This window comes from Punica granatum, chromosome 6 (genome assembly GCF_007655135.1).
Source record: "Punica granatum isolate Tunisia-2019 chromosome 6, ASM765513v2, whole genome shotgun sequence".
NCBI lineage: Eukaryota > Viridiplantae > Streptophyta > Magnoliopsida > Myrtales > Lythraceae > Punica > Punica granatum.
Genome location: NC_045132.1, coordinates 5,087,947 through 5,144,636, shown reverse-complemented (window position 1 = coordinate 5,144,636; position 56,690 = coordinate 5,087,947). Strand labels below are relative to the sequence as shown.

General features: G+C 38.5%; 5 protein-coding genes across 9 annotated transcripts; 2 read left to right on the top strand and 3 right to left on the bottom strand.

Annotated features, from left to right (window-relative positions):
- Positions 1–2,262: 2,262 nt before the first annotated feature.
- Positions 2,263–6,092, bottom strand: LOC116211968 (protein ANTHESIS POMOTING FACTOR 1). 4 transcript variants are annotated; one of them, XM_031546524.1, is made up of 11 exons: positions 5,696–6,092; positions 5,514–5,611; positions 5,032–5,162; positions 4,821–4,921; positions 4,655–4,721; positions 4,465–4,564; positions 4,274–4,387; positions 4,023–4,160; positions 3,832–3,916; positions 3,544–3,593; positions 2,263–3,100 (listed from the first exon to the last, which is right to left on the bottom strand). In XM_031546524.1, exons 1-11 carry the CDS (start codon positions 5,700–5,702, stop codon positions 2,957–2,959), a joined length of 1,035 nt encoding a protein of 344 aa, XP_031402384.1. In that variant the 5' UTR covers positions 5,703–6,092; the 3' UTR covers positions 2,263–2,956. The 4 variants fall into 4 exon arrangements, with proteins under 4 accessions (XP_031402384.1, XP_031402385.1, XP_031402387.1 ...); XM_031546525.1 differs by having other exon boundaries at positions 5,062–5,162; positions 5,696–6,090; XM_031546527.1 differs by lacking the exon at positions 5,696–6,092 and having other exon boundaries at positions 5,032–5,173.
- A 6,320-nt stretch (positions 6,093–12,412) lies between these two features.
- Positions 12,413–16,753, top strand: LOC116210425. Of its 2 annotated transcripts, none has more exons than XM_031544290.1 (3): positions 12,413–12,584; positions 15,767–15,861; positions 16,159–16,753. In XM_031544290.1, the coding sequence occupies exons 2-3, from the start codon at positions 15,773–15,775 to the stop codon at positions 16,574–16,576; spliced, it is 507 nt and encodes a 168-aa protein (XP_031400150.1). In that variant the 5' UTR covers positions 12,413–12,584; positions 15,767–15,772; the 3' UTR covers positions 16,577–16,753. The 2 variants fall into 2 exon arrangements, with proteins under 2 accessions (XP_031400150.1, XP_031400152.1); XM_031544292.1 differs by lacking the exon at positions 12,413–12,584 and adding an exon at positions 12,591–13,488.
- Positions 16,754–17,771: 1,018 nt separating this feature from the next.
- LOC116211402 (exocyst complex component EXO84C) lies at positions 17,772–26,020 on the top strand. Its single transcript, XM_031545768.1, has 7 exons — positions 17,772–18,351; positions 20,960–21,054; positions 21,747–22,788; positions 23,275–23,790; positions 24,330–24,518; positions 25,092–25,228; positions 25,525–26,020. Exons 1-7 carry the CDS (start codon positions 18,256–18,258, stop codon positions 25,757–25,759), a joined length of 2,310 nt encoding a protein of 769 aa, XP_031401628.1. The 5' UTR covers positions 17,772–18,255; the 3' UTR covers positions 25,760–26,020.
- Positions 26,021–52,308: 26,288 nt separating this feature from the next.
- Positions 52,309–53,543, bottom strand: LOC116211687 (sugar transport protein 4-like). Its single transcript, XM_031546164.1, has one exon. It carries the CDS (start codon positions 53,522–53,524, stop codon positions 53,072–53,074), a length of 453 nt encoding a protein of 150 aa, XP_031402024.1. The 5' UTR covers positions 53,525–53,543; the 3' UTR covers positions 52,309–53,071.
- A 35-nt stretch (positions 53,544–53,578) lies between these two features.
- LOC116211686 (sugar transport protein 10-like) lies at positions 53,579–54,704 on the bottom strand. Its single transcript, XM_031546163.1, has one exon. The coding sequence runs from the start codon at positions 54,274–54,276 to the stop codon at positions 53,614–53,616; it is 663 nt and encodes a 220-aa protein (XP_031402023.1). The 5' UTR covers positions 54,277–54,704; the 3' UTR covers positions 53,579–53,613.
- Positions 54,705–56,690: the final 1,986 nt, after the last annotated feature.

The following is a 56,690-nucleotide window of genomic DNA, read 5'->3' as shown; positions in this document are numbered from 1 at the left end:
GTGCATCTGCTGATGCTGCTGTTTGAAGAGAGCTTGACTTGAAAACAAAACCCCATCTGAAAGTATGAGGCAACTCCATTATAAAGCAAAACGAAGAAAAGTCGAAAGCAACCAGAAATTTATATTTGCATTCATATAACTAGAACTAATTCGGAGAAATTACAGATGATGGAGTTTCCCTTGGCAGATAGAAGCAAGGTACATATCAGTCAATCTTAGCAACAATTAGATCTTAGACATATACAGGCCCATGAACTTGCTCGCGAGTTGAGTTTATCAGCTGAAATTGTCTTCGACAACCTCAACAAACTGTGCCTCAGTTCCGGCAAGTCTCCACTCTTGGTGTCCACATCCAGGTGGAAAATCCCGGACTACATCAAACTTGCGATTCTTGAGATAGTTGTCACTTTTTCCCTGGAATATTCTGCAGCTGCGTTGGTGTCCACACCCAGGCGGAAAATCCCGGACTACATCAAACTTGCGATTCTTAAGATGGTTGTCACTTTTGCCCTGGAATGTTCCGCGCCTGCAATCTTCCGGGAAGTTTAAGAATGCCAACTCAAGGGCCACTGCACCACCAGTGGCAAGGGCAGGAACATCGTTGGCATCACTCTCAGTTTCGGACACCATCTTGTGGGCGGCAACGGAGGGAGCAAAAAGGCGGCTCCAGCTCCTTATAGAGGCCAAACCCGAGAAACGTTTGGAGCATCTTGAGTGATCGGTCGAGTAATGACGGCTCTGCTGCCGCTTTGCAGTAAGATGATCTTCCCCAAACAGAGTAGGTCGCGGAAACCTGCTCACTCCATCACGTCCACATTCCGCATCCACAAAGACGCTTACAACCGACGGCCTCTGACCAAAATCAGGCTCGATGTTCAGCCTGGTGGGTATCAAGGATGGGATGGAATCTCTATCGTCAGTGAACAGGGGATCGAGGCGGGGCGTACACAGCTCCTCCTCCTCCTCTGGTTCTTCCTCGGGATGGTCTTCGTCGGAGAGGTGGACGAAATTAGGACACGGTAGGAGGTGTTGCTGGTCGAACTCCCCCTCCTCTGGTTCTTCCTCAGGCTCGTCTTCATCGGAGTCGGAGAGGTAGATGACATCAGGATAGAGCGGGAGGTGCTGTTGTTCAAGAAACTCCCTGAAAACAGAATCCTCGTCATCGAAAGGACAGCGAACAGGACCAAACGCAACACTCCGACGCTTGTTGGAGACGGGTTCTTCAGGCGAATGGGTTTCTGGGAACGGGCGTTTCAGGAGATTTGGCTCCATCGATGATGAGTGTCGCTGTGTTCGGTGAGACAGACAGAGAATTCGGTTGGGAGTGGAATGAGGAAGACGGAGATGTTGTGGGGAAGGCATCTGTTTGAGTTTATATAGTAACCGACCCATTGGATATATCCGTTGGATATTTCACATATCTGAGCAAATTGCTTGACTTGCAAGCAATTTATTAATTTAGGAAATCTGATATATCCAAGTTTCAAATTAGGAAATTAAATCACTTTGCTAGTGATTTAGGAAATCTAACCTATCCGTTGGATATATTTAGGAAATCTTTCGAGATAAAAAAAAAATTTAGGAAATCAATCTGATTCAGATTAGGAAACTTTTCTCGATAATTTGATTAATGGGATTAGGAAATTTGCAGGTGATGTTCAATTTCATCGACCGTGAATTGTCATGTGTGCGTAAAACAACATGATCCCTTGCTCGTATAGTTGCTGTCTTGAAGATTCAAAACAAATAAACAACAGATGGATATTTCCTGGGGGGGGGAAAAGAAGACCAATTGATGAATGACTGCGATTTATGTTTGAACACGATAATTGAAAAGTTGCAACAAGGACTTCCACATAATCCTCTAAATTTGGACATTCTAATTTGATCACAATCGTTGAATTTAATTAGATTAGGACGAGATATTATGTTAAACTGGTGTAACAGTATGTACATTGCCGGCGGTGTTGTCTTATTGGTGTTCGTGTGATGCACATGGGACGACGAGGAGCTGAGGGCGTTGAGAGAGATGATGCTATGGAGTAGCAATAAGTACACGCTTTTAGCAACATTTTTCTTGATTTTTATTCAAGCTCAAGCCCGGCACACCGATTGCGATACACTTTCCTTAATCCTCCAAATGAAGTAAAGACGGCCCCATTTGAAATTTGGGTTTGATTTTAGAATCGTGATTTTGATTTTAACTCTATCCATAACAAAACAAATTACACTCATCAAAGTCAAAATAATGAATCCCACCCATAAATATTTACACCAATCCATTTTATTACAACTCCATAATTACAATATTCTCAAATGAATGTTGGCCCGCAAGTTTGACCAAATACTCCGTAAAATTACAATCAAAGTCAAGTTAAAATCAAACTTAAATTTCAAACGCCACCGACATAACTGAAGAAGATGATGAAACAAGGACCCAAAGTCATAACATTAATGCATTTACAAATTACATGAAACAAGGCAAAGTCACAGCATTTACAAGCCTTTTTAAAACAAAGGACTCGATAAAGTTACCAGAAAGATAGGACCGAATTTGACTCGTGCAAAAAGAATTTTCTTTCTGCAGCTCTATAACTCTCCACACCAAGGAATTGCTTCAACTGGGAGACATGGATCTGAAGCAAAATTCCCATTGCTAGATAATGAGTTTCTGAGTGAATTGCTTTGATGGTGAAACCAATAGACCAAACTGGAGGAGGATATGGCACTGATGCTTCAGCTCTATAACTCTCCTGTAATCTTTCCATCTCACATCGTCTCTGTCTTCTCTACTGACTTCATCCGAACAAAGAGGTCGGTTCCTTTTCCTTTCACGCCAGCGCTTCCCATTTCTCTCACTTTTCCCTTGCTGAGAAGCATCCCAACAGCCCAAATAATGATCACTAAGAACAGCAGACCTCTATACCGCATCATAAGTTAGTTATGTGGATAATGATTACTTTCGCCCAACGTAAGCTCCTAGCTTAGAAAGGTCTGGAACCCAAAATGACAATTCTGAAGACCCGGTCACAAACATGAGACTTCCCGGGGCCCACTTTATGACTGGTGGCTCATTGTCAGTACTTATCCAGCTTGCGACCTGAAACAGGATGAGAAGTTGCATAATATCAGAAGAAGTGACATATATCATAGAAGACAGAGTTGAAAGATGAGGAGGCTTGAATGAGATCTAAATGCAAGCATTCAAACTTCTAAGACATCATAATATCTTTGTCTCTTATTATATATGGAAGGTCCATTATAATATTTTTCTTTTTCTGCCTAATGGAAAGACCCAACAAACTGAAGGTATACATTGAGAGAAAGATGGTAGGTACTTGACAGAATAATGAAAACATTTCGCATGCCACGGCAAATTTGAACAGGAAATACTGAATTCCATCTCCAATATTTCACTCGTAACTCGTCACACGGACAGTATGTAGGAACTCAATGGGAAATCAACAAGCAGATATATATATTGTGCCATCGAGAATAAGTCTGAGATGTGTAAGCAAGTGGAAAACGAGCAGGCTATTTTACCTCTTTTCCGCTCCTCACACTCCAAGCATAGACACTGCCATCACCAGAACCTGTCAAGGAAACAAGTCACCTTATCAGAAATAATCAAATAAAAGTTTCACTCTAGGGAAATATATAAATCATTGTTCTTTTCAACATTAAAGTTTTTAAATAGTAAAAGAAAATGCATAATTATTTGCATATCACATTATTTGCAGTGACATATTATCCAACAGTCTCCCTGGGAACTTCAAAAAGAAAATAATCTCTGTCAGGAGGAAAATATGAGCCAAAAACGAGCATGAATACCTGATATAACAAACATCCCCTCCGGGCTGAAAGAAGCCTCCAAAGTGAAGTTGCTTGAAACAGGTTTGACGTTATATGTGCATAACTGGTACAAATAGCAATAACAAAGAAACGCGTCACTGGAAAATCCAGGGATATCATGATGCGTGTCACTGACATCATGCGATCAAATTAAGTCAAGAATTACAAACCTGTGTTCCTCGGAAAGAATCAAGAACATGAATATGCCCATCCATGGTAGTCAAAAGCATTAGTCTCCCATCATTACTGAATTTCACTGCATTTGCATCGGATAAATCTCCCCCAACAGAAAAGATTTCAAATGGACCCTAGAATTTGTCAACTTTCATCAACTATATCTACATACATTACTTTAAGCAAAATTAATTAATAAACAAAAGGCAGCAGCTAAGACCCGCATTACTTAAGCACAAAAACCAACCTTTTCATAATTCCTCGCATCAAACATCCTTATGTATCCTCCAAATGCAACTGCAAACACCAGGCCTTGATCGTCATAAGCTGTAGTAGGCCTTCCTTGGACTCGTAAAAGACCCTAATAGTTCAGATGGTCAATCGGCAATCCAGTCAGAGAGAAGATGCAAATAAAAGATACAAAACTAGTGTAGCAACCTGGCACTTCTCAGCACGTTGATCCCAAAGCAGAACAGTACGATCTAGAGAACCAGAAACAAAGCATTCGCTCCGAGGGCACAAGCTAAGAGAGACAACCCTACAAATATAGAGAGAAAATATAGTTGGTTCATATGGGAAAGCAGAAAGATTGAAATGCATCGCAAGCCAACAGAATCAGAACCCAAACCTGTCGTGGTGACCTCTGAAGTACCGCAAGTATTTGTTATCATGCAAGGAGAGGAGACGCAGTGATTCTGTTTGATTTTCATATCAAGAATTAATCAACTTCTTTCCCACCAAGAGATAATACTCAGGGAATGATGTTTCAAGCAGATCTACTTTGGGTAACATACCATCCCAGCCATTTTTTGATGAGTATATCACAGTCGCCGGATGAGAGGTAAATGAAACCAACTCAACCCCATACTTCTTGCTATTAATTGTCTTCAAACATCTGGCAAAAATACATGCATTAACAACTCATACAAGTACATCCGATTAATCAAAATGCTGATTAATCAAAAGCTGGAATGCTTCTGAAAGATGTGATACATAAATATATACATGGATACGTCAATAGAACAAAGGGCATACGTCGCATTTGCAACATCATAGAGGCGAATGGACTCATCGTCGCTTGCAGTCACAAGATAACTCGAGGCCCTGTGAAAATCCATCGAGGTGATTCTACAGTTCTGCAAAACATCTAAACACGGGGTCAAAAAGCGAATACCAAATTGAAGTGGGCTGTTCCTGTCAACTAGTAAACCACGCGCGGCACCATGAACATGTCAATTCACGAAATTCTAAGATCAGTTGCTGCCACAATACAATTTCAAAACTGATCGACCGATTCAAGTTTAACAAGTGAAGTCCAGAGAAACACGGATATTGCTGTATACCATAACATCATCAGGAGACCAATTCTTGTGAACTAATAGAAGAAATTAGGAATCATTTCATCGGCTGATTCTGATAATCGAAGCTAAGCAGTAAGCGCAAATTCGGATGAATAAGAAATCAAAGTTGGAGGACGAAAGGTTTACATAGTCTCTGAAGGTCATGCCGACTTCCATGCTTTGGAGGATTTCTTCAGTGAGCTCCAAGGAGACCTTGTCCTTGTCTTCTCTCTCAGCTATCGCGCCTACAGGAACCGACGCTGGATCAGAACATCGCAAAGGAAAGAGTGGATTGAAATCAATGGGGGATTGGAATGTTCACAGCGTACCTCCCATGGCTGACTCGGTGGAGGACGACGATCAGGACCTTCTTGAATCTCTGATGGAGGGAAGAGAGAAGGGTGGAGCGGGATAATTAAGAACGAACGATCGTCTGGTTGTCTTGGCGTCGGGCGGGTGGCTGCAGGGACAACGGGCGACGGATGTTGTCGGCGGGGTCTGGTCTGCAGGGATAGTCGCCGGAGTCTGGCCGGGGAGATGGGGTCGCCGGGGTCTGTTCTGCAGGTACAGTCACAGCAGTGGGCGGCGAAAAGGATGGAGCTTTATGATGGCCGGCGAGAAGGCTGCAGCGGCGTTGTCTTCTGGTCCTCCGGTTGGGGTGGAGACGGTGGGAGAAGACTGGAGAGGAAATTTGGAGCCCTAATTTTGGGTAAATTTTCAAAAGAAACCCAATTATTGCACTTTTTTATCAATTTTAGACGTTGGGTGAAGAGGAAATGTGGTGCCCTAATTGATAAAATGCGTAAAGTATGAGTCTTTCTGGTAAATTTCATCAATTATTTCAATGGCATTTTTGCTCTCCATTTAATTTCGCAATCATATTTTTAAAATTTTAACTCTAAATTTAACTATACTCACTATACAACAAAAATTAATAACACAATTATTATTTTTACCTTTTTTTTCAATTTTTTAACCGTTTAATTCAATTTTTAATGCTAAATTCTTTCAACTATCTATTATTTTTTTCACAATTCAACAATATAATCATTACTTTTTTTCAACTATTCATTATTTTTTTCTTACTTTTTCTCATAATTCAACAACACAAACATTACAATTCAATTAAAATCAAAACTCAAATCTACTTAACTCTAAAAACAAACACATTGCTCTTTTCAAAATCACATGATTGGCATTGGAATTTGACCAAAGAGTACCTCGCTTTGACTTAAGTCAAGGATACTCCTTAAAATTTTGAAAGTTGGGGTTAAATCCAAATTCACTCGATAAGTCAGGGTTAAATACAAATTCACTCAATAATTTCATGGTAAGTTTCATGAATTATTTCAACAGCACTTTTTGCTCTTTTCAAAATCACATAAGTGCCATTGAAATTTGACCAAAGAGTACCTTGCTTTGACTTATGTCGGGAATTCTCCATAAAATTTTGAAAATCAGGGTTAAATTCAAATTCACTCGATAATTTGGGCGCAAAAAACATATGGTTGTGTTTGGTTTCATAGTAAAATTTTAAAATCAGATTTTGATTTTGATTTTGAGTGGAATAAATGGGGCCCACCATTTGACTTTGTATAAGTTATGTTGTTTTGTTGTGGAAAAAATTGGTATAAATGGGACCCACTCTTTGACTTTGTATGAATTATTTTGTTTTATAATGGATAGAGTTAAGTTAGAATTGTAGTTTTAAAATTGCATCCACGATCCAAACAGGCCCTAATAACTCTTTAAAATATAGAGAAGTTATTGTTATGGGACTTGAAAGTTTCTGCTCTTGCGTTGATGCCCTATTAAAGTTTATAATTTGTACGTGAACCTCAAATTCCTTTTACTATCGATCAAATCCACCCACCCATTGGCCAAAAGAATGTTGTCATGTCCTCCCGAAAATCAATTTGCTCGTAATTCAAAATCTCATTCATAATGGCATGAATCGTACTTTATATAATATCCAATATTATTCTATAGACGTGTACGATTTTGAATTAGAATTTTTTTAGGCACATCACTTAGGAAGTTACACTCTGTTTGGTTTTACAATTGCGTTTTTAAAATTTTAACTCTAACTTTAACTCTACTCACTACACAACAAAAATCAACAACACAATTATTACATTTTCCTTTTTCTTTAAATTTTTAACCATTAAATTCAATTTTTAATATTAAATTCTCTCAACTATCCATTACTTTTTCCACAATTTAACAATACAATCATTATTTTTTCTCAACTATTCATTATTTTTTTACATTTTTTCTCATAATTCAACAACACAATCATTACAACCCAATTAAAATCAAAACTCAACTTTACTTAACTCTAAAACCAAACACACCATAAGGAATAAAGCTTATGGATCATAATCAATCCAGTCGAACTAGGTTCACCCATTAAGGAATAAAACTCTTCTTATGATCAACTGACTCAAGTAATAGTATAAGTGAGCAAGGCTCAAAAGCTATTTGGGCTTTATCCCTTCTATTTTCCTTTCCTTAAATTCCACACGCACTATTTACAATTTTATATTTGGACAGGGACGCTGGTTTTCTAAAATATACTTGTGACTCCTTGTTTTGCTGGAATGACAACTGACCTAACTTACATCTTGTTGACATGATATTTGTAAATACTATTATTAATTTTGGAAAGTAGAGATAATTATCAAACATTGTGAGTGGGCCCTGATTGAAGGGTGGATGAACAATGGTGGCTCACTGTCTCGTACTTAATATCATATTTTGGAAAAGACAATCAATATATTGAAAATATCCATTATCTGTTAAAAATAAAAAGGAGGAAGGACTATTGCAATTCTGCGGTAGTAAAATGCACGTCAAATTTATCATTTTCCACATTTCATAGCATAATATATTAAGGAATGAGAAAAAGCTACTTTTAAACCTCAATTTTTGACGATTTTATCACTCTCAACCTAAAACTTTTTCATTTGTCATTCATGAGCTCAATCCTTCATATTTTTGCCACTTTAATAAGCTCATCAATTTTTATAAAAAAACACTTTTTTTCGTCCAAATAATAATTTTCAATAATAATGATACTTATTGACATTAAAAATAACAAGAATTAAGAAAGGAAGAACGGAAGAGGGAGAAGAGAGGGAGCAGCTTTTCTTCGTTTTTTTTTAGGGGGGAGGGGTGTCTCACCAACGGCCACCACTGACCCATTGGGGCTGACGACAATCAATGGGATCCTTGCAACCTCGATTGAGAAGGTTATGGTCGTTGACGAGGGCCCCAGTTCTTCCAAAATGAGATTTGCTTCGACCTTAATTTAGGATAGTTTTGTTGTCTTGCCGGTTGCCACAATCCACCATTTGGTATCAACGATAACCTTATTGGTTGTAAAAAAAAAATTGGAAGAAAAAAGAAAATAAATTAAGAATGGGATGATGAGGGGGGATGGAAGGGGCTTACCTATGATCATAGAGTTTATTGGTGATTTCAGTCACATGCCATACAGGTGAGCCAATAGAGATTATTTTTCCGCATGGCGTCCGGGACGTCATTTGAACCTGTGATTTCCTCTTGATTATTACACCATTTAACCACTATGCCAACTTTATTCGGTTACAATTTCCAACTTTTAATCATTATTTATAATGTTTTAACTAAAATATTAAAAATGTAAAAGGCTCTTTGATTGGTAGAGTTTTATCCCTTAGTCAGCCAATTGGCCGGTTTGAACTAGATTAATCAGGACCTGTTGAACTTTTGAATATCATAGTACACAACGAAAAAAATGAAAAAGGTCGAGTACATGAATGAGACAAAAAAGGATTTAAAACAAAAGTTTCAAAAAGCCAAAAAGTAAAAAACAGAAAAAAAAAATGATCTATATGTAATATATAAAAGTGGAAGAGCGAAATATGAGGAGCTCAACTAGAAAACCCTTTGCTCCTGGTAAGAAGTACTCGATTGCTCGAATCACACCGTTTGATAAGACCCACCTCTTGCATGAATTGACTCTTCATTTTTAATTAAATAAACTTATACTATATTTTATTAATCTTATATCTATACTAATATATAAAGAGAGGTTTATTTTCCATCTCACTATTATATTCCCAAACTACCTTTTGAATTGTATCTCTAATTAATATACACCACTACATTAAGGGTATAATTATAAATGACCAACAAATAACTACCCACTCTCTCCATTTTCACTCTCCCTCTCTCCTCTCTCTTCCACTTCTCTATCTTTTTTCCCTCCCCATATATAACGTGCAAGACCTATTTTTCCTCACTTTAAAGCGCTCAATGTGAGAGTAATAAAATTTGCGCTCAATTCAAGTCGTTGTCGATATTTAATTTTTCTATCATCTTTTTGTTGCTCGTGCATAGTGCGGACGCATTCGTCTAGTTTAATGAATATTAAAAATTTGTCTTGATTATTTGCACGTAACAATATATAATAAATTATTTTTGAAAAATAAAAATTTCTCAATATTTGAAAAAAAACTCATTGAAGCTTGCGATATACTTCAAGTTCAATGTACTAATTTCTCTATATAACCCAATAAAATTCATTATCCATCGTCTTTCTATTTCTTATATGTCTAGAGTCTGTTATGGTCTATCTATAAACATATTGTTTGCTTTATATGTCTAGAGTATGTGATTATTTATTGTGATCATGGTTTCACTTATGTAATTGCCTTTTATATTATTTTATCTATATTTATTTGTAAGTCATGTGTGTTGATTATCTTCTTGGAAAGCAAAATCCCTCTCTTGGGCAGGTCGGACAACACTGTTAAGTTCCATCTTGAGTAGCATACCTATGTATACCATGTCAGTATTCCATCTACCCAAATCCACTCTAAACAAGATAGATCAAACTGCTTGCGGTTCTGGTGGGATACTAAAAAAGAATCAGGGAGCTACTTCTCTCCTAGAAGCTGGGAATCATTATGTCAACCTAAAGCCTTTGGGGGACTTAGCTTTTGGAGAGCAAGGATTCCAACCGAGCCATGCTTTCCAAAACTGTTTGGGCTCCCACCTCCAACTCTAACAGCCTTGCTACTCGCGCTTTAAAAGCTAAATACGAGAATTTTCTCTCCCCAATCTAGTGGTTTACCAATTACTCTTCTAGTATTTGGAAAGGGCTCCTTTGGTGCCCAGATTCCATTAAAGCAGGTACAAGTTTTTCTATTGGAAATGACTCATCTACCTCCATATGGTACGAACTGTGGATCCCAAACCCTGATTTTAAACCTATTCCTGATTCTAGCATTTATAGGGAACCAAAGGCTAATGTATGTGATCTCATGCTCTTTAATCCAAAAAGGTGAAATATGTAGCTTCTTACTAATTTTTTAAGCCCAACACCATGATGAATACATTGAAGATCCACATACCCCAAGAGGAACATGCATATACCGCTCTTTGGATACCCACCTCATTGGGAGAACACTTGGTGAAATCTTTCTACATGCTCGATCAAAAACAAAGATTCAATGTTGATCGGAATGCCAAATGAAAACGATTATGGGGTCTAAAGATTCATGACTGTTTGAAAATCCACTTGTCGAGATGTTTAAGTGAATGTCTCCCCTGGTTCTCGCAAATTGGCTACCCTCGCCTACTTTGTCGAACCAATTCCGATAATTATGCCGATCTTTTTCGGCGATTGCATTTTTTATTGTATCGCGTGGAAGGAATCACCTTGGAATATATCTTCGAGCTTCAATCCTAACTCTTCCTTAACATATATCATTAACTTTTTAATTGATCCCCTAGTACTTCTAGCCCGTTCCTTGCCTGATAAACAGTCATTTTCTCTCTATGGTGCTCTCATACTATATCATTTGTGGTACTTGAGAAATGAAATTTTGATGACAGGAAAAAAAGCTGATCTATCGGAGGCAATTCAAAGGATCAAGAGAGCCTTCAAGGAGCACTATTTTGGGGCAGTATGTTGTGATCAGTCTATCTCCCAACAATTCACAGAGAATAGATGTTCATCTTCAAATCAAGATGAAGCTGCAAGCCACTCTAGTCTGGATTGGTTTGAAATCTTCTCTGATGCAACATGGCTCAAAGATAAAGCCTGCATCGCAGGTTTTATGTGCAAACAAAACCAGACTCCAACCCTCTCTTGGTTCGCACCGATCCACGAATTAACGTCACTTCAAGCTGAAGCTGAGGTCGTGTTAATTGCCCTCTAGTTAGCTCTTAATCGAGGTTGAAATCGTATATGGATTCGAAGCAATGCCTTTTTGTTGGTAGATGCTATACACTGACCTTATCACCCCCTGAGAAATTAGGAGCACTGTTTTAGGTATTATTAATCTCTTTAGTCGCTTTACAGAGTGGAAATGTTCTTGAATTCCCCGTAATGATAACTCTCAAGCCCATGACTTAAGCTAGTACGACATTAAGTCCAATTTTGTTGATCTTTGTATCCTCGAGGATTATCCGGATCTATATGTACTTTAATCATTATTATATAAATAATTTCATCTTAAAAAAATTGTAAAAGTAGGTAAAAAATTATCGCAAAATGCGCAAGTATCACTAGTCAATATATAAAAGTGGAATAGTGGAATTGAGAGCCCTGAACTCCCAGTAAAAAGTTCTAGATTGTACAAACACTCAATTTAATAATTCTCAACTCCCAGTAAAAAGTTCTTGGATGTATGAACTACTCCATTTGATAACGCTCAATTTCATGTGAATTAATTTTTTATTTAGTTAAATGAGCTTATACTGTGCCTTATTAGTATTATATTCAACAAATATTAAAAATTTGTCTAGATTATTTACATATAATAAATAATAAATTATTTTGAAAAATTAAAATATTTTTAGTGTAAAAAACTCATCGACTCTAAATTTTGAAATCGTGGAGGGAAAATTCAAGTGGCCAGGGGCAGAGGGGCTTCTGCTTGGGGCGGGAAGCAGAAGGTTTTATGGGATATTCAAAATATTTCGAGCTGATTTGACGGAAATGGCCCTGCAGTTCTCGGGTTTAAGCGCGTAGCCCCGTGTCCAAAATAGACAATTCGAGTTCGCGGGCTAAAAGGGCCCCGCATCTTCAAATGATGGTCGCGTGTCAGACACAACTGAAGCTCCGCGTCTTGCCCCGTTTCCGCCCCTTCTTCGACGGCTCCTGCCCGTCGCCGCCTCCTGGCCGAGACCGAGTCCTGCCCCTCTCCTACTCCTCTGCCCATTTAGGTACGAGTCCTGTTTCGTCTTCCCCCCGTGATTTCGTGATAATTCCCGCCAAGCAAGAAAATTGAGTGAATCCATCTTCTGGGTTTCGAGCTGTTGTTAAATGTTCTGGGAGTTGAGTTTTCGCGATATGGGCTGAGCTGAAATCCATAGAGGGGTCCTCTGATCTGAGCAATCAGATGTTCTGTTGCTTCTAGGAGTCAGTCTGTAACGAAAGAGTTCCATTCAGTGAAAGAAGATGAAGAGAAAAAGGGGGAAGAAGGAGGAGAAGAGAGATTTGAATGGGAAAGTAGACAAGGAGAGAGAGAAGAGGGAAGAAGACGATGAGCTCCCTTCCACTGAAACCATCACTCCCCCTTCGAAAGTTAATTCCTATTAAATTTTCATTGGACTTATACGGACTCGGACCTATATCCACTTAAAAGCTCAAGCTGATAAGTAGTGGTATTCAAGTCTCATATAAATCCATGGATATTCTTTTTCTTTTCCGATATGAGATTTATCCTATTTTTACTCCTTAACACCTGCCCTCACGTGCAACGTGTGGTCTATTTCTGCCTACACGTTGTCACGTGCCCTTAAACACCCGCCCTCAACAATTGACCTCGAGCCGGGCTCTTCTTCCGTGCTCGGGCAAGGGGGACTAACACGAGGCGCACACTTTGGCTGCACTCGGACATATTGGGCTTGACGCGGTGTGGGTGCGCACACGCGCGTGAGCGCGCTACGCGTAACCTGGGCTCTAATACCATATTAAATTTCCATTGGGCTTATACGGGCTCGGGCCCATATCCACTTAAAAGCTCAAGCTAATAAGTAGTGGTATCCAAGTCTCATATAAATCCATGTAGGATTTATCCCATTTTTACTCCTCAACAATTCCCTCTCCCGATCTCGCTTTGAAAAGGTCAGCGTCCCCCTTCTTCCGAATGGCATTCTCCTTGCTTAAGTATTCCGTCAAAATGCAATTTGATTTGCTCTCGCACACTATGTGCTACGGATGCGATTATGAGCAATTTTACAGCTCTCCCGCTGTATCTCCGTGCTTTGTGCTTGCTCAGAATGGTTGAGTAGATCGACCTCAACTTAAACTCCTTTCTTGCTTCTGTTTTATCCGTATGAGATTTGCGATTATTTTGGTCAAGTGAAAAATGAAAGCTTGGCGATTGAAATCTGTCCTTTTGGTTCCAATTTGGCAGTACGCTGTGGGGCAATGCTCGATATTAACACTGTGAACAGGATAGTTGACGGGCACTCCATTTGGATAGTAGTATAAGTCTAGGAGCTAATTCGAAATGTGCCCATATGCATAGTCTATTTGATGCATGTTTTTGCGGTCTTTCGTTACCCAGTATTGTGGTTTTGGAGGCTGTCGTTTAGGAATGACGAGTTCAAGGCCAGAAGCCCTCCACTGCTTCCTAGACATGTCTTCAACTGTTGTGCAGCTTTTCTCCCTTTAATCTCATTTTGTTATGCCATTTCATCATTTTGGGGTTGAGCCTCTGTGCTGAAGTTGCTGGATAGGTTCTCTGGTCATTCAAAATTCGAGCCTTAAGTAGCAATTTGCATCATTTCATTTTGTAGCCCCAGCACTTTCAACCTTTGATGATGCTTCGTTTGCTTTTGTGGGAAACTATTGATAGTTTTTCGGTGTCTAATAAATTTCGAAAGAGACTTTCCTTATCTCAAGACTTCCCTGAAAATGTCGAATCAGTGTCGTCAGGGCAACTCTTATGTGGTTTCATCAAAGTGCCATTGGGACTAGGCAATTATTCCACATCATCAATGAGAAGAAAAATCTGCATTGGCTTAGTTGACTGTACTTGTAAATGGCCTCAAAGAGTTTCCTGTGTTTACATATTGAGCTTCCTACTTTTTAATTATGAGCATGCCGGTAAAACTGGTACTGTCTAAGCAAGTCATAACATTTACTTAATCAAGGTGGAACGCACGCATGTGGTCGATGTAAAATAAATTTTACAAGATGGATTGCATGATAAAATTAGAATAAACGTGCATTAGAGAGGAGTCATAGGGTGGATGAGAGAAGCTTGCAATCCTAGTTGATGTTGTGCAACATTAGTTATGAACCCTGCACAGCTAAACATGGTTTATGCGCCACTAACTTAAAGATTTGACCCATAGAATTTCTCGTTTTGACTCAAGTTTCTTATTAGATCTAATAAGGACATTAAATCTGGTATTTCTTTTGTGAAAACATCTGGAATTATTTCATTTGGCCTGAATATAACTTCCTAATATTGTAAATTGACATCCCCAATCGCCTTTGAAAAAGATTGTAATTCTGGAGGTGTACAGTGTACCAAAGGCTGCTGTCACCACTTTGGGTGTTTTGGCAGCCACTCCTTCGCCTTAGGTCATGTTGGCAGTGGCTGAGTTGTTAGACCAGCCCCCAGCCACTAAGGCTATGGACTGTGGAGGGTTCGATCACCACTGTATAGGCATAGGAAATTAATGGATCAGTCATCGCTGCTGGTGGCTGGGTCATGAAACCAAGTTAATCTGCGAATTTTGCTATGATAGCATCATCCCAAGCGGCAAAACATAGGGGAAGGCTATGAGAATTTCTAATTGTGGTCATTGTTGGTTGGCAAGAACTTGCGTTCAAAGCGCTTCTCAATGGAAGAATTGGTTGCAGAGTTTCTGGTAACCATGTCACCACCAACACCTCTGCTGGTGGAAACGATATCGTCAAATGAACAAATAATGCAATGTGGTATTTCTTAGTAAAAATGGGCGGGACAGACATTGTATCATGATGGTTTATGTCAAAATTACAGGGAATGAGTCATTGCTCTGTATCAAAGGCTAAATAGCATAAGGCTGAGAGTACTTCTTCGAATTTTAGCAGTCACAATCAACTTGGAACTGAAAATCATAAGCATTGTGGTCTCTAGGTTTATGAAATGCAAGACAGACTTCAAACAAAAGTCTGTTAATGTGATGAATGATCCTCGATTGTCTGTACTGTAGAGATGACTTGATTGCTTCTGTATTTTATATTATGGGTAATGCATGTGACTAGAGTTATCATTTATAATTCTTTTGGCACTCCTGATCTAATATATCGTCTATATCATTATTTTTTTTCCCTCTATTTATGTAGACCCCAGAATCTGAGATTGTAAAATTGTAATGTTAAACAAATAAATTCGCCCGTCCAGGGGATTATGCAGCTCTGTAATCAGCTATTGGATCTGAAAGATTCAGTGGATAACTTACGCGGCAACACACAGACTAAGTACTCAGCTTGTTTAAGGTAATAAAATCTATGTTTGGAATTAGTTTATGATTATATGCAGCAGTATTATCGCTCACTATTTTCCAATGATAATTGCACTCGAATGGTAAAGGTTATTGATCCATTTGTGAAAAGAAGATTGAAAAGAAGAAAAATTTACAACGAGACCTTAAGAAATGATGACGACTTTTAAGCCTTAAGAAATAAATCTCTTCCAATTGTGATTCCTTTGGTTTGAGCTTTCATCGGTCGGCTTCTGAATATCTCTCCTTGTTGGGTTTTCTTTTGTTCTTGTGATAAATTTTATTATTATAGAATAGCAGGAGGAGTGGCAGAGATGAAGCACGAGCTAAGCAAGCTGCAGAAACATATTAACTCCCAAGGGGTACTCGTGCAGGATTTGATGACTGGTGTTGCTCTTGGCCGACATCGGAAGAGAAGGACTTCTGATACAGATATCAACAAGAGCCTAGAGTTGATTCAGAGCAGTATAGCTTCCAGGACTGAAATGTCCAACTCGAGTTCTTCGTCGAAGAAAAGCGAGTCGGTTTCGAGCCCGGATCGATATAGTATAGAGGCTTGTATGAAGGTGTTGTATGAGATGGAAAATATTACTGCTCATGAGTGCGTTGCGGCCGCGATGACTTTCCTGCAAGCTGATTGGAGAACGGTGTTCATCATGATGCCCGATGACGCCAGACGGGCTTGGGTGGCGAAGGAAGCGCAGAAATGAATGGTCCGGGAGGCCTTGCTTAAATTATATTATTATTAGTATACGTAATTAGCGACTTCCTTTATCTGCTTGTGCGCTATTACTGACATCCTATATCTAGTTTGTGTGACATTCCTTATTCTTGTTGAAGACACGTGCATATATTTATATATATATGTATATATATTTTGGATTTAATCATGTTTGTGACTCTATATTATGGTAGATATACATGGATGTCACTAGATTCATTGCGACTATTTTGTTCTAGGGTGGTTATTCTTATAGGTGAAATTTGAAAGCCCGAGATATCAACGAACCCGAGTTCATTTTTTGATGGAGATATATCGATAGCAACGATAATTTTGAATATGATAATGATTTTATTCACGTTGCTAGCTAAAATTTGGTGGGCAGGACGGAGAGTCGAAAGCATTCGTTCTAGAGCTTCAACACTAACTGTAAGAGAGTACACAGAAGAATTCCTCTCGAATAATGTTCGATGTTTTGTGACCTTTAGGGTGCAACCCCCCGCTTATATTGGAATTTATGTGATATATATATAAGATGCGGGACTCGAGATCGGAGATTATCTATCGAGGAAATGCTTGGAAGATTTCTCATGAGATTTTATCGTGCAATTTCCAAAAAGTGTAAGAGCCATATGCAACTTATCAACGGCTTATATTAAACTCCCGAAATATTGAAGGCCCGCGATCAGAGACTATGCGGACCATGTTTACATGACCATGTTTAATGCAATATTTCGCTGTATCAGGCCAATCTGTATACTAACTTTCTGCATTATATGATGTGGAAAGTTAGGAATGAAAAGATACATACTGATCCGGTTCCGTCAGCCGAGAAGAACATTGCTGGTATCGAGAATGTCGTTCGAGGAAGGCTTTTGGGAGTGCCTAATTTCCGGAATTCTTTCGTCGATTAACAATCCGACGATCCTACGGAAACCAGAAGGCCTGCGCGGTCGGGGGGTTGATGTCGAAGGTTGTTTGGACGAGAATTCATTCGTCGTGATTGAATTTGCTATTAGTACCATCCAAAGTAACGGTAATCAGTTTCAAATCATCACAGCATAAAATTTCCCAAATTTGCGTGAAGGGTAGTATTTGTTTGATATTTTTACAAAAATGCCCTTACCCCCCAGCCTTCTATTCTCACTTCCTCGCGCATCAGACAGAACTGAAGCTCGCATCTTGCCCTGTCTCCGCCCTTCTTCGCCGGCTCCTGCTCTTCTCGGCCTCCTGGCCGTCGCCGCCTCCTGGCTGAGACCGGCTCCTGCCCCTCTCCTACTCCTCTGCCCATTTGGGTACGGGTCCTCTTTCTTCTTCCCTCTGTGGTTTCGTGATAATTCCCGCCGAGCAAGAAAATTGAGTGAAAAAAAGGCCATCTACTGGGTTTTGAGCTATTAGATGTTCTGCGAGTTGAGCTTTCGCAATCTGGGCTGAGCTGAAATCCATAAATGGGTCCTCTGATCTGAGCAATCAGTAATTGTTGAGTTGAGATTCAGTAGAAACTGACTATACTGAGATCAACTCAGGTTCCCTTCCTCAATGTAGAAGTCAGTCTGTGAAGAAGAAGAAGAAGAAGAAGAAGAAGAAGGAGATTTGAATTGGGAAGTAAAGAAGGGGAGAGAGAGAGAGAGAGAGAGAGAGAGAGAGAGAGAGAGAGAGAGAGAGAAGATGGAGAGCAGTGAAGAAGACGAGGAGTTCCCTTCAATTGAAACCATCACTCCCCAGCCGAAAGTCAATTCCCTGTTCCAATCTCACACCGAAAAGGTCAGCCTACCCCCTTCTTCCGAATAGGCATTCTCCTTGCTTGAGTACTCCATCAAAATTGCAATATGATTTGCTCTCGCACACTATGTGCTACGGATGCGATTATGAGCAATTTTACAGCTCTCACAGCTCTCCCTCTATATCTCCATGCTTTGTGCTTGCTGAGAATGGTTGAATAGATCGATCTCAACTTAAACTCCTCTCTTGCTTCTGTTTTAATCTGTCTGACATTTGCGATTGTTTCGGTCGAGTGAAAAATAAAATGCTTGGCGTTTGAAATCTTTACTTTTGATTCCAATTTGGCAGTACAATGCTGGCCAATGCTCGATATTGACACTATGAACAGAGACAGTTGAGGGATACTCAATTTGGATTGAAGTTTAAGTCTAGGAACTAATTGAAAATGTGCACACAATGCATAGTTCTATTTAATTTATGTTTCGTGTTCTTTCTGTACCTAGTATTGTGCTTTTGGAGGCTGTCGTTTTGGAATGATAAGTAGAAGGCCCAAAGCGCTCAACTGCTTTCCAGACATGTCTTCAAATATTGTGCAGCTTTTCTCCCTTCAATCTCATTTTGTTTTGCCATTTCATCATTTTGGGGTTGATCCTCTGTGCTGAAGTTGCTGGATAGGTTCTCTGACCATTCGGATTCGAGCCTAATGTAGCAAGTTGTACCATTTCATTTTGTAATCCCGGCACTTTCGATAAACTCTGGAGTCTTTATACTTTGATGACGCTTTATTTGCTTTTGTGGGAAACTATCAATAGTTTTTCGGTGCCTAATATATATTGTAAAAGAGATGCTTCCTTATCTCAAGACTTTCGCCCGTCTGAATCGCTGGAAATGTTGAATCAGTGTCGTCGGGGCATCTTCCATCTGGATTTATCAAAGTCTAATTGGGACTAAGGAACTATTTCACATCATCAATGACAAAGAACACTTGGTGTTGACTTAGTTGACTGTACTTGTCAATCGCCTCAAAGAGTTGGCAATGTTTATAAGCTAGAGTTAGAAAGAGGGCCTATTGAGCATCCTGTGATTTAAATCATGAGCCAGGCCAGTAGAACTTGTCCTGCCTAAGTGAGTCATAACATTTATTTTGATCAAGGAAGGAAGACATGCATCTGTACCTTTGGGTATTCAGGTCGATTTATAATATTCTACAATATGGTTTGCATGATAAGATTACGTGGAACTTGCATCAGAGGGGAGTGTTAGAGTGGATCAGAGAAGTTTGGATAGAGCTGAATCTAGATGTGGTCTAGGTAATGTTGTAGGAGAAGTAGTTATGAACCCTGTACAGCTAGCATGGTTTATGTGCCTCTAACTTAGCAGCTTTAGTTTTGTTGAACATCTTTAGAAATCGGATTCTGTGCAGACATGTAATTAGGTGCTCCAGACTAGCATTACAAACTGAATAACTAGACATCCAAGTCCAAGAGAACTAAAGATTTGATCCGGAGAATTTCTCGGTTTTGACTCAAAGTTTCTTATTAGATCAAATAAGGACATTAGATCTGGTATTTCTTTTGTGAAATATCTGGAATTGTTTCATTTAGTCTGAATATAACTTCCTAGTATTGTAGATTGACTTCCCCAACAGCCTTAGAATAAGATTGTCAAGTCTGGAGGTGTATAGTGTTCCAAAGGCTGCTGTCACCACTTTGGGCTTCTGGCCGCCACTCCTTCGCGTTAAATCATGCTGGCAGTGGGTGATTTGGTAGCCAAGCCCCCAGCCGCTGGACTGTGGAGAGCTTGATGACCACTTCCATGTTCGTGAAGGCATAGGAAATTAACGGATCAGTCATCACTGTTGGTGGCTGGGTCATGAAACCAAGTTAATCTGCGAATTTTACTATGGTGGCATCATCCTAAATGGCACAACATAAGGGAAGGCTATGAGAATTTCTAATTCTGGTCCTTGTTGGTTGGCAAGAACATATTCGAAGGGCATTTCAATGGAATAATCCGTTGCTGAATTTCCAGTCACTCTGTAACAACCAACAACCCTCACCCACCTCAGACAATTTGATTGCGCTACTGGTGAGAACGATATTGTCAATGGAAAAAAAAATGTAATGTGGTATTTCTTTAAGAAAACAGTGGGACAAACATTGTATCATGATGGATTATGTCAAAATTGCCGGTAACGAGTCATTGTATCAAATGTTAAATAGCAGAAGGCTTATGTTTGTGCTTGATGAGGTAAGTTAAGAGTATTTACTAGAATTTTAGCAGTCACATTCAACTTGGAACCGAAAATCATAAATATTGTGATCTCTAGGTTTGTCAAATACAAGTGAGCTAATTTTTTGCTAGTTGGTAGACTTCAAGCAGAGGTCCTTGATTGCTCTAGAATGACTGGAACCAACATACATTTCCTTGTCAAAAGGAGCTGCTAACAAAAGCATTAGCTCTGGGGGGAATTTTTTTTTTATATTATAGAATTGGGTATGTATGTGACTAGGTTCTCACTTATAATACTTATGCCAGTCCTGATCGAATATATCATCTAAATCATAATTTTTTTTCCATATATTTATGTAGACACTAGACTGTGAGACTGTAAAACTGTAATGCTAAACATACGTATTCACTTGTGCAGGGGATTAGGCAGCTTTGTTGTGAGCTATTGGATCTGAAAGATGCAGTGGAAAATTTATGTGGCAACACACAAACTAAGTACTTAGCTTTTTTAAGGTAATAAAATCTATGTTTAGAATTAGTTTATGATAATATGCAGCAGTATTATTGCTCACTGTTTTTCCATGATAATTACATCCAAATGGTGAAGGTTATGGACCCATTTGCAAAAAAGAAGAATCAAAAAAGCAAAAATGTACTGGGAAACCTTAAGTACTGGCTCACATGCGTCTTTGCTTGTTGTGATATATAATCTCTATCTCCTGGAAGAAATATTGCTTAGTCTTATTATCATGAATTTGACTAAGTTTCTTAGATCCGATTCCAGTTTCACAAGGAATAAGGACATCAAATTGATATATTTTAGTTCCACTTTCACAGCATTCCTTAGGAAGCTAATCTACTTGGCATGTACATCACTTATTAGAATAACTGACAATCTATGTGTTGCAATGGATAGTTCAAAGTAGCTGGCCTCTCTCCACTATCTAACAGAATTGTGCTATAAAGATGGAAATGCACTTATTTACCTGCTTCATTTTTGTGATATCCTTGGTGAAAGCAATGGCCCTATAGCAATTCCTTTTTTCTCTTATATTTCCTCCTTTTTCAACTCTAACTTGAGGACTATCCTTGAGACTTCCTCTAATACTCTCATTTCTTACGCTGTAGTGGCTTCTGAATATTTCTCCTTGTTGGGTTTTCTTTTGATCTTTTCCTCTTTTTTGATGACGATAAATTTATTGTAGAATATCAGAAGAAGTGGCGGAGACGAAGCACGAGCTAAGCGAGCTGCAGAAACATATTTCCTCCCAAGGGATACTCGTGCAGGATCTGATGATTGGTGTGTGCTCCCAATTGGACGAATGGAACAAATGCAATCGCAGGGAGCATGAAGGTGAGAAAAAACAGGAGAGCTCTGAAGATAGAGATTCTGTACCTAATGAAACTGAAGACAGCAAGATGATGGTATTAGAGACCATCGATATTCTTTTAGCGGAGCACAGAGTTGAGGAAGCCGTGGAGGCTATAATTGCTGAAGAGAAAAACTCATCAGAACTAAAAGGTTCTTCTGAAGCTTTATCTGCTGAAGCAAATTCATACAGATCGATGTTTCTGGAGAGGAAAGCCATGGTTGAGGAGCAGTTGGTAGAGATTGCAAAGCAACCTCTGATTAGCATGGTGGAACTGAAGAAGGCATTATTGGGTTTGATTAAGATTGGGAAAGGCTCTCCTGCTCATCAATACTTGCTTAAGTGGTATGGGTCCCGCCTCCAGAAGAGCATTGAGGTTTTCCTTCCTTCGTGCTCTCTTTGGCCGAGGACATTTGCCGCCACACTAGCTAAACTCATGTTTTCTGCTATCTTAACGACAACCAGAGAATCTGGTTTGATTTTCGGGGATAATCCGGTTTATACAAACAGAGTTGTTCAGTGGGCAGAGTGGGAGATTGAGTATTTTGTTAGATTGGTTAAGGAAAATGCTCCATCTTCTGAGACTATAAGTGCTTTACATGCAGCAGGCATCTGTGTCCAGGCGAGTCTTAGTTACTGTTCAATGTTGGAATCACAAGGGCTAAAATTGTCCAAGTTGCTTCTTGTGCTCTTAAGGCCTTATATTGAGGAAGTTTTGGAATTGAACTTTAGAAGGGCTCGAAGAACAGTTCTTGATTTGGAAGAAGGCGATGATAACTTGTCTGTGGCACCCCGATTTGTCTCCCCATTGTCTGCTTTTGCTACATCTGACAATGCTCTTATTGACAGTGGACTGAAATTCATGTACATTATCGATGTAAGTAATTCAATTCCTCTGTGACCTACTATAAGATAAGACATTGTTATAGTATGCGTTGTTTCTTCTTGGCAAACTGACCTCGAAGCTGAGGCTAAGTAAAATGAGCCATTTATCTGTTTTTACAATCAAGCCTTGCTTCAACATAGGGGACTGAAAACCTTACCTGATACTCTTTGTTGATGCACTCTAAAGCTTAGGCTTAGGACATCAGTCATCCAGTATACCCCTCTGAGATGCCCTGGAAACGCATAAAATGAGAAAATAATACTAAAACTTGGAAAATGAAAAGATTGCACAAGAGAATACTTATTAGCAAATTATAATCTAAAACTAAGTGTTCTATAAGTCCTGAAGTTATCGCAGAAGTAGGTTTTGGCAAGATCTTTTATGAGTTACCTCACTCTTGATTGGTATTATATTCTCTAATAATAAGGTTATTCCATATTTGCAGTTGTTCACAATTATGGAATGATTTACTTGCAGGAGATATTGGAACAGCTAACTCCTCTTGCCATTTTTCATTTTGGAGGGAATGTATTGAGTAGAATCTCACAGCTGTTTGATAAGTATGTGGATGCTCTTATCAAGGCCCTTCCGGGTCCCTCTGACGATGACAATCTCACAGAGCTTAAAGAAGTTTTACCCTTCAGAGCTGAAACAGACTCTGAGCAACTTGCATTGTTGGGAATGGCTTATACCATTGCCGATGAACTCTTGCCTGATGCCATTTGGAGCCTGTGGAATACGCACAATGAAACCCAAGAACCAAGAAGTGAACCCAGTGAGAGTACTCCTACTCAAGCTAAGCCGGCAGAGCTAAAAGAGTGGAAGCGCCATCTTCATCACTCATTTGATAAGCTCCGAGATCACTTTTGCCGGCAGTATGTCTTGAGTTTCATCTACTCGAGAGAAGGCAAGACACGACTGAATGCACAGATTTATTTAAGCGGAAACAGGGAGGATTGGGATCCTGATCCCTTGCCATCGCTTCCATTCCAGGTTTTTGTCCTCTTGCATCTTTGGATGCTTCCAATTCTTTTTTGTGATGGGTAAAGCTTTTGAATACCTGAAAATGATATTTGTAGGGAGTTTTTACCCGTATTAAACCATTTCTTAATAAAGGCGAAACTTTCAATTAAAGAGAGCTGCGCTTTTCTTGATGCTGGTGATTTTTAGCTTATATTAAGAAAATAAATTGACGTTTTTGGTGCTCTCGTCAGCTTTACCCTTTACATTTTAGAGAACAACTGTTGTCTTGTGCTTTTATATATTCTTCTAAAAGAATTGTCTACCTGAAAGCTATGCCGGAAGTGTATGTCGGTCATATATATAAGTTGTAGCAACGTTATGAATGAATGATCCTCCAATTAGAGATGGTTTCATTTTCCTTATCTATATGAATTAGTTCCATGTCAATGTGGGACCAACATTCTCAAAATAATGTGCATTTGTCACTTGTTATTTCAGCTTTACTTATGTAACGTATGTTTTCTCTCCTTCCCCGGTTTTCAATAGCATTATCATAATGTGGATTGCAGGCATTGTTTGCAAAGCTACAGCAATTCATGACTGTAGCTGGAGATGTCTTACTAGGCAAAGAAAAAATACAGAAAAATCTGCTTGCAAGGCTGACAGAAACAGTCGTGATGTGGTTGTCTGATGAACAAGAGTTTTGGGGTGTCTTCGAGGATGAATCTTCGGCTATTCAAGCGATGGGTTTGCAGCAGGTATATCTCATCATCGCGATTCATTTTGCTGTCGTATTTTTTGTTTACAGTTAATCTTTTTCAATTTGATCCCCTCATAGATATTGGTAGAAAAATGTCTTTGAGGTCAGTTCTCCTTTGCTTTGGACTGGATTGGTTGAAAGCGTGCTTATAATAACTCATAGGTTGATAGAAGATGTGGTATGTTTTGGCACAAAAGGGGTTCCTCTGATCTTGTTAGGAATGAGATAGTGGTGTTTAGGCCCTACAATCATTTTAAAGTTTTGGTTGACAAGAAATAACATTTGAGGCAAGACCAGATAGTGGGGATCACACGTCAGAATGTGGAACTACTTACTGGTGCTGCAGAAAAATATCGAGTTTCTTTTTGCATCATTTTGTAGTTTCTGTAAATTCAGCTTGTTAATGTCTTCGGGTTGCTTCGCTCTTAATTTAGTGTTTGTAAAATATGACTATTAGCCAAATGATCTCATTCCAATATGCAAATTATCCTCTTTATGCAGCCAATATATCTGAATTTACTCGGTTAGTGGATCAATGGCGGTTCCTCTGATGGTTATTTTGTTTTTGCAGTTGATTCTTGACATGCACTTCACTGTTGAAATAGCCCGGTATGCAGGCTATCCATCCCGGCATGTGCACCAGATTGCATCTGCTATTATTGCTCGTGCTATTAGGACCTTCTCTGCCCGAGGGATAGACCCTCAGAGGTAATAATCTTGATCTATATTACCATAACATTTCCCCATATGACACGAGAGTAACTCCCACTCCCTGCTTCCGACAAAGGAGCTTCCGACACAGACCAGCTTTGGAGAGATTCTTTCCTCAGTAACTGGTCACGTCGTTGATCATTTATGTTATCGGTCCAACTGAATATTAGAGTGTGTATGTGAGTTACATGGTTGGATTTGGCCCGATCAGGAGAGATCTTGTTTTTGGGCCTGATTGATCTAGGCCGGAAATTCTCTTGCATCGATACTAAAACCAATCATTCTTGATTCAGTTCGCTTCCTGCGGACGAGTGGTTTGTTGAAACTGCAAAATCGGCGATACACATCCTTCTGGGGCCTGGGTCAGATACATCTGAGATAGATGAAGGGCATATCATGCACGATGAGATTCTATCTGATTCAGAAGACTCTGCTTCGTCCCTCTCAACTGAAGAATCCGTCGAATCTTTTGCTTCTGCTAGCATGGGAGAACTTGAGAGTCCAATGTTCACCGATCCCGAGAACTGAGGTACTAATTCGAGTCTTCTGTTATGGTGAGGCCCTTTGGCTGCGGATTGCATTGGGTTCTCTTTTCGGAACGTCGGATGGGCATTTTGTTGGTAGGGAATCTTATTAGCTTCGGCAGAACAGATGATGGATAGCTTAGGTTTTAATGTGCGATGATGGATATGGAAATCAAGAAAGTGTATTTGATTATGAAAACTAGTGTAATTTATGATGTTAAATAAATTAGATAATACTTTCTAACAGGCAGTACACAATTTTTTACATCATTTTTCGTTTAAATCTGTAGAGGATTTTTGATAAGTTTGAACATCACCACTTATAAATATTTTCTTAATCATGGAATTTATTCCACTTTTCATTAGATATCAAATTCATGGAAAAACTAGAAAAACTCATTAAACAAAGTTAAACGTAAGTCCAGGGGACAAGTCCTACATGATCATCATAAGAAATATACCATGTGATGTATTTAATTGATTTCCTCATAATTTATGGATAGGAAATTATCATATGAGGAAGTGAGAAAAAAAGTTAAAATCGAATTGTCGGTACTTTATTAGTTGGAATATATACTTGCTTACAAATAATATATAATATGACGCAATAAAAAAGTATATATACGATTGTTAAAAGATAATAGATTTAGATATATGGTATCATATATAATATATATTATGTCAAAATTTAAGCTCGATATACACAATATAGTTCGCAAAAGGGACACGGATCTATTACTGGTACCTTTCAAATTTCAAGCATTCACCTATACAAACGATTATTTAAGTGGTCAAATTGGACTTTCAAAAAGTTACTCATGGAATAGTATGTTCATTCTATTTGGCACTTTCCGAAGCATCGGTCATAGTTTTACATATTATAGCACAAATATTACATCTTTTCTTATAGCACGATATTTGATATTATTCTCAAATCTAATCTATCCTTTAAGAATATATATATATATATATATATATATAAAAGAATGTAAGGTTTCACTTTAATCTTTCTTTTTTTTTTTTCACTTCTAGTCCGTCCATAATTTTCTGTCTAAAATTGACAAAAAAATTGGACATGCCTGCCCAAATTTAAATAAAATATATATTGTATTGCATATACTAATTTGAAAAGAAATAAATAAATTTAAAAAATCAGAGATCGCCTCCGACCACCGCCCCTCCTCGAGTCACCGGGGACCTCTCGGGCCTCCAACGATCTTGTCCGAAGAGTGGAGTTCACGCCGGTGCCGGAGGGGACCCCGATTGCTACCCCCCCCCCCCCGGATCCCTTTGGCCTGATCAACTTATTATTATCTTTAGAGGTTAAAAGAAAAAGAGAAACGAGAAGGGACAAGAAATAAAATAAAGGAACTTTCGAGAAACAAATTGTCGACGAAACTCCATTTCATAATTTTCATTAGAATTTCTCATTGATCCTCGGACCCGAATTCCTTCCAAACGGAAACACCAAACACCAAACACCAAAATTAATATAATTGTCTACTCACTGAAACCACAAAAAAGAAAAAAGAAAAAAAGAAAAATCTAACATTTCCGTCTATATTCACACACGATGATGAATGTACAAAAACAATAACTATACGTATGTCACACTTGATAATTATGTCTCTCCGCTCTTGTTACGACTGAGACCGAGATCGGATCGAACTCACATAATGGGGACGGGCATCACTACTTCGAGCTCGCCATCACTGCTGAAGCAGAGCTCTCGTTCTTCTCCTCCTTCTAGCTTATGACACGCCTTCTTCTTAATGAACTCTATGCAGTCCGCCAACGCCTCACTTTGGTGGGTGCTCGCATAGTAGTCGTAGTAATATGAACGGGTGTGGTGCGACTGGCCTGAAGCGGGACTAGATTCCTGGCTGGCTGTACTTCGGGATGATGTTCGGGGTGATGATGATGATGAGAGGGCGGAGATCATTATGAGGCGGAACACTGCCTCACGGAACCGCTCGAGGAGGGTTACCGGTGTGAAGCGCCGGTTCTTGGAGGACGGGGCGGCAGCCTTCTGCCGCGGGATGCAGAGGTGGCCGGTCTTCATAATTTGCCGGGGCGGTTTCTCTCTGTCTTTCTCCATCATATGGATTCAATGGATTCTCGAAGGGGTTTAGCGTAGTGTGGGTTAGTTGTTTTGGTCATCGGGGGAAACATGTGGGAGGGTATATATACAAGAATCTATACGGACAGGTAGCCGATTCTTCATAAATTAAATTAATTGTTTTTCAATCGCCCAAAAAAAATGATTTTCTTTTGAGTAGAATACTGCTGCCACCATCCACTTATTCATTAGCTACCGTTTTTTGCCCTCAACATATTTTTGCCACCAATTAGCCTCAAACGTTGGCATATCGTCTACCATTTATACCCTTCCGTTAATTTCCGTGACGGAAAATTCATGGATGGCGTTACCTTTTCCGTCACTGTTCCATTACGGAAGGGTATAAATGATAGACGGAATGCCAACATTTGAGACTAATTGGTGGCAAAAATATGTCAGGGGCAAAAACGGTAGCTAATAAATAAGTGGATGGCGACAGTGGTAGTCTACTTTTTTCTTTTCTTTCTTTTTCCCTTTAAAAGAGGATAATATTTAATGAAATAACTTTGGCTTGTAAATTTAAACTTAACACAATGAGATAAAAATTCAAAATAGCTAATAAAGGGATATGAGTAGTCCCACGATGAATATCAAACTTAAAACTTCTTATTACTAAATGAAAACGTGCTTTACTCTGCTACTCCCTTTTATTTCATGAAATAACTTAAGGTACTTGAAATGACGTGGCTAAAACAAATATTTGAAAATTGATCGGCTGGCTTGAGCTTGGCGACTAATAACTGCAGGTGCAGTGAATTTTCAAATATTTCAACAATCTATTCTAGACCAATCTCCACTCAAAGATTTAATTTTCAAAAATTAAATTCCTCGTGGTTAAATGTGTTTTTCATTAAATGTCTTTCAAAAGAGGTTTACTGCAGCTAATGATCAAATGGACAAATTTTCTGATCAGAAATCAAATTGTCCTAAGAACTAAAAAGACATTGAACTCAAGAGTTGAAGATTTCCAAAAAGTAAATCATAATGCATCCTTGTATTGCGATTCTGTCTTTATGATAATTGATTCGAAACCTTTAAGTTTTGCTCAAATGACTAAAAAATAAAAATGGTGCTTAATGCATTCGCATAAATCGAAAAGTATATAAAACTGTATAATCAATGCAATTATAAAGGCGGTTAAACTTCGCTGACAAGAACTGAATCTCATTGAAACCTTTTCATTTAATTTCGAATCAAGGAGGACTGGCATGACACTAAACTCCTTTTTAAAGAGTTGCTGTGCATAATTTCCGAGCAGCCTTTCCGGGGTGGGGCTGAGCCGAAGCAAAGGAGCTGAGCCGAGTACGTGTTCTTTCTATTCTATATATTTTTATTCTAAAGTTAAAATAAAGATATATATATATATATATGTATATGTACTGGTCAAATAGGCATATATGATTTATATTTTAGTGATGCCTGGCAAAGGTCCTTGTCTTTGAGTGGCAGAGGCTCACATGGTTACATGTGCAAAGGGTTAACAGATATATACATACAACAAAATAATATAACATGGTGCATTATTATGCAATATCATTACTCCCCTCTCCCGTTTACCCAAAATTTAATTCAGCCGACTCACCGACCCAATAAAAAGAATTTAAAAGAAAAGATGAAAAATCAATTAATATTCGTGTGCATGAATACGACGTGTATTAGAATACATGCATGTGTTTGCTTTCCCTCACACGTATTAATAGTTCTTTTTAATACTGCCCTTTGATGAGAGGAATGGACCAAATCATCTCAATTCGAAGGTGCGTCTTCTTCATGTCTTAAAATTAAATCGATTTGCCATCGACTCCGAGTATTAATTAATTATTGTTGGTCTGAGTTCTTGTGAGAAGTGTGATACTGCATGCATGAGAGGGATATATAAAATAAATCTAATTTTGTATCAGTCCCATTGACCTCCATTACAATACATTCTCATATAAGTATCGAAGAGGAAAATTGAGATTTCCTCCTGTTCTTCCCCCTTTTGCAAATCACTCGAGGCTCGTGGTCTACACGCGATCAAGGTCCGAAAATCGAGATCCTAACATTAGCGCCGTCTGTGGAAAATGACACAAAAAGTCATCACTTCGGCTGTTTTCCACCATTGAGAAGAAATGATACATCTGACTATGAGTGCAACCACCCCTTAAGCCAAGAACGATAGGACTTGGGGGGCTCCAAACCCTCAGCGGCAATCTGCATCCAACAATCTGGCACAGTCGGCTTGGCAAGATCCGCCACCGCTACTGCACGATCCTAACGTGGTTCGACTGGATCAACTAGCGCCTGATGTTTGAGTAGTGGTGGAGGCAATCATCATAACATCTCAGGAGCTTTAGGCTAACCTGGACGATTGTGCGCACCCGAATTTCATCTCGCTGGGGCACGCGTGCGCGCGTCTATGCAACGCGGCTTGGGAGTGTCCACCTTCTCGGGGACGCGTGACGGACGCACGTGAGAAGGAGTCGGCATTTGCCATTTTACAACCCGAAGGTCGAGGGCCGACAAGTTACTCGGGGTCTAAGGGTGCGGGGTACATCTAATTGCTAAGGCATAGGATCTGAGAAACCTGAGGTTCCGAAATTCGGGGGTTCTGTTACATGCGAGCCTATATCTCGCACGCCCTATTGGTACTCTAGCATGTCTAGACTTGCCATTTTAATTTAATTATCGCTTAATTAAGTTCTGCTCATCTTACACGTTTTGACACCATAAATTTGAAGAAACACTCCGACTGAGATTCTTACATGAATAAATGTACAACATAAACCCTTACATTGTTCTCTCGAATAAATAAAATACAAATTACAGCAACTGAATCCCAGTCGGTTCGTGTTCGGTTATTATTCCACTCGTGCTCACCGTGTGGTTTGAAAAGATTGGAATTGAAATTAAGATGCGCGCTCAGTGTTGGGGGATTGGACCCCGTGATCTACGATTGGGGCGTTGGACCTCGTATGGATCGTATCCTAAATGATCGGCCTCGATCCGCATAACAAACAAGTGCAATAATGTAACAAGCGGGCACAAATAAACAAACAATGGGGTTTTGTTATTGTCGAATTTACGTGAATTAACCGATTATTAACCGGGGTATCTTGATATGCAAATCCTACCCTAAAGCAGACAAAGTGGATACAAGGTGTGAATCGATCAGAGATCGATTCGGGAAGGTATTTCGCATTCGGCATTATTTTTCGAGGACCTGACAAACGTGACGTCTGTAGTTAGGTCTTGTGTTTGTAGGTTGTTTTTAGGATTGTTCTATGTTGTGACACTACGGTTGTTACAGGTTATTACAGAATATGGATTCCGCCCGTAAGCCCTAGAACCTAGTGCCTAACCCGCTATTGCCCGTTTTTGTCTTCACCAAGTACACAATTAGTCCGGTATTTGTATTTTGAGCCAATCCACCCAAACTAACTATCCAAGACTATGCTAGAATAATAAAAACTCATCGGTCGGATAGAGCGGGCTATGCAGATGAAGTTGCGCCTAGACAGGTGGCCCATCCCTACCCTGATACCGTAGTGTTTCTGTTATTCTAACTCTAGGGGTGTCGCTAAGTTGCAAATAGACGATTTTGCACTTGAGGTGAAAATTGTTTTCGGAAAAGGGAGATTACGTGGTGCGGGTTATCTCGGCCTGTAACCGGCGCTAACCGATCCCCTGAACCTTCCAGGGTTGTCAAAAACCCTAAAAAGTCAAAATATCGGTTAATCTATCCGGAAGTGATCTAAAAAGAACTTCCAAGTCCCGACCTGAGTTTCCTGAAATCAGGTGAGACCTCGAGTCAAGACGTGCAAGTCCTTCCTAGACATCCATGTCACATCGAGCCACGTGTCTCGGATTTTATAAAATTTGCAAGTTTTGAAAAGGGAACCAACGCATGTTTGCAACCTATCGACGCATGTTACCGGTTTATTATCAATTCGTGCAAAATTATTAGGGTCAAGTGAGTTAATTAATCGCATGAACATCCCAATTACCCCGTTAGTGGATTTATCGATTACGTTAATTAAAATTTGCCAAATGCTTTAATTTACGAATTTCGAGCCGTCGGAATGGCCGTTGGTGGACCGCCCGATAAAGCTCTAATTTCCGACCGTCTTGAAATTAGATCCAATTTTTAATCGACTTTATGTGATTAAATTGATTCGTGCGAGGTCTTAATCAAGGACATATTCAACATTCCAAAGCACGTGAATGTAGGCAAAAATAATCACAATGAAATTTAATTTGTCGGTTTTAAGTTCGAGTGATTAATTAGGCCGGTTTTGGTGTATTTAATCGATTTTATTTCTTAAGACCAAGTGCACATGGGGTCCGGTTCGTGTGGGTTCTTTCTCGTTTCAAACAGTCAATTTAAAGTTTGATTCTTCAAGAATTCAAGTCCGTACTCATATCAATTTTTTTATTACACATTCCCCCTTTTTTTTTTAATGTCGAGTTCGTATTAATCATGTTCGTGTTACCTCTATCAAAATACTTATTTCACATCGATATCATTCATGCGAGCATCGAATCAACCGAAACGAGAGTCCTACACATGATACTAAGTCCGAGCCATGTACCTTTCTTGTGCTAGTGTCAAGAAGACTACGTGAAGATCTAAAAATCCGCAAGAGTCGAGCTCACGGGGTCACTATTGTCATGAGGAGGGATAGTGGCAATTGACCTCGTCAAGCATGGGAATTCGGACAAGCAGGAAGCTAGGCAACAGTCCAAGGGAAATCGAGGGAGTGGCAACAGTAGCTCGGGATCAAGTGTGGCTGCAAAACGAACAGCCAGCAGACGCAAGAGGCACAGCGAGGAGCTCCAGTGGCAGTGACTGCAGTGGCTTATGGAGTCTAGAGGTTGGTCGAGCAACAATGCAGCTTTGAAAAGGAAACAATGACCTGCAAAAGAAAGCAAAGGAGCAGTAGCCAGTAGCATGACAAGCATAATGTAACGAGAAGAAAAGATAAACGGAAAGGGCTGAGATTTGGAAGCTTAGCTCAGAGTTGTTGCTGATGTGTGACAAAAGGTAATTGCCAATGCTCGAGCTAAGCACTTCGTGCTGGCCTCCATCATCAGCTGGGATTAGAAAAAGGTTGACTTCTCTTCTGTTCGAGGTTCTTTACGAGCGATCCATTAGTTGGATTGAAGTAATGAGAGCTGAGAGTCAATTGAAGTGTTCTCGCGGGAGAATCAAAGAGTGGACTGTGGTATTGTTGTGGGAAGAATGGGAGTGAACTGATGTGAAGGGGAATGACAGTCGAGCTGGTAGAGGGAATGGTGTTGATGGGCGTGAGAGAGGTGGAGGAGTCGTGAGAAGGAGAGCACGAGAGCCTGTGACTTGTGAGCTCTGGAGATGATGAAGCTTGAATTGACGGAGGCGTGATCTTGGCGTGTAGCAGGGAGCAAGAGGGCAGGAGAGTTGGTCCCCTCTTCTGTTTGTCCTCTGCTGCCTTTCTTTACGTCAAGAAGAAGAAGAAGAAGAAGAAGCTGAGGAGGTGGTTTTTGGGGAGTTGCAGGAGAGGAGCAGAGGTGGCGTGTCATAGGAGAGGAAGGGTGCCTTATACTCAACCTTCTGACCAAGCAGAAGGAACAAAGCTGTGACCAGTGGTTCATAAGCTGACCTGAACATCCGAATTTTTCTTGAATTGTTCACGAACCTTTCCGTCTACGTGATATTTTTTCTTGATCCCCACACGAGTTAGGCACATCCTTGTAAAATTTGAAGATCATTCGACTTCGGGAAGTACCCGAAAGAATTTTTCTCCAACAGATGGCCAAAACTGAGAGATTTGGTTCTGATCTGTAGGGAAATCTCCAATTCTGTACTAATCTAGCCTAAAACACATCCTGTTTTTCTTGATTTTCTGAATCTTCAGTGAATTGGGGAATCCGAAAATGTTGGCCATGCTTGAAAATACGAAGAATTGAATTTTTTTATGGATTTTCTCCCTCGACTAGCAGAGTCTGTCATTGTTTAACAGTTTCGGGCATAGTGCGCTAAAAAATTCATAACTCTCTCTCCGTATTGAATCTTGGAATGAATGACCTGTCAAATTGAACCTAACTCAATTTCATAGGGAAACATATGAAATTCACCCTTTTAGGTTCAGGATTGATCGAGATATGATGCGTCGAATCCTGTGCTCAAGCTGTTGTATTCACTGTTTAGGCACCCCAGCTCCCACGAAATTTATCTCTTTGCTTGAATGGGCTCTTGACGTGATTTTTGTGTTGAAATGTCCCCGACTCACCAAATCTTGATCTAAAAAATACCGAATTTGGCCCTAGGATCCAGAAAATAGTCATTCTCACCGAAGAAAATGATATAGAGCCGTGATTTCCTCTTTGTCCACTGCTTTTGATTCGAATATTGATAATTTGTGTCTTACTCTTCGGGATCGACTGTGTGTGCCAAAAAATTTCATATGTTGCCCTTGCCATTGTTGTTAGAGTTCTAGAATCCTAGTCGGGAGCCTTGCTGATATCCTATCTTGGAGCCGGTGAATCAAAATGGGGTGCTGACAACGATCAAGCGGTAGCGAACCGAAGGCTGAACCAAGTAGAAGACGATGCTGCCTCCTCCAAGTGTCAGCCAAAACCTCGCTGCAAATGGAGCTCTAAGAAGCTGCCCAGCGACATGCAGCTGATTACACTCCTTCCTAGACCAGTTTGCGGCCCTCTCTCTTGAAGAAATCCAACGCCTCATCGAGGAAAAGGTTGCAAAAGCTATTCAGGCTACTAAGCAAAAGAAGCTGGGCCTTCCATCTCCTAGCGAGAACCTTCAATCCCCTCTGTCACATGATATCCTGAACACCAAGGTATCTTGTAAATTTAATTTTCCTCAAATAACCCCTTTTGATAGAAAAATAGATCCAATCAACCACATCACATTGCTTCTCGAAAAAGGCGCTTCCGAGAACCTCCAATGCTTGCTATTTCTTGGAACTCTCACCGGGATTGCTTCTGGTTGGTTTCACTCGCTGAATTCGGGCTCTGTCGCCAACTTCAAGCAACTGCAAGAGTTATTTATCCAAAGGTTCACGGCGACCTGACGAGTGAAATGCGGCCTCAATGAGCTATTTACCATTGAGCAAAAAGAGGGAGAGATGCTTCAAGCATGGTACAAGCACTCCTTCAAGGTCGCCATCGAGATAAAGAGCTTTTGACCCTGCGCGAATCGATGTCTGCCTTTCAAAGAGGCCTGAGGAAAGGAGGGCTCAAGAAGAGTCTCATCATTACTCTTCTATAGGACTTTGTTGACCTTGTAGCTCATGCCAAGAAGTTTATAATATTAGAAGAGTCTCTTTCAAGCCAGACTGAGCGTGTGGAGGAGAAACGAAAGGATTACCCTAGAAGTGGAAGAAAGATGGAGTGACACTTGCCTCTACAATCTAAAAGATTCACGCCCGTCACTGTGCCAAGGTCTACTGTCCTCCATGAAATCGAGAGACTCGATCTTGCGAAACCTCCACAGGTTAATGAATTGAGGGATATAGGGAAATACTCTGATAAGTACTGCAAGTACCGTAAAACTTGGGGACACGACACCAAGCAGTGTCGAGTTTTTAAAAAAGGATATAGAGAAATTGATTCAACGTGGCCACCGCAAATCATTTGTCCAACACAAAAACCAAGAAAGGAATGTCGCACCTCACCAAAGTAGTGCTGTAAGCGACTGCCGCGAGAATGCCTCTCAACGAATAATTCATTAACGCGGTGTGCTAAGAATGCATGTTTATTTCTATCTCTTTGTAGTAGGTTTACTTTTCCTTAGGGTTCTAGTTTATGAATGATGAACTCTATGCTTATCATGAATTACATTTGAACTTGTCATTTATCGATCGTCCCTTATCACATCAGTTCTTCAAGTCTCCTTATTTAACAGGAGCACCCTTCGCTTATTTAACAGCCGAGGTCAATCTTTTGAGCCTCCTTGCCAAGGTTGTTAGAATCGTGATTCTAACTAGAATCGGTTGAGGGTTATGGAATCATGAATAGTAAGATTCTACCTATAATTAAAAAAAACATATATATAGAAACCAAATCATAGTTCATAACTCAAAGTTTCGAAACAAAAATAAAAAGCGGAGGGTGCTCCTATAAGATTGACCTCCGCTTGTTTATCTTTTAAGCCTCCTTGCTTATAGGAGCACACTTCGCTTACTTAACAGCGGATGTCAATCTTTTAGCCTCCTTATTTAATAGAAGCACCCTTCGCTTAATTAACAGTGAAGGTTTATTTTTCGAGCCTCCTTATTTAACAGGAGCACCCTTCGCTTAACAATAGAGGTCTATCTGTTGAGCCTCCCCGCCTACAGAAGCACCCTTCGCTTTATCTAACGACGAAGGTTTAGTCTTTTTGATGGTTTCCTGATTACATGTCTTAGGACTATTTAATATGATGTCAATCATGCAACGTTGACCAACTCCTGCAACCTCTCAAATCTCGAGCTCACGTGAGTGGGGGGCTTATGGACTATAAAATTAGCCTGACCTATCCGGCTTGACCTACCATCAGGGGCCCACCTTGATACACCGAACTGGTAACAATATCTTGTGGATATATCTCTTCCACAATTATCTCTTATATATCTCATAATATCTTTGATACTATTTCTTGAATATTCCATTGATGCATACATCTTATCTACGAGATATTGTTTCCTATCTCTAACGTTATATATGACAAGTACATCTACTTGTTATTTATTATTAAATATTATACACAGATTACGATATCCCGATATAGATATCTCGAGACTCCTATAAATATCTTTCAAGGTACCCATAAACCATAAGTTCAATTCTTTTACTTTTCTTTGATACATTCTCAATTAAGTATCGGAAAGGGAAACCGGGATTTCATCCTGTTCTTCCCCGTTTTGCAGGTCACTCAAGGCTCATGGTCTGCATGCGATCAAGATCTGAAAACCAAGATCCTAACAGTGTGAATTTTCTCCATTAACATGATTCAAACTTGAAACCTTGCTTAAGGGGAATAAGCGTCAAACCGTCACTTGAACCAATCCAATTCGGTAGATGCTAGAGACTTTTATTAATTAATTCAATATATCCTGATGAAATTGAACATACTAAATGATTTTTGAAATTTATTATCATGGAGAATCAAATAAGATATTAGAATATATATGATATTATATACGAGGAAGAATCATCAACATATTTATCTTTCTATACTTGATGATGTATTTCGGTCTATAAATATGACCGCACTCTGCACTATTTGGCTGGTGAGACAATTCTATCAATTCTCTTATTTAAAAATTCAATGTCGTATCAAAATAGAAGAAGGTCTAGAAACATTTGGTAGATCGGCCAACCCAGTTCTCGAAATCCTTGTTTGGTAATTCAATTCGGCAGGCATTTTTGCCCTTTTCTTTTCTACTTATTTGAGAGCAATGTGTTGCTCTCTTCCATGGGGCTAACCTATTTTAACCCATTATCATCACCTCTCATATACGCCCGTCTCTTGAAAAAAACAATAATAAATAAATAAATAAATAAAAACACGACAACACCCTTCTCTCTCGCGACTGAGCTCCACCTCTCTATCCTCTCCTGCCTTCCGACCGACTCCTGACCGACTCCTCTTCTTCTCTTCTCATGACCCAACTGCTCCTTGAAGATTCGATCTCCTTCCTTCTGCAACCGCCTAATCGACGTTTTCACCATCCTTAGACTCGGCCCCCGCAACTTCCGTCGCCTTCTCCTATTCTCCTATTTTAACATCTTCAAGTGTGCTGTAGTTATTCTTCTAATACTGTATATCATTGTGAGCGGTTGGTAGGATGATTAGGATAACCTTTCGGAGTATTTAGCAAAACGTGAATATCTTTTATGATGTTTATCCTCTGAATCATTAGCCACTTTGTTTATTATAGGTCGTGAAAGAGCTCGCCATTGAAACGATTCAACTCCTAATTCATTTAATAAAAGTGATTACCTATTAGCATTTGCAATCACATACTCGAGCTCGTGCTTGTTTGGAGCAGTCTCAATTGAGACCGCGATGGTTCGGTTCAACAAAAATCACAAGCATTAATAGTTGTGGAATCTGCAATCACATGGGATGGAGGTTCCTTTTTGGTTTATATCGAGAAAAATGGTTGCAATGCATTGGTGAGACTGGTTAAATACTCGAGTTTATTAGCTAATCGATGAAAAATTTATCGACAAACCTCGGCATTTGTCGACATGTTTGACATCAAACCATTGACCGTAGAAAAGGATTATCTAGTTACTAATTTTCTATGCCTACCAAAGAAAAGAAAATTTGGAAAAACAAGATACTCTTTTTGCGGCTATCGAGTACTCTTTCTTATCATCCTTTATGCTCCAAGGTAAAATTAACACACCTTGGATTTGCAGATGATCTTCTTGAGGATGACGCGACCTCGTTTAGTAGTATATTGATGATCTTTAAGGATTTCTTTACGATGTCTGGGCGTTGCCTCAATCCCAAGAAAGCTAAGGTCTATTTTGCTGGCGTGGAACATAAAGAGAGAGAAAATCTTGTCTTCAAGTGGTTTTACAGCCGGTTCCTTCCCAGTTAGATATGTGGGAGTTCCGCTTATCTTAGGAAGATTGAGTGACAAGATTACGAGTAGGATTGAAGGGTGGGCTGTTAATTTGTCCTTTGCCACTAGGTTGCAGCTTTATCCAATCAGTCATACACTCCTTCCTCAATTTTTGGTGAAGGGCTTTCTTATTGAAAGAAAAAGGTGTTAAGGGCTGTTGAGCAAAAGTGCAGAGCATATTTCTGGAAATGTAAGAACACAGATGCTCGTGGGGCTAAAGTCGACTGGGATGTCGTACGCTATCCAAAGTAGGAGGGTGGATTAGATGTTCGAAATATTGAAATATGGAATAAAGCTTGAGTTCTAAGGGTTATTTGGATGATCTTCAAAAGGGTAGACTTCCTTTGGATCGCCTAGATTGATGCATATCTCCTCAAAGCAAAAAGTTTGTGGTCCGTGGAGGCGCCTAGCTTATGTTGTTATGCCTGGAGGAAAATTCTCAATATGAGGAACTATGCCTTCCCTATGATTGATGCTGAGGTAGGTGATGGAAAAGATACATTTTTTTTGGTTTCTAGTTCAATCTTAGGCACACAAATTCGATTTTAGGATTATAGGGTTGATAATAGGTAATTTCGGAGCATAAGGGGGGCGGCCAAGCAGGGAATTTCATCATTTCAATATCCATCAACCAAAAAGACTTCTAATCATGCTCCTAAGTTGAAGAAATTATACTTATCCAAGAGAACATAGGTGATGGGAACCCGAGAACACCACTTGGGATTTGACGTCTTGAAGTCAACCTACCCACGCCTCAAGAGGCCATCTCCATGTCGGTTGGGAAGGTGGTAAGCGGCTGTTATGGTGCTGATTTGGGGCACCTAGGAACCTCCTATGAACAAATGGACGTCACCAATGGATTGGGCTCGAAAAACCGAGTTGGGAGGACCTGCTTTGGACTCCGCAGGGTGGTAGCGGTGCAGCCACTCGCCGGAGCTCTGGCGGCGGCTGGAGGCCATTGGCGGCGGTGCAAGGCTGCCGAAGGTAGCTGCTAGGGGCCGTGGTAGGGTGGCTTTGGTGGAGGCGAAGGCCCAAGGTGGTGGTGAGATGGGTTCGAGGAGTTATGTTTTTCATTGTTCTTCCTATGTTTTTGAGACTTTTGAAGAGAGCCTTTGGTTTGATGTCTTTTGATTTAATTTTACAAATTAATTGGGTAAAATTATCGCAATCTTCTTGAACACCTTCTTCTCTGGTTCAATTTTTATAAATGAAAATTATTGGCAATATTGATCTAAAACCTCACATTGATTAAAAGGTATTCCATCATTATGCAAAAGAAATGTACTTAACCCACCTATGAAAACAATTATTCTAAAAGCTCCCTTTAATTGAAAGAAATTCAATCAATATGTAAAGCAAAAGTATTTATTCTAATTAAAAATTGTGTATAATATATAATTAACAATAATCTAAGAAAATTCGGTCAAAATTAAATAATATATAAAATATTATTCATTAATTTTTTGTGATTATATAGGAGAATTTGGGCAATTTAAGAATTAATAATGATGATGATGATGATGATATTTGATCACATAAGTTGGTCATTTAATTAAGGGGTTTTTACCCCAAATGGCCCATGATTTACGCGTTTTGTCGAATCTATCATATGTTTTTTTGTCAGATATATCCAATGGTCTACATTTTGCTTCAAATCTATCCTGCCGTTACATCTCCGTCAATGTCTAACGGTTTCGCTACAATAACCCTCTTTATCTAGGATAGATTTGAGAAAAAATTTAAACCATGTGATAGATTTGAGAAAAAATTGAAATCATGGGATAGATTTGAAGCCTACTAACGTTTCATTAACGGAAAACAAAAACGACGGGATAGATTTTGAGCAAAATGTAAACCATGAGATATATTTGACAAAAAAAAGAGAGCATATGATAGATTTGACAAAACGAGTAAACCATGGGTAATTTGACGCAATTTTCCCTTTAATTAATTGGAACTTGGGGATATGAGAAGATGAGTTTATTGGCATGCGTTCGAAATTGTGAGTTCATTATTGGATAATTGCACGAAACAATGTAAAGTTTTTTTAAGTGAAAATGGACTAGCACAATTATTAGTCTCGTCAGCGTAATACTATCAAAGGCCTAATATAGTAAATACAAGTCAGTGTCCTCCAAGCCCAAGCGGAAGGGCGCATAACTAGGGATTGGTTTTGACAAATGCACTAGAAGGAATTCGAACTGGGAATTTTCGGGTTACTAAAACACATGGGAGTAAGTTTGTTAACCACTATCACTTAGTGATGTAAAGTTGATGTAGGGAATGCAAATAGCCGTTTACTCATAAATTAAGAGTTTACCCAAAGTGTTTATTTGAAAACTCGTTACACAACGAATAGAAGAATCTCGTAAAGCGATCTAAATTAATATATAATATACTCATGGAAAAGTGATCGACGGATATTACGAAGTGTATAATATACTTATGGAAAAGTGATCGATGAATATTACGAAGTGCTATGAGTCCCGATGTAGTTATCCAATGAAATGCTCAAGAGAACATCTTGGGAAGAACAAAAAATTACAAGCAAACTGGACAAATGATGAATCGGATTTGCCAAACTAAATTAATCTGCCATATTCTATAATATCTTATTTTGTATAAAATAAGGTGCTTGGATGAATCAAATCACGCGTTGTTTATCGTTTATGAATGCACGGTGTCGGTAAGCGTTCAAAAAAAAGGAAATGGACGAACTAACCTAATGATAATATATGCGTGCGTCATTGTGCACTTTGAGGAGAAAAAGTTTGGATACCACTATACAATTTTACACATTGAAACTTTTCAGTTTGGCCCGTTTAATTTATTTATTTTTTGCTGGATAATGCAATTTTATTATCAACTGGCATTAGTACAAGGAAGGCCCTCAAACATGCAAACAGACTCAAAATTTGCTACAAAGCCGAACTGGCTCAGAGCATGGGCAGTTAGAGGTCCGAGATACTCAGGTACAACACCAATTCGACAAAAGGGGAAAGAAGGTACCTAATGTCCAAGATAATATTCCTAATCTCCCATGGAACATTCGGGGGATTAGCCAAAGCATCTACTACTCAAAGAGAATTGCATTCTACCCAAATCTTTGATCATCCCGCGTTGAGAACCATGGAAATAGCAAGAAGGATTGCATAGGTTTCGGCTTGGAGAGGAGATGAAGCTGTATAAGGGGCACACCATGAGCTGATGACGTGTTCGTTAAGGCTTTGTGCCACCCCTGCCACATAGGCTGTGAGGTTTTGCCATGCTGCATCTGTATTAATCTTCCTCCAGACTGGACCTAGATAGGTTTTGCGCATGGAAGAGTGAGGGTGAAGGAGCTGTAGCAGGCATCAGGATCATGAAGTGGGAGCTTTGGTGAGATCCTTGGTCGTGGGTGCAGGGCTGGTCTCGGGCAGTAGCAGGACCATATTTGCTGAAGGCGGTCTGTTGTTGTGTGTTGCCCTTATGCTCGCGGTAGGATTTTCGAATATGTTGTAGCATGCAAGCAATGTTCGCCAGAACCCCTGCAAAAAGACCATCATTTCTAAGGTTCCATAAAGTATAAAGCACAACAGCCCCATAAGTCACAAAAGATAACAGATCAATACAAAAGTAGAGTTGGAGGCTGAACAATGAAAGGAATTATATCAATCGAGGAATTTCTAGGGAAATTATCCGAAATCAAATTCCAAGGTGATTCTGTCCATGCTAAACGATAAAAAATACATTCACCATAAAGGTGTGTATAATTATGGAACCGGTAAGACAAAGCGGACACATGCTTCCACTTTAAGCAAATCAGGGAGACATACACTTGCAAATCTCCATAAATGGATTTTCAATCTTTCGTGAATTTTTAATCCCCAAATCAATTTCCATTTAAGTCTAGGACTTGTTGAATCTCACGCCCTGATCCTTGATGTAAAACGACTTAACAGAGTGTATACCTGAGGAGGTGAAAGTCCAAATGATACGATCATCATACTTTTCAAGAGAAAGATGTAATATGAGAATATTGCGCATTATATTTTCATCGAAAAGATTATGAAGTAGTTGGTTGTGCAAGAGAGGATGAAGAGATCAGATCGTCAATGAGCATGGGGTGTGATATGGATGGACCACCTCTGCGGATTTGAATGCCTTTGATTTCATGGTTCACTTTAGCCCTGTAAAGCAGCCTAGACAAGATTTCCATTGATACGACAAAGAGAGAAGGCGAGATAGGGTCCCCTTGTCTTATCTTATGCCTCTACCCGGATGAAAGTGTCCATGGGGGTTAACCATTAATGAGAATAGAGAAGGAAGTTCTTGAGATGCATTGTTCGATTCGAGAAACAAATTGGGAGTGGAAATCGAAATTTTTAAGCACTTGTATGATGAACTTCCATTCTAATCTATCAAAAGATTTCATGAAATTCATTTTCATTCCCGCCCAGCCTCTACGCGCCCTAGTGTTCTTCATGAAATGGAGAATTTCTTGAGCTAAAAAAATCATTTTCATTGATCCATCTTCCTTTAATGAAAGCAGTTTGGTTCGGGGAAACAAGTCTATGAAGGAAAGGCTTAAGACGCTTCGCAAGGATTTTTGAAATAATTTTATAGGAGACATTACAAACGCTAATTGGGCAAAAATCCTTGAAGGTGGAAGCACCATGCTTTTTAGAAATGAGAGTGATAAAATCATTGTTATCAGAACCGAACCGAACCGACCGGTCGGACCGAGAACCGGCATCATGTCCGGTCCGGTTCGCCTGAAAACCGAAATGGCAACTTTGAACCGTCGAACCCATTGAACCGGCCGGTTCTATGTGTTTTTATGGGTTTCCTATTTAATGTAAAAATTCATGTCCGGTCCGGTTCGCTTGAAAACCGAAATGGCAACTTTGAACCGTCGAACCCATTGAACCGGCCGGTTCTATGGGTTTTTATGGGTTTCCTATTTAATGTAAAAATTAGTTAGTTATGTAAGGATTTGAACTCATGACCTCTTACTTCTCATATTAGCATACTACCAACCAAGCCACCACCACTTTTTTGTTCTTTTAACTCTACTTTTAAGTACTTATTAAAATAAAATATTTATTTTGAAGTAAGAAATATTAAATATAGATACTTTCTTATACTATTGTTATATTTTTTTAAAATCATCATACTTTTATCTTAATTATCATAATTTTTTTAATAATATGAATATTTATTTTATTTTAAATAAACATGCGGTCCGACCCATCGAACCCCGATTGGACCCATAAACCCATGACCCCGTACCCCTTCCGGTTCATCATCCGGTCCAGTTCTGATAACACTGGATAAAAGTGTTGATCCACTCTTTTAGTATAAAGCCTGATTGGAAAAAAAAATTTTGGGCTGCTGAAATGAGAAGAGGTTTGACGGGGTTACCGTAAAATTTGTAAAAGAGTGCCGAAAGATGATCGAGGCCCAGGGCTTTTAAATTCTGAATGGAGTTCAAGGCCATTGAGATTTCTTCTACAGAGGATATGTAAGTGAGTTTTAGATCCTCTTCATCCGAAATAACCGGGCTAACGAACCCTTCAAGATCAACAGGAAACGAAGGTTAAAAGACGTAAAGAGATCCTAGAAATTTTGGAATGAAATAGTTACCGATATCTAATGGGTCTTGGATCAGTGGATTGTCACCGGTTTTGATTGCATCTATGTGGTTGGATCGAGTCAGATGATTGTTGATAGGTGAAAGAATTTAGTGTTCCGGTCACCGTCTTCAAGTCACGGCTCTCTAGATTTCTGTCTCCAAATCAGATCCTTCCTCATCAATATTTCGTCTAGTTCCTTCCATAGCCTTTGTTCCCTTTCTCTATTTTCGGCGCTCGGGTCTTGGTTTTGGATCGACTCTAGATCTTTAAGGATATCTGCAATTTTGGACTAGCAGAAACCAAAGCAATTTCTATTCCAAGACTTTTAAGTTGGTTTTTAAAACCTTGATCTTACCACAGTTGAAAAGCCTTAAGAGTCAATGACGCAGCGTACAACGCAAGTAACCGTCACAGACCCGTTGATTCGCGCACGAATACCGGAACTACAACCTTCTATACCTGTTGATTCTACGAATACCAGGAAATAGGCATCAAACTCGAATCCGAGATTGGACAAAGCACGAAAGCTCTGAATTTTATTAATAATCTGAAAAGACGACTCTACTCCCCTTTACCCTAGGGCTTACATCGTTTAAATAGAGAAAACGAGAATATATCGAAAGAAATAAAAATATTCTTAAAGATAAACTATTTCCTAAAAATATTCTTAAAGATAAACTATTTCCTAAAAATATTCTTAAAAATAAACTATTTCCTAAAAATATTCTTAAAGATAAATTATTTCCTAAAATATAAAAAAAACCCTAATTAACATAAAATTGCCCGTTTGAGGCCTTAAACGATCGAATTCGGCCAAAATCTCGTCTTTTCATAGCCATAGGCTATGCGTTTTGCTCTGGAGGCTGTTTCTTTCGAGATAGGGTTGTCAGAACCTATTTTTCTCCAAGTACCGACTTGCCAGGTCGTCTGCTGCATCATTCTCCCATGGGTGGAGAGAATTCGCCCTCGAATTCGCCCTAGGAGTTTAGAGATAAAATCAGCAGCATGATTTTCCCCATGCCCATCGAAGTCAAAATCAAGAATATATTTCATTATGTCAAACTGATAAACGACATTGCTATCAAAAGCTGAACGTGGTCCAGAGCGGGTGCAGTCAAGGTTCCCATTGTCAAGATTCGGCAAACATTCACCGAGATCCCGCAATTCCTTGATAGATTTAGTTATCGTCACCGCTGCCCCAATCCCAATTCCTGTCACAGTCTCCTCCTCCTCGTCGAACTTGGGCTCTCCATTGCCTCCCGCTACAAAAAATGCTTCATCGGATGGATCCTCTTCGGAAAACAAAGTCGCGTCCCCTTCAGAGTTGGAATCATACTCAATTTCTTCTCGATCAGGGTCAGAATTCGGATTAGGGTTTCTCCGATTCTGATTCTCCAAAAGTGCAGCCATCTGCTGTGTGAACTGCTCCATCATAGGATCCATCTTCTGCTCCATCCTCTGATCCAGCTGATCTAGCTGATCTAGCCTCTGCTCCAGATATCGCAGATATTCACAGTCATAAACATCTTCCACACGATCCCTCCTCCTGAGCGGCATCGTTGATCCAAGAACGAACCTAGCTCTGATACCAACTGACGCAGCGTATAACGTAAGTAACCGTCACAGACCCGTTGATTCGTGCACGAATACCGGAACTACAACCTTCTATACCTGTTGATTCTACGAATACCAGGAAATAGGCATCAAACTCGAATCCGAGATTGGACAAAGCACGAAAGCTCTGAATTTTATTAATAATCTGAAACGACGACTCTACTCCCCTTTACCCTAGGGCTTACATCGTTTAAATAGAGAAAACGAGAATATATCGAAAGAAATAAAAATATTCTTAAAGATAAACTATTTCCTAAAAATATTCTTAAAGATAAACTATTTCCTAAAAATATTCTTAAAAATAAACTATTTCCTAAAAATATTCTTAAAGATAAATTATTTCCTAAAATATAAAAAAACCCTAATTAACATAAAATTACCCGTTTGAGGCCTTAAACGATCGAATTCGGCCAAAATCTCGTCTTTTCACAGCCATAGACTGTGAGTTTTGCTCTGGAGGCCGTTTCCTTCGATATAGGGTTGTCAGAACCTATTTTTCTCCAGGTACCGACTTGTCAGGTCGTCTGCCGCATCATTAACTATTTCCTAAAAATATTTTTAAAGATAAATTATTTCCTAAAATATAAAAAAACCCTAATTAACATAAAATTGCCCGTTTGAGGCCTTAAACGATCGAATTCGGCCAAAATCTCGTCTTTTCACAGCCACAGGCTGTGAGTTTTGTTCTGGAGGCCGTTTCTTTCGAGATAAGGTTGTCAAAACCTATTTTTCTCCAGGTACCGACTTGCCAGGTCGTCTGCCGCATCAGCCAATAATCGGAACCTGCCATGCTTTTTTAACCACATCAACACTAGATGGGTCACGAGTCGAAGCCTGCTCGAAACGAAAAGACCTTGACATCGTGAGAGAATCCATCCAAAGTTTAATAAAAAAAATAGGACTATGGTCAGATGTAGTGAAAGGGAGATGGAGGATCCCAGCCTTAGGAAAGTGCGATCTCCATTCATCATTTGCTATGGCTCTATCAAGCCTTTGCTTAATACGGGCTAATTCGAGTCTTTTTTATTTGGCCATGTGAAAGAATTACCAGTAAAGCCCAAATCAATGCAACCGGAATGATTTAAAAAATCATCAAGGTGAGATCTAGGGAAGAAGCCAAGTTTCTAACCCCCCTCTTTTATCAGCAGAACAATTTATCTCATTAAAATCACCAATCACGTGCTTGTCACGTGATTTGTTCCATGAGATGACCCGACCCCAACATATATAGAATTAATGATATAAAAAATCACCACCTTTGATCAAATTCCTATTTCTAGCTCAACCTTTTAGAAATCGCACATAAAAGTACGATCTTTTGCTTTAGTTTCAAATCTAGCACGACCTTTCGTTTTAGTTATAAATTTAGCACAACTTTTCAGAAATCGCTTAGAATGCACGACATTTAGATTTAGTTTCAAATTTAGCACGACCTTTCATTTTAGTTTCGCTCGTCATGTAGTATTTGTGTATCAACTTTATATTATTTGTAAATTGCCAACTTTGGCGAACTTTTTCTCTTGCATTAACGAAATAAATTACAATGACATATGTAAGTAACACAACAATTCCTCCCACCTGGAGGAGATCTCCAAGTTGCCCATACGCTATCTATATAAGAATCAAATTCAAAACGATAGATTTTGTTGTTCGTTTAATTTAATTTAATTTTGTCATTGGTGCATTAATTTCATTTATTAATGAAATACATAGTAATAAGGAGATCATTGGTACAATGTTTCAATGAAAATTTTGGAGAAATAAAATTGTAACAATTAGATGTGAGTTTTTCTATATCCTCCAAATAAAAAACCTCCTTTCAAAATCCTGCTCATAATGGCATGTGTTGTAATTTACACATATCCAACACTATTCAATAAATGTCGGTGAGATTTTGAATTACAAAAGATTTTTAGGCACAAAATTTAGGAGAATTTAAGCATTTTTTATTAGACTTGATGTGAGAATACTGTTGTTGATATAAAAGTGATGAGACATAATAAATGTTAAAAAAATATGTATTATTTTCAGAATAAACTAAGATGTACCAGAGACAATAATTAAAAATTGTTAAGATTAAAATTGATATTTGAAATTGAGAATAAGTAGAAATACTTTTAATAAGCAATTAATAACATGTCAGAAAAAAAGGGGTGGAATCTTGAATGAATATGTGCCATCTACTCTCTATAATTAGGCTTATTTGAATGTCATATATTTATAATTCTTTTTTGAATAGACTACTACTGTCACCTTCCACTTATTCATTATTCATTAGTAATCGTTTTTACCCCTGACATATTTTTCTACTAATTAGTCCAAAACGTTGGCATTTCGTCTAACATTTATACCATTTTATGATGGAAAAGTGACGGAAAATATAATGCCGTCCATGAATTTTCCGTCACGGAAGTTAATGGAATGGTATAAATGTTAGACGGAATGTCAACGTTTGGGGCCAATTGGTGGCAAAAATATATCAGGGACAAAAACGGTTACTAATGAATAAGTGGATGACGCCGGTGGTAGTCCACTCTTCTTTTTTCTTTTTAGTTATTGCTTCTATGTAGATGATCAATCCTTGCTGTTCTGATTAGATTTGGACCTACTAAGTGCTAATGTATTTGACCAGAACTTTCCGACTAGCGATATCTTTTTAGCTGAAAGATTTTGAGGTCAAATACGCAATTCGCTCCCTATGGTGCACATTGTGAATAAAGATTATATAATTCATTCATTAGCATAACCAATATTTTTAGGGGATATATGTATAAAAGAAGGTTGTGAATTTGCTTTATTATTGTTTATAAAGAAACGACGTTTGTGATTTGTTAACTAGGGCTAGCTAAGATGATCAAAATAAGGAGAATCATACAAGGAAATCATTTTGGGTCTGTTTGTGGGGGTGAATGGGTGGATTTTTCCCACTCGCACCCCCACAATTTCCTCTTTTTTTTGTAATTTTCTCTTTGCTTTTGCATTTTTAAATCCGATCGAAAAAAAAACTACGTAATTCGATCGATTTGTTAATTCAAAAGATTTGACTAAGCCCCCACAATTTCCATTTTTTATGTAATTTTTTTAATTTCCCTTTTCTTTTGCATTTTCAAATCCAATTCGAAAAGATATTAAGTAATTTGATCGACGCATTATACCAAATTATTCGATTATAAGGTCGACACACTATGCCTTTTTAGTAATTCAGATCCACCCCCAATAATGTTCCACTTAATTTGGTCAATGTGTTAGGCCAAATGATTTGATCATTATGGTCGGACTATTTTCAAAAAAATATATTTACCTGACTTTTATTTAGAAAAGTTAGAAAAAATTTCGTACTAAAAGTACTAGGTATATGAAATTCAATATGTGTAATAGTCTTTTTCAAATTTTAGTTTGTGAGTGCGAATCTTTTTCCTTTCACTTTTTCAGTTTTTCTTCTTTTGTCAAATACTTTTAATTTTGACCCAACATGGTAGTAGTATAACCTAATTGACCCACCAAAAGATTTAACACAATGCTTTTTTTTCCCCTCTATACTATCTATCTATCTATCTATCTATCTATCTATTTTACCTTTTTTCAGAATAGTTATTCATATATCATACATTTTTTTTATAGATATTCCTTCACGAACACAAACTTTCTTCGTCTATATTTTACCTTTCTTAAGAAACTATACTAATTAAACGCATATTTTTTTGAATTACAAGCAATACATATTTCTCCATTTTTTCCATATGAGAAGACCCAATGATGAAAATTAATTTCGTTGTTAATTTATCTTAATAAATTTATAAACTGCGAACATTTTCATTTTCTTAAAGTCCATCATGTCTTCCTTTCCTTAAAATAATTTTTAAATTTGATCTATTCCTATCTTTTTAAGAGTAAAACTATAAGCTTAACATTCAAGAATCAATGCATGTAAACATTCGAAACACGCTCCATGAAATTAAAAGAAAAAGGATATCATATATATAATATTAATAGAGAGTGCATGCTTTTTACAAATAAACCAGGCACAAGTCTCGTGTCTTGCTGTGGGGTGAAACGGCTCATTCAATCAATAATTAGTTGAAATATTAACTTAATTTTTATAATATTTGGTCTAATCCAAGAATATTAATTGTTTGCAAAATTTACATAATTTTTCAAGGTATTGATCATATTCTAATTCATGATGGATGTCACAATATATAAATAATTTATAACTAAAATTCTTGTGTTTATTAAAGTATGTTCACAATAAATGGTAATGAAGAGTAAATATTCAAACAAAAAATGATTCTTTAGTTAAATCTAATTATATTTCTAACCTAGCTGATATAATAAAAGATATCACGTGCATTTGTATTTGAAAAATTGAGGATAATTACGTTATATTTGAAAATTATAAGCCTTTGCATATATTATAAATTTTTTACTATTTTATGATTAGCCAACTTACCATTTGTTTTAGTTATCTTATGCCATACTTCATATGATAGATTACACCACATTATTTAAGGTTCAGTCAATAGATAAATATAAAATAATCATAAAAATGTATTTTGATATAAGTGAAAAATTAATTTTTTTTTGCCAGAAAGTATGGATTTTCCACCTAACATTAAATACCATACCTAATAGATGTATGGTCATTCATAATATTATGGTTTTTCTTTTTAATCTGTGAAAAGAAAATGAAACTTGAAGGGGTTAATTTAGATGATCATTAATGATAAACATATCATTTATAACATAAAATTTTAAAAAAATATATATAGAGGTAAGTTTTGCATTTCAATATTGTGAGAGTAATTTTATTTAGTCATTAAACAAAACTAACAAATTTATTGTGTTACGCATTATATCATCGTTTATATTTGAGTTATGATTGCATTTATCTAGAATTTAATCCATTTTAGTTTTATATAAGTATGTAAAATGTCATGGACGAAGAAAATGAAGAATAAAATCACCTTTCTAAGCAAAGAAAAAAGAAAATGAAGAATAAATTATCTTTCACCAAATTTCAAAAAGAATGAAAATTATAAGTTACTGGCGATGCAGGTCTCACGAATCGATCTCTGGACTTGGAGGGAATGGTGTAATTCCACTGCGCCGAAAATCATGTGATTTTATCTCTCCCTATATATATTGATTGATTGACTGCAACACAATAAAGAAAAAGATAGAAAATCGATGACATGACACGTATCAAAAGTTTTAGTTTACAAAAATAATTTTATTATTAGTTTTAGTTATAAACTATATTAATTATCATACATATTATTAAGATGAATAAAAAATAGGGATGATTGTGCTATATAACATAACGTTTGAAGGAATTCTTTATTTTAGTCCAAACTTGATTTTTTACCTGAGATATTTCAATATTGACTGTTGATTTCACATCTATCTTGACGCTAACTTTCCGTCCAAAATTGACGGAATTGTACACATGGCAAGTTAATTTTGTAATGTTGCTTACATGTATTGCAAAATTAATGCGCTACGTGTGCAATTCCGTCAATTTTGGATGGGAAATTAGTGTTGGGATAGATGTGAAATCAACACGTCAATGTTGGGATATCTTAGGTAAAAAATTAAATTTGGGTTAGAATTAAGAATTCATTCGAACGTTATGTTATATGGCGCAATTAATCCTAAAAATATAAAAGAAAATTTCAAATTCGCGATTTCGAGTGGGTCCACCCCTAGTTATTGATTATTGTGCGGGAGGAAAAGTGTTGTTCTGCAGGGATGCCTATAAAATTATTATTTTATACATAATGCTTATTCTTTTTGCCCGGTAATGAGACATAATGCATTAATTATATTATGAAAAGGATCTCAAAATAATTCCCCACGAGCCACACTAAAGTCTTTTGATTATCTCGAAACACTATGACTTGATCAATGTGCTTTTCGTAATTATATATTAATTGCAATGTTCTGCCAAATTATTGCAGTGTTGGAGAGAAAAGAAAAAGAAATGACCATTAGGAATGAAGAGATGTCGTCGTCCATTTCGTGGAGTCTGATAAACACTTGGTGGAGTGGGTGAGATAACAAATACTTTGAGGGCATATTTTGCGCTTTTTGAAAAAGAATATGAATAATAATTTCCAACATGTTAAATTTTAATCGCATGTATTAGTATTGCCTCGTAGCAACCAACACAAAGCATTACCAACCACTTACAAGTAAAAAAAAGGGACAAGGAACAGAGATATCGAAAAATATGTGGTAGCACATGCCTCGATCAGATCATTGCAGTAGAGAGTTTGTTATATTACACTAGTAGATATGAGATAGTAACCCTTATAAAAACGACTTTTATGGGTTTGTGCATTTCTCGGCTTGTTTATAATTAGTTGAATTTTCATATGCAATAGTTGTATGCAGAAAAACAAAATGTACATAGCTTAGAAAAGATCTTTTAAGATACAAATCATCAATGAGTATAATATTTGAATGTATATGTAGAGTTATTGTATTTTACATATTACGTGGCATAGCTAAGCCACAATAGAATGCCATAACTATACCCCATAATTAATTAACTTATGCCAATGATCTTCATATAGCATGTACATTGAAGTTATTCTTTCATAGCGAGATTTTTTTTTTTTTTAAATTAGTTGTTGCTGAACTTCAAGCGCTTGGCAGGGGTTGCTGCTTGCTGCAAATCTCAACATCTCTTCTTTAATTGTTGAAATTGATGCTATAACAGTTTTTTATTGGATTTGGGGCAAGACGTCGTCAAATTCCCATTTCGTTCATTTAATCGATGATTGCAGGACTCTGTGCAGCAGGCTTGATCGGATCATCCCGAGGCATGCTTTCTGGGAAGCTAATGGTTGCGGATACCCTAGCTCGGATGCGCAGTTGCCAGTGACCAAATGTCATCCCTGGTTGTGTTTACTGATCCTCCGGCTAATGTAGTTCAGGCTTTATTTTCGGATATTATTGGGGTCGCATCCCCATGAATGTTTGTTATGGATTCTGGTTATTCTTTGTTTCAATGAAGACTTTATTTACCACAAGAAAAAAAATAAAAAAAAGACTTGGTTGGCCTCAACCTTTTCTCATATTTGTATAATCTCCAACTTCCCCTCTGTCCAAGCTTTCAAAGCTCTGCTTCTTCTCTTCCATGGCGACTTGGATCGTGATCGTCGTCACCCTGTGCTTTGCAGACCTAATCAAGTCCCTCCTCTACTTCCTCTCTGCCACCTATGGCCCCATGATCCCCCCTGGCTCGCTGACTGACCATCCCCGTGATCGGAAACTCACTAGGTATTCCCAAAAATTGATGAGGAAGTTTACAATCGCGTCATATACGGTTCCAGCTCCAGTCAAGTATATGACAAGCAATCCTTGTCAAGTCATGCAGTGTACTTGTCCCCAGTGGCCTCTTCATCGGGGATGTATTTACCCCAGAACCAATGCGCCTTCATAAGCCTGTTCATCTCTTCAATTGGGACGTTCTTCGTCTCGGGCAAGAAGAAGAACACGAAGATGGTCATAAGGATCACGAAGCCGCCGAAGAAAAAGAAGAGACCAAATTTCATGTGGCAGAGCATGGAAAGGAAGCCCTGAGCAATGATGAAAGTGAATAACATGTTGACGGACACGTTAATGGCCTGACCAGGTGATCGGACTTCAAGTGGGCAGATCTCACTAGGTACCAGCCACCCCAGCGGGCCCCATGACCACGAAAAGGCCGCTACGTAAGCGCAGATCAGGAACACAAGGAAGTTGGCTTCGCCCTTACTGAAGGACCCTTCGCCCGTCAATCCGAACTTGGAGCCGATCATGACTCCTACAGCAATCTGCATTGACAACAATGAATAACTAACAGACTGTCCATCGTCTTTATCTTTTCAATCACCATATATAGGTGGGAAAGAATGAAGGAAGGATACAATCAATGATGTCTGGCGGATACCTGGCAAATGATCATCTGAACGCCACCTTCAATGAAGAGAGCTTTCCTCCCGAACTTATCAACCGTAGCAACAGAAACAAAGGTCCCAACAACAATAACGACACCAGTTATAGCTGCAGACATGAGGGATGCCTTGTCGCCGAAGCCCAAAGTCTTGAAGAGAACAGGAGCATAGAACATGATGACATTGATGCCAGTGATTTGCTGGAAGAATGGAATGAGAGAGCAGATGACGAGTTGAGGTCTGTATCTTGGGAGGAACATGTTCCTCCACGGTTGTTGGACTTTCTTGGCAGCTTCGCTTGCTGCAATGAGGTCCTCAAACTCTGCGTCGACAATTTCGGTGCCACGGATCTTTTGCAACATACGCTTGGCCTCCTCGTGGTGACCTCGCTCAATAATGGAATTGGGAGTGTCTGGAAGGAAGATAGATCCGATGGTCATGAACAGGGCAGGGACCCCTGCCAGAGCCAAGGAAACTCTCCAACCCCATCCACCCTTGATCTCTGCAGTTCCGTAGTTGACGAAATTCGCGACAAGAATGCCGATTGTGATCGCGACTTGGAACCCAATATTGAGTGCTCCTCTGATTTTTGCTGGTGCCATTTCGGACAGGTAGACTGGAACCGACTGCAGTTGCATGCATTGAACATATGTGATTAATGTCGGTTGAGATAATATTCATTAATATAATAGGCACATTAATTCAACTCATATCGATGGTCTGTATGTATATATACCTGATTGGCAAATCCCACACCAACACCGAGCAAGATGCGGCCGATGATGAGCACTATGATGTTCATGGCAATGCCGTTGAGGATAGCTCCAACAAGAAAGGATAGGCCTCCCAAGAACATGGACACCTTGCGGCCGAAGACACGGGTTATCTCAGAGGCAAAGAAGGAAGCAACTAGTGCGGCGAGGTAGAGGGAGGATGTGAACAGTGTAAGCAAATGGTTATCGTATTTGCAATACTGATTTTTGTCATGTGCTGACCCGTCTGTTGTTCTATGGTACACTGCTGGGAAGAACTTCATCAGGAAGTCGTCCATGGAGGTCACACCACCTAAAATTTTTTGATGAAATTGGTCATGCGAGTTCAAATTCAATCGGTGACAAGTCATGCCTATTAATTAATAACTTTTTTACTTCATCTGGAACTTTTCTTTGGTCCACGTGAAAATGCACATATAGTAATAAATCGACTGACCTGAAATACCAATATCGTAGCCGAACAAGAGACCTCCCGTAGCAGCCACGATGCAAGTGATGACGACGAAGGCTGTGATACCCCCATTGTAGTTCCCAACAGGACCTTGCGCAACGAAACCCCCTCCCGCCATATTTATGTATCAGTTTCTTAGATTAGTTAATTGGATCGATCAATGCTAGCTATCGCTCTCTGAACCACGAGCTAGCTAGCGAGGCTCCTAGCGAGCTGTGTTGAGACGTCAATCGTCTTTGAAGTTGGATCAATGTCAAGGATGGTTTTCTGATCGAACAGAAAGTAAACCTGAAAGCTGTGGAACACAGAGCTATGATCAAGATTGAAGGAAGGACAATTGGCTTGAGTTCCTAACAATTTAGCAGTTATATTTATAGACATAATAAAGGGGTGATTTAGTACACGTCAAAAAAAAAAAGATCAGATGAGGTCAGGTTACTGTTTTTAGGGTTGTGGGTTATAATCTTAGCCATTAACTATTCGCCAAAGAAAAAAAGAATTAGTCATTGACTAGCTTGATCTAGGTGGATCTTGCTAGATAGCTAGGTTTAGAATAGGAATTTGGATTTGGATATATCTATACATATATAGATGTACACACATATATGTATGTTATCTCTGTTGAAAACATGCTGGCACTTATCTAATAGGTTTCTTAATTTAGTCCAGACAGACATCTGTAATGCGTTTGGATTTAGAGTTGAGTTGAATTGAGTTTTGGTTTTAATTGGTTTGTAATGATTGTATTGTTGAATTATAAGAAAAAATTGTGAAAAAATAATAAATAATTGAGATAAAGTAATGATTAAGTAATAATTGTATTGTTAAATTGTGAAAAAATAATGAATAGTTGAGAGAATTTAATATTAAAAATTGAATTGAATGGTTAAAAAAATTTTAAAAATGAAGGGTAAATTGCACTGGTGGTCCAAAATATTTTACAAATGTTACATGATGGTCCAAAAAGTTTTTTTCGTTACATGATGGTACAAAATGTTTCAAAGTTGTTTCATGATGGTACAAACCGTCAACTCGAGCTTGACGCCGTCAAGCCGATGCTGACGTGGCTACTACGTGTCACCTCCTTGCTGACGTGGCCGAAATAAAAGGGGAAAAGGGGAAAAAGAAGGGGAAAGGGGAAAAACGGGGAAAAAGAAGGGGAAAGGGGAAAAACGGGGAAAAAGAAGGGGAAAGGGGAAAAACGGGGAAAAAGAAGGGGAAAGGGGAAAAAAAGGGAAAAAGAAGGGAAACGGGGAAGGGAAAAGGGAAAAGAAGGGGAAGAGGAAAGAGGAAGGGGGGAGAAAAGGGAAAAAAGGGAAAAAAGGGAAAAAAGGGAAAAAAAAAAAAAAAAAAAAAAAAAAAAAGGGAAATTTTTTAAAAAAAATTTTAAAAATTTAAATTTTTTCAAAATAATTTTCAAAATTTAAATTTTTTTTTATTTTTTTCGAAATTTTTACTCTTTTTTGTATTTTTTATTATTTTATATATTTTTTTAAAAAAATTTAAATTTTTTATATTTTTAAAAAATAATTTTCAAAATTTTCAATATTTTAAAATATTTTTTTATTTTTTTGAAAATTTTTACTCTTTTTTGTATTTTTTTAATTATTTTTTTGTATTTTTTGGACTTTTTAAAATTTTATTTTCTCTTAAATGACGTGGCGCATTATGATTGGTTCCACGTAATAAAAGTGACACATAGGACGTGCCACGTCAGCAAAATATTAACGGCGTCAGGGCCAATTAACGGTTTGTACCATCATGAAACAACTTTGAAACATTTTGTACCATCATGTAACGAAAAAAACTTTTTGGACCATCACGTAAC

Excerpts from the sequence above, each read along its gene's own strand:
- LOC116211686 (XM_031546163.1), bottom strand. The coding sequence starts at position 54,276 with ATGCAACTGCAGTCGGTTCCAGTCTACCTGTCCGAAATGGCACCAGCA.
- LOC116211687 (XM_031546164.1), bottom strand. The coding sequence starts at position 53,524 with ATGCAGATTGCTGTAGGAGTCATGATCGGCTCCAAGTTCGGATTGACG.
- LOC116211402 (XM_031545768.1), top strand. The coding sequence starts at position 18,256 with ATGGAGAGCAGTGAAGAAGACGAGGAGTTCCCTTCAATTGAAACCATC. Across the intron at positions 22,789-23,274 it reads AATTCATGTACATTATCGAT|GAGATATTGGAACAGCTAAC; the intron begins GTAAGTAATTCA and ends ATTTACTTGCAG. Across the intron at positions 23,791-24,329 it reads TGCCATCGCTTCCATTCCAG|GCATTGTTTGCAAAGCTACA; the intron begins GTTTTTGTCCTC and ends TGTGGATTGCAG.
- LOC116211968 (XM_031546524.1), bottom strand. Across the intron at positions 4,922-5,031 it reads TGTTCTATTGACGTATCCAT|ATGTTTGAAGACAATTAATA; the intron begins GTATATATTTAT and ends TATTTTTGCCAG. Across the intron at positions 3,594-3,831 it reads GGGGATGTTTGTTATATCAG|GTTCTGGTGATGGCAGTGTC; the intron begins GTATTCATGCTC and ends TTTCCTTGACAG.
- LOC116210425 (XM_031544290.1), top strand. The coding sequence starts at position 15,773 with ATGCAGCTCTGTAATCAGCTATTGGATCTGAAAGATTCAGTGGATAAC. Across the intron at positions 15,862-16,158 it reads AAGTACTCAGCTTGTTTAAG|AATAGCAGGAGGAGTGGCAG; the intron begins GTAATAAAATCT and ends TTATTATTATAG.